This window comes from Neovison vison, chromosome 5 (assembly GCF_020171115.1).
Source record: "Neovison vison isolate M4711 chromosome 5, ASM_NN_V1, whole genome shotgun sequence".
Taxonomy (NCBI): Eukaryota; Metazoa; Chordata; class Mammalia; order Carnivora; family Mustelidae; genus Neogale; species Neogale vison.
Window position 1 is genome coordinate 19,309,960 of NC_058095.1, and position 60,948 is coordinate 19,370,907.

The window sequence follows — 60,948 nt, forward strand, 5'->3', positions numbered from 1 at the left end:
AGGTTCTCTGCTCAGCAGGAGCCTTCTTCCCCCCTCACCCCGAGCTGCTTCTGCCTACTTGTAATCTCTCTGTCAAATAAATAAAATCTTTTAAAAAAAAAAAAAAAAAAAAAAAAAAAGTCCTCATAGGGCTTCAGAGAAAGGAGAGGTGTGAACTGGAAGCTTCCGTAAAGGTTTCTGTAAGTTAATGAGTACTGTGTAGGATTGGTTAGGAGGGGGACAGGACGGAATGGCGTCTCCCCAGCCATTGCACCCTGATACAATTTGGGCAGCCCAGAAGGGGAGGAGATGTCACAAAAGGACAGATGAGCAAAAGGATATCAGTGATTACCTGCAGGGGAGGTAAGTGAAATTGAAGGAGGGGAGGCAGATCAAAGAATAAGATCATAACCCTATTATTTCCATTTTTTTAAAAGATTTTATTTATTTGACAGAAATCACAAGTAGGCAGAGAGGCAGGCAGAGAGAGAGTGGATGGGGGTGGGGAGGAAGCAGGCTCCCTGTGGAGCAGAGAGCCCAATGCGGGGCTGGATGCGGGGCTTGATCCCAGGATCCTGGGATCAGGACCTGAGACGAAGGCAGAGATCAGATCATGATCTCAGGGTCCTGGAATCAAGCCCTGCATCAGGTTCTCTGCTCAGCAGGAGCCTTCCTGAGCCACCCAGGCGCCCCTATTATTTCCATTTTTAAAAGGAGGCTGGATTCTTACATTTACTGTGTAATTCAGTATTAACCCTTTTTAAGGGTTATATTTGAGGGGGATCGGAAAAAGAGTAGGGGAAGTCACTGCTAGACAGGGAGGGCCTAGCCCTTTCCTGTCCACTGGTCTCCCATCCTTTTAGCACCAGCCTGCCTTGCCACCTCCCTCTCTCCCTCCCTCCTATAAAACCAGCCATCTGGTTTCACCAGCAATGCAGGGAGCCTCCTTGAATCCCTGGAGACATCAAGACCTTAGGAAATTAGTGTTATACTCCATGTTGGGGGGAGCAGATTACCATAAGAGCTAAGACACAGAGATGGCCTGTGTTAGGAGAGGGGAAGACGGCAGGCCACGAAGTCGGAAACCACTACCATGCTGAGTGGCCACTGCATGCCAGTTCTGAGAACTCTGTATACTTTTCCTTTTTATTTATTTTTTTAATTTTAACTTTTTTTTTTTTAAAGATTTTATTTATTTATTTGACAGAGAGAAATCACAAGTAGATGGAGAGGCAGGGAGAGAGAGAGAGGGAAGCAGGCTCCCCGCTGAGCAGAGAGCCCGACGCGGGACTCGATCCCAGGACCCTGAGATCATGACCTGAGCTGAAGGCAGCGGCTTAACCCACTGAGCCACCCAGGCGCCCCCCCCCCTTTTTTTTTTAATAAGCTCTAGGGGTCCCTGGGTGGCTCAGTCGTTAGGCATCTGCCTTCAGCTCGGGTCATGATCTCAGGGTTCTGGGATAAAGCCCCATGTTGGGCTTCTTGCTCAGCAGAAAGCCTGCTTCTCCCTCTTTCACTCCCCCTGCTCATGTTCCCTCTCTTGCTGTCTCTCTCTGTCAAATAAATAAAATCAATCTTATTTATTTGACTGACCGAGATCACAAGTAGGCAGAGAGGCAGGCAGAGAGAGGAGGGGGGAGCAGGCACCCTGCTGAGCGGAGAGCCTGATGTGGGACTCGATCCCAGGTTCCTGGGATCACGACCTGAGCCCAGGTCCCTAAGATCATGACCGGACCTGAAGGCAGAGGCTTTAACCCACTTAGCCACCTAGGCGCCCCTAAATAAAATCTTTTATTAAAATAAAGTAAGCTCTACACCCAACGTGGGGCCTGAACTCACGACTCTGAGACCATGAGCCATGGGTCTCATCCACCGAGCCAGCCAGGTACCCCATACTTTTCCTTTTTAATATACAGCTCAATCCAAGAAGTCAGTATCGTTATTCCAAAAAGAAGAAAGAAGCACTGAAAAGTTAGGTAATTTGTCCAAGGTCAGGCTGCTAGAAATTGGCCAAACTTGGCATTGAGCAAATGTTACAATGGCTGTGAAACTGAAAACACACAGTAATGAGAAACACAGATTGTCTCGTTTTTCTTCTGCAACCTCTGAAACTTCCTGGGCCTCACAACTGAGAGGGAAATTGTCACTTGATTATCTGATAAAAGTGATAAAAATGACAATCCTACTCCACCCTTCATCTTTCTGGTTTGCCAGAGGTGTTGATGAACAAATGGGTAGGAGGGGGAGGGGCAGGGAAAGGTAAAGGAAGGGGCCCAGCTTGTCAGGGCAGCGCTAGACTGTGGGCTTACCGAAATTTGTCCCCTTTATACTGTGGGCTTACCGAAATTTGTCCCTGTCTAGCAGGGAACTCCGGGAACTCCGGTTCCCTGCCTCCCTCCCCCACATACACACCCTGTCCCCAGGGAGCCTTCCTCCATTAATGACCATTTTCCTTCCTGGCAGCCTCCTGTCTGCAGCCCTTTCTCTCCACAAGATCACAGCCCAGGACCCTCTGTATTGGGGGATTCACTGCAGAGAACATTTGAACATCCGTACATTGAACAATCATATATGGGGTGCCTGCTAGGTTCTGAGCACACAGCCCTGAGTGAGATGGTGAAGGACCTGCCCTCTTGAAATGCACATTCTAGAGGGGAGAGGCAGGCAATGAAATAAAGAAGATGGTTTCAGATGGTGATACTTGCAATCAAGGGAAATAAGACAGGGAGATGTGCCAGAGAGAGACTCGGGAAGGGAACTATTTCAAACTGGGGAGAGGAGGCTTCTCAGGAAGTCCTCTTCCATAGGTGACATTAGAGCCAAGGATAAAGCGACAAGGAATCAGGTCAGCATTCAAGACAGAATGACAGACTAGGGCACCTGGGTGGCTCAGTGGGTTAAGCCGCTGCCTTTGGCTCAGGTCATGATCTCAGGTTCCTGGATCGAGACCCAGGTTCCTGTCATCTACAGCTCCAAGCTGCCCAGCACTGTGCCAGTGGACAGTCAGGAAATCTTGCATGAATTCATGTCCCTGACTATGAGAACCAAACATCTACGCTTAACCTGGGAGATTCCTGGTCTGGGGTTCCTCAGCCTTTGAGGGTTCTGCTGATACTGGGTTCGCCAGGGATGCCTATAAAACCCTGTGTTTCTGGGCAAGTTCTAGGTAGTATTGGACTCTGGGGACTTTATTGAGGACAAGGGACTTTCTTAGAGGAGGAAAAACAGAGGCCAGGGGTGGGGATGACGCTGGAGAGAGAAGCCCCCCCTCAAAGCCTGGCAGGCTGAAACCCTGGGCTGAGAGGGTGAGTCCTGTCCCTCACCAATAGACTAGCTTGGAAAAGTCACTCTCCCCCCTGCCCTCCGGGTTTAGGCCATTCCAGGTCCCTTCAGCTACCAATGGTCCATACGCAGGAATAACTGAGGATAAGAGATGAAGGAGCTCACCAAGGAAGGGGCTGAGAACATCCTTGTCTCCAACAGTACCCTGAGGTATGTGTACCTCTCTCCATGCACAAATGAAGGGAGGAGAGGCATCTGCGGGAGTGAGCTATGAAGGAGGGAAGCCAAAGAAGCAGCTGACAGCTTGGGAATCACAAAGACTCTTTTTTCCTTTCTTTTTTTTTTTTTTTTTTTTTTTTAAGGTTTATTTATTTCTTTGAGAGAGAGAGCAGGGGTAGGGGCAGAGGGAGAGGAGAGTGCATCCCAGTCCCAGGGCCAGGGGCTTAGGTCTAGAAAGGAGCAGATACTGCCCCCTGGTGGATATGTTTGTCACTGACTGATCCCCAAAGAAAAGTGGAGGGAAGTTAAGTGTTAAGTTATGTATATAAGTTATATGCAGGTTCCTTTGCCTCCTTCTGGAGTCTTCCATTCAGACAGGGCCTTTTTTACAGTTTGAGGTTGGAAATGAAAAATATACCCTCTTCAAGTTTTTCTGTGGAACTGAGCTCAGATTTAAATAAACATTATTTGTGGGGTACCTGGGTGGTCCAGTCAGTTATGAGTCCAACTCTTTGATCTCAGCTCCGGGCTTGACCTCAGGGTCGTGAGGTCGAGCCCCACTGTGGGCTCCGCGCTCGGCATGAAGGCTACTTCAAAAACAAAACCAAAACAGAAAACGATGATTTGAGCAGAAAATTTCATTTCGGTGACATTTCCCATACTGTTACTGAGGGCCTAATGACAGGGGCAGAGAAGGCTGAGGCAGGAGGAAACTCCAGGGCAGGGACGGTTATGAAGAGCTCGGTGGCAGCCATGTTTGGGTGTCTGTGAGGAGAGGTGTCCAGCGTCCATGCCTGGCCCTCAGGGGAGGACCGGAGGAAGGGATTTGGGTGGTCAGCAAGAAACATGCACAAGAGCCCCCAGGAGAAAGAAAATACCTCAGAAACAAGGAACTGCTGAACTGAGAGGCAGAGAAGGGAGAAAGGCAGGCCCATGCTCTGGAGGGAACAGGGTGACTGCCCAGGTATCTAAGCTGGGTGGGCTCCTTGGAGCATTCACAAGAGGGGCCGGTCCCCAGTGACCTCATCCATTCAATTCAGTCTTTCTCCTCAGATTGGGATGGGGAGGTTTCTCGGTCCAGCCCTCCAGGTTATCTGGCACACACTGAGAGGTAATGTAGGCTTTAAACCATCAATCTCAAATTTGAGAGTATGTCGGAATCATCTAGAGGACTTACTAAAAACACAGATTGCTGAGCCCCACCTCTAGAGTTTCTGATTTGGTCAGTCTCAGGCTCACAGACCCAAAAATGGGCATTTACAGCAATTTCTCAGGTAATACTGATGATGCTGGTCTGGGGGCCACGCTATGAGGACCATTGGCTTAAAAGAGGAGTTCCAGTCCTGACTTTCACATTTCCAGTGAGCCCTTGGGCACATTATTTATCTTCCCAGCCTCAACCTCTTCATCTGTAAAATGGGATAATACTTACCTCACATGGTTGTCATGAGAACTGAGTAAGGTTAAATGTGTGAAGCGGTCCACAAAGGAGTTGGCCTATAGAAAGTCCTCTATGCCTGGTAGCTGTTATGATAATGATATTAAATTAATTTATCTCAGGGCGCCTGGGTGGTTCAGTCGCCCTTCTGCACAGGTCATTAATCCAGGGTTCTGCTTGGCGGGAAGCCTGCTTCTCCCTCTCCCGCTCCCCTTGCCTGTGTTCCCTCTCTTGCTGTGTCTCTCTCTGTCAAATAAATAAATAAAATCTTTTAAAAAATAAATAAAAACAAATGAGTTTATCTCAACCAATAACAACTACAGAAAAAAGGAGCCAGGAAACCAGTTTAATATGGAATATTTTCCTCAGATAACACACAAAGTGACATATACAAATTGATCCTTGGCTGCCATTTCTTTTTCAATGTATATGACTGAAAGCATTGCTTTTCAGAATTTCATGTGCATATTAACCTCCTGTGGACCCTATTAAAATGCAGATCATGGGCTCCTGGATGGCTCAGTCATGAAGCATCTACCTTCACTTCAGGTCATGATTCCAGAGTCCTGGGATCTAGTCCCATGTCGGGCTCCCTGCTCCGTGGGGAGTCTGCTTTTCCCTCTCCAGCTCCCCCGTGATTGTGCTCCCTCTCTCTCCTTATCTCTCTCTGTCAAATAAATAAAATCTTTAAAAAATAAAATAAAATGCAGATTATGTTTCAGTAAGTGTTACAGACTGAATTGTGCCCCACCCCCTCAAGTTATATATTGAATATTCAATATTTTATTCAAGTAAAAACTCAATAGTTATATATTGATGCCCCACCCCCCAGTGTGATGGTATTTAGAGGGGAGGCCTTTTGAAAGGTAATTTGGAAAGAGGAGATTATGAGAGTGGGGCCCTCAGGATGGGATTCGTTCCCTTAAAAGAGATGCCAGAGAGCCATCCTCTACCAGACGGAGAAGGTGGTCATCTGTGAGCGAGGAGGGACCTCACCAGAGCGCTACCTGGTTCAGCTGGTACACTGAACTGGACGTCCTCCACGGTGAGAAAAGAAATTTCTGTTCTTTAAGCTCCTGGTCTACAGTATTTTGTTATGGCAACCAGAGCAAACTAAGACAGTAGGTCTGATGCGATGCCCAACTTTCTGCATTTCTAACCGGCTCCCAGGTGATACAGATGCAGATGTTCACAGACAGCGCTTTGAGCAGCAAGGATCTAGAACAGATTAATATAAAGTTATCCTAACGTCTGTGCATTTTCCCTGACGGTGAGTACTTTTTTTGTGTCTTTTTAAAAATTTTTTATTTTCTTTCTTTTTTTTTAAATTTTATTTATTTACTTGACAGTCAGAGATCAAAAGTAGGCAGAGACAGAGAGGGGGGAAACAGGCTCCCCGCTGAGCAGAGAGCCCAACGCGGGGCTCTATCCCAGGACCCTGAGCAGAAGACAGAGGCTTAACCCACTGAGTCACCCAGGCGCCCCCTGACGATGAGTGCTTTAAATGTTCTCCTGCAGATCTACAACAGAGATCTGCTATAATCCCAAGCCTCTGATGAGTCTAGAGGCTTATTATCCCGAGCCTCAGCAATCATTATTAGATAAAAGATTGAATGAGCTAAGAGTTTTGTCTGACAGCTGGTCACCTTGCCTACTGCGAAGACCTTTGGACTTGGAAGACTTTTGGAAGTACCCAGGGTGAGCCAGGCAGCTTCTGCAAGCTGGATTTGCAAACTGGGGACGTTAACACTTCTCAAAGGTGTTGTAGAGGTTAAATGAGGGGTACCCGGTTGACCCAGATGATAGAGCATGTGACTCTCGATCTCAGGCTTGTGAGTTTGAGCCCTACCTTGGGGGTAGAGTTTACTTTTTTAAAAAAAGGTGGTTTGTTTGTTTGTTTGTTTGTTTGTTTGAAGATTAAATAAGATTGTGACCATGCGGGTGCCTGGGTGGCTCAGTGGGTTAAGCCGCTGCCTTCGGCTCAGGTCATGATCTCAGGGTCCTGGGATAGAGTCCCGCATCAGGCTCTCTGCTCAGCAGGGAGCCTGCTTCCCTCTCTCTCTGCCTGCCTCTCCGTCTACTTGTGATTTCTCTCTGTCAAATAAATTTAAAAAAAAAAAAATCTTTAAAAAAAAAAAAAAGATTGTGACCATGCATGTACCATAAACTGCACCTGGCTCACACACAGGGACACTAAAAAAAAATAATAATAATCAGAGCTGAGCCCCATGAAACAAGTTTCTTGGCCTCTGAATTGGAACTCTTTGATCCAAAGCTCATGTTGGCCTCCTGCACCTGAAGGTTCCGGGTAGCCAGTAGGGTCTGCAGCAAGTCCAGCATGGGGAAGAGAGGACAGAGGGAGAGGGGGGTCGAGAGATGGACTACCTGGGCAGGTGCTGGAAATAGAGAGGGGCCAGACCCTGCTCCTGCTGTTGGGGCTTATCCAACTTGGGATAGGGACTAAGATACCTGCCCAAATGGCCAGAACACCAGACAGGACAAGAAGGCCAATGAGAGATAAATAAATGCTTGGGGTGTTCAAACCACAGCAACCCCCTCTCAGCCAAACCAAATTAGTGAGTAAATTAGATGGTCTGAGACACACAGATCTGAACAGAGATCATGGGATTATAAGGCCCGAAGAGTCACGTTGGGTGCAAGCTAAGCACCTTATGTATTATTTCATGTGACTCTCGTGCATTCGTTCAACAAATATTTATCAAGAGCCAAATACGTGCTGAACACTGTCTGAAGGGCTGGGGATAGAACAGCAACAAAACCCTATCAAGGTGAGAAGCACATAAACCAATAATGTGTGTATATTTATGAATATATCTAAATTAAGTGTCTTAAAATATTTTTTAAAAGATTTTATTTAGGGGCGCCTGGGTGGCTCAGTCGTTCAGCAGCTGCCTTCAGCTCAGGTCCTGATCCCAGGGTCCTAGGATCAAGCCCCGCGTCGGGCTCCCTGCTCAGCGGGAAGCCTGCTTCTCCCTCTCCCACTCCCCCTGCTTGTGTTCCCTCTCTTGCTGTCTCTCTCTGTCAAAGAAATAAATAAAATATTTTAGGAGCCCCATGCAGGGCTCAGACCTAGGACCCTGAGATCATGACCTAAGCAGAAGGCAGATACTCAACCCACTGACCCACCTGGGCATCCCCTGTCTTAAAATAGTATTAATTTTGATCACCGAAGAGTTGGGGGGGCAGTCTCCCAAATTCCCCCCCCAAGGAGGGGTCCTCATTGGCCTCACCATAGTCCTGGTCCTGGATAAATATAATATCCACCTTGCGGGACTGTTGAGTGAATTAAGTGAGGTAATACAATAGAGCACTCAGCCCAGGGGCTGGCCTTGGAAAGGGTTCAGGCAACACCTGAGTACAGGCTCTCCGTCCCACAGGGTGAAGTGACTGCGTTTCAGTCTTATAACCGCAATACCTTCTAGTTTTTCTGAGATCAAATGAAAGAAATATTAACCCCCCAAGTAAACTGAAGTTCTCTAGGAAGGAGAATATGAAAGGTAAATGCTGACTAAGCAGCCAGCCAGCAGCAGTCTTTGCCACAAGGAAAGGTGAGGGGAGGGAGTTTAGGAATTGATGGGCCTTGATACCCAGAACATCCCTGACAGTCATCTCTCCTCTGTCATGTGCCATCACCCCCGACCAGATCTTCCACCCCCATCACCCCTGGACCAGGCCAGTAGCCTCCTAATTGCTTCTCTGATTCAGTCTGATCTGGGGATCGCTTCTTCACTTAACAAACGTTTACTGACCACCTACTACCTGCCAAACACTAAGCTAGGGATGGGATACACAGATAAATACTGATGAGGGTCACCCCTCAAAGATCTCGGATTCCAAGCGGGGGCGGTCAAGGGTTGCCTGAAAAGGTGGAGAGTGGTGTACCTGAAACGAATTAGCAGGTGGGACAAAATGCATATGAGAGCCGCTAATCAGAATTTAAGTAGGGTATAGAAGGGCCTTTAAAGAAGGCTTCCAAGAGGAGGTGACACCCAAGGGGAATCCAGAGTATCTGTATAAACAGCCAAGTTAGGAAGACGTGAAGGGAAACGATGTCCCAGGCGCAGGGAGCTTTACGTATGAAGCCCAAGACATGATTCACTCTCAGAAGCACGGAGAGACCCAGGTACTGGAGTTGGAGAAAATCCATCCAGCGGTCCACCCCCGCTTCCCGATCTGACACGCCTCCTCTCTCCTCCGCACTTTCTTATGATTTGCCTTGCGTCTCGCAGGAAGGCCATCCTCCTCGCTTCGGGAAGCCCCTGCTCCAGACCTTCCGCTCCCCTAACTCAGAATGAGCCCCTCAGCTGGCAAATACGAGAAGATCGTCTTTCCGCCGACGTAATACACAACACGGTCCAAGCGTTTCTAGTGAGGATGTCTTGCGACATTGTCTTCTTCAGGACCAACTCCGCCAACGGCTCCCTTCCAGAGGCCCCGATTGCGGTCACCCCGAGCCCTCTTGGATCCTGTCTTTTCTCTCCGTCTGTGCAAAAGTGAAGACAGACCCTCCCGCCCCGTCCGGGATTCAACGCAAATGCGTTCCCGGATGACTGTCTGCCCGCTGTGACCACGCCTCCTGGGCGGGAAGAGGAGGGGCATCCAAATTAGATGTGGCGCTGCAGAGAGAGGAGAGAGACGAAGCAAGGACAGAAGCACCATTTCTGTGTTCAGGTGTAGAGAATGGACATGTGTGCGGCCGAGCGTCCTGAGCGATGGCCGCCACAGAGCTGTCGGCGAGGGGAGGGAAGCGAGGCGTGGGCTGGGCGCGCCGTGGCTCAATGTGAGTGCAATATGGATGGCGACTTGGCGGTGACAGCGAGGGACGAGTGTGCGGTATCGCTTCTCGGCCTTTTGGCTAAGATCAAGTGTAGTATTTGTTCTTATCAGTTTAATATCTGATACGTCCTCTATCCGGGAACAATATACTAAATGGGTTTTTGGAACAGGGAGGTAGAATAGGAGCTTGCTCCGTCCACTCCACGCATCGACGTGGTATTGCAGTACTTCCAGGAACGGTGCGCCCCCATGGCGGTTAAAAGATGGGGTAATAAATGACAGAATTTGTTTTAAAATACACCGACCTTCAGTATCTTGGGTTTTTGCTTTTCCTATGATTGCTGACATTTGTTGCAGTTTTTGTTGTTCCTATCCTCAGCTTTTTAGGACATTTCTTGAGGGGTCGTGCCTTTATCTCAGTAACTCTCTTCTTTTTGTTCCCAGGTTTTTAAACCTGGAAGAAGTTCTGTCCTTTCCTAGTGACTGGTCGGGGGAAAAGCTGGCAGGATTCCCTCTCTTACTCTCTGCTAAGGGTGAGTTTATCTCTAAGTCTAGTGTGTTAGACTCTCTGAAGCTCCCTTTTCTCATCTGTTGAACAAGGATTTGTTTGACCTACTTTTATCACTGTGGATGGGAGTAAGGAGCCACCAACCACCACGATGTAAAACCACCAGCCAAGACTAAAGGTCCCTTTAATTCTGTGGGAAGGGGAAGAGGAAGGAAGCTGAAGAAGTTGGGAGCTGGGCCTTGGCAGCCTCAGTTTCCAAAGATGTAAAATACCAAAAAAGAACACTTTGACTTTGGGATCATTGAAATGACGAAAAGAATGGGGGCTGGGGGGTTGGGAGGATGGGGAAACTGGGTGATGGACATTAAAGAGGACACATAATGGAATGAATTAAGGAAAAGTGGGACTAGGTAGGGAGACAGGGATAGGGGCCGTGTGATTGGCTCACAGAAATCTCAAAAAATGTGGAGGCCTGGGGAAACCAGAGATAAGGGAACAGACCCCACCCGGCCTGTCCTGTGTGTGCGGGTTGGGTAGTCTTTTCTACACTAATCTCCTACAACCAACGAAGATTAACCAGATCATAAAAAGGAAGTAAGCCATTGAACGTGTTATTACTAATCAGATATTAAAAGGATTTTGGTTCCCTTTTCTATACTAGACTAAACCTAACAGCCCCTGTTGGCAATCCTGTTGGAACACTTACCACGTCTTTTTTTTTTTTTTTAAGATTTTACTTATTTGACAGATCACAAGTAGACAGAGGCAGGCGTGGGGGGGTGGGTAGGCTCCCTACTGATGGTGGGCCCTGATCCCAGGACCCTGAGATCATGACCAGAGCTGAAAGCAGAGGCTTAACCCACTGAGCCATCCAGGCACCCTGACCCTTCTCACTTTTGAGGGCTTCTTCTGTATCTTCACTTAATAAACCTCTATCCCTTTACTCTCGTGTGTCCTCAAGATTCATTCTTTGGCTCCATGAGAGAAGAACCTAGCTCTCCGGCTTCAGAATGAGCACTGAGGGGGGCGCCTGGGTGGCTCAGTCCTTTAGCATCTGCCCTTGGCTCAGGTCATGATTCCAGGGTCCTTGGATGTATCCCCACACTGGGCTCCCTGCTCAGTGGGGAAACCTGCTTTCCCCTCTCCCACTCCCCCTGCTTTTCGCTCACACTCCCCCTACTTGCGTTGCCTCTCTTACTGTGTCTCTCTCTGTCAAATAAATGAAATCTTTTTTTAAAAAAAGGCACTGGGGGGGGTGCCTGGTGGCTCAGTCATGTAGCATCTGCCTTTGCTCTGGTCATGGTCCCAGGTCCTGGGATCAAGCCCCACATCCGGCTCCCTGCTCAGCGGGAAGCCTGCTTCTCTCTCTCCCACTACCCCTGCTTGTATTCTCTGTCAAATAAATAAATTAAATTAAATAAAAGCACTAGGTATTATAAAAGACTGTTGAATCACTGACCTCTACCTCTGAGGGGAGTAATACATTCTGTAGTCGTTAATTGAATTTAAATGTTTAAAAAGCAAGGGGGGGGCCCACCTGGGTGGCTCGGTGGGTTAAAGCCTCTGCCTTCCGCTCAGGTCATGATCCCGGGGTCCTGGGATCGAGCCCCGCATCGGACTCTGCTCGGGGAGCCTGTTTCCTCCTCTCTCTCTCTGCCTTCTTGTGATCTCTGTCTGTCAAATAAATAAACAAAATCTTTAAAAAATAAAAAATAAAATAAAGAGCAAGGGGAAAATGTGGGGATTAGCAAGCACACAGTGGGTGCTAAATAATGGCAGGCAAGCTTTGAAACCCCATTCTTGGTTGAGACAACCTAGTTTTACGGATCTAGTTTTACGGAGCTGGGCGCACAACTTGCTCTCCAACACACGAACACTTGTGTTTTAGCCCCAGGATCCTGAGAACACGTTTGGGGCGGGAGGTTGGGGGAAAGGCACTCTGCTGGCCCTTGCACTGCCTCGATCATCTGTAACTCCTACGTCCAAGGTTTTCAGACATGGAGTAACACCCGGCTGTGTCAGAGAAAGACAGCGTAACAGCTCCCCACTTCTTTGTTCACGTCTCTCAGGGAACGTTCAGGGGCACCTAATTAATCAGATTCTTCTATGTTTTTCCCCTATCTCATACCCAGTTCTCGCAAGCTCCTCAGTCACTAATGACCTGAAAAGAAAAAACACAAACATTGAGCTCCTACATTAGGGGTGAGGATGGAGCAGAAGGCTGGCTGAAGACAAAGCAGAAGGGGACACCGGGCACCCTCCCCCCACCCCCACTCCTGGGTGTGACAGGCATGACCTCCTTCCGGGAAGCTCCCAACACTCTTAATGTTAATGCCTTGCTTGAGCGGAAAAACAAGCTTAACTTGAAAATGGCCAGGCCTCAGCTGATCTTGTAGGTCCTCTTTAGCATATGAAAGTTCTTTTGAAACTTCCATTTTTCCTTACCTCCCCCTCCCAACTTGTAGGTATATAATGGACCACTCCACAGCCCCTCATTGAGGCTCTTTTTATTCAGGGGTCCTGTCCCATGTTCTCTGATAAACCACCATTTTGAACCCAAGACGTCTCAAGAAATCTTTCTCGGTCATCAGGTCGGCCACGGATTCCACCCCATGGGAACATCGCAGGTAATTCCCAAACCCCACCAATGGGCACCCTCCTTTTCTGTCTTACTGCCAGAAGATTCTAGAAACTTGAGACTCTCCTCAGGGCTGTAGAAGGTAAGAGTGTGAGAAGGAGGGTGAGGAATTGGGTTGCCTGTGTTGGTAGTGAAAGTTGAGATCCTCAAAACTGTGTTTGCTGCTTCTCTCTGCCTCTCTCCCTCAGCCATCAAGTCCCGTTGCAGAACACTTTTCTTTTGGGCTGCTGTGTGCACATGAGAGTCTTGGTAAAAAGCCTATGGTTCTGCATTTCCAATATGCTCACGGGACTCCCAACGCTGCTGGTCTGGGGACCACACTTTGAGCGGCAAGAATGTGGTAGACTATCCCCCCTTGAGTCGTTTGTAAAACGGGGTATGTGTGACCCCAGCTTAGCTGGCTGTTGCTAGAAAAAAGCAACGTCTTTTCCCCACTGACAAGTCAGACCCACGAACCCAGTTCTGATGCTCATCCTAGAAGTAAAAGCTTTTGTTCGTAAGTGGGAAAAGGAAAAGGGGAGAAGGATTGAGAGGGAGAGGGAAGGGTCAGAAGGGAGAGGAAGTCCGAGGAAACAAAACCGGTCAGTCTCTCCAACCGGGTCTCTTCAGCTCGTTACGAACGCTGAGGTGATAGAAAGGACCTCACAGAGCCGTGGGAGAGTACAGTGTAGACCTTGAGATGAAGGCAGGGTCACTGCAGGACCAGGCAGAAGGGATACGGTGAGGCCCAGACTTGAGGATGCGGGCAGGGACCCAACCGTCCTCTGGAGCCCCGGGGACAGAACACTTGGGAGGCCCTGCAGTTGGCAGCCTCGGCCCGGGGAAGACGTTCTCTGGTTGCGCTTGGCGTCCCCAATGGCTCTGTGAGGAGTGGCTGGGGTTGAATGGCAGCCAAAGAGGAAGGGAAGAGCATGGCAGATGCCCCTGACCACAGGGACAAGGTCGTGTTCACCTGTGTGATCCCAGAGCAGGTGTGACAGCGAAGAATCAGTTGATTCAAAAATGCTATTTCAGGGCGCCTGGGTGGCTCAGTGGGTTAAGCCTCTGCCTTCGGCTCAGGTCATGATCTCAGGGTCCTGGGACTGAGTCCCATATCGGGCTCTTTGCTCAGCGGGGAGCCTGCTTCCCCCTCTCTTTCTCTGTCTGTCCTCTCTGCCTACTTGTGATCTCTGTCAAATAAATAAATAAAATCTTTAAAAGAAAAAAACTTTAAAAACGTTTTTTCATTTTACGATTTTATTTAAAGATTTATTTATTTGAGAAGAGAGCGCACAACTGAGAGGGACAGAGGGAGAGAACTCCCGACTCCAAGGCGAGCACGGATAGGATCCCAGGACCCTGAGATCCTGACCTGAGCTGAAACCAAGAGAAAGATACTTCACGAATGCACCCACCAGGAGCCCCTGAATCAGAATTATTTTTTAAAAGATTTTATTGATTTATTTGACAGAGAAACAGCGGGAAAGGCAACACAACCAGAGGGAGTGGGAGAGGGAGAAGCAGGCTTCCTGCCGAGCAGGGAGCCCGATTGGGGCACGATCCCAGGACTCTGGGATCAGGACCTGAGCCGAAGGCAGATGCTTAACGACTGAGCCACCCAGGCACCCCTGAATCACAATTTTTTTTAAAAGATTTTATTTATTTATTTGACAGGCAGAAATCACAAATAGGCAGAGAGACAGGCAGAAAGAGAGGAGGGAGCAGGCTCCCTGCTGAGCAGAAAGATCATGACCCGAGCCAAGGGCAGAAGCATTAACCCACTGAGCCACCCAAGCGCCCCCTGAATCACAATTTTTTAAAAAACAGGTTATCAGAAGATTTTTCAAAACAAAAATCCAGGGGCGCCTGGCTGGCTCAGTCAGTAGAGCATGCAACTTTGGATCTGAGTTGGAGGATATATAGAGGTTACTTAAGCACAAGATCTTTCAAAACAAAACAAAACAAAAAGATCCTTTAAAAAAAAGAGGGGGATGCCTGGGTGGCTCAGTCGTTAAGCGGCTGCCTTTTCCTTGGATGGAGCCCAGCTTCCAGCTCTCTGCTCAGTGGGAAACTGCTTCTTCCTCCCGTACCCCCCCTTCTTGTGTTCCCTCTCTTGATGTGTCAAATAAATAAATAAAATAGTTATGTCCGAGTTTTCGCATCCGAGAGACCACCAGTGAGCCAACACCGATGTAATCACACGAGGGTTTATTTGACAAGCTTAAGCTTGGGCCCAAGTATACCCGACACAGCGGAGTAGGGACTTGGACCCCGAACCAGATTACAGTCAAGAGTTTTTAAAGGCAGGGTACCTGGGTGGCTCAGTGGGTTAAGCTGCTGCCTTCGGCTCAGGTCATGATCTCAGGGTCCTGGGATCGAGTCCTGCATTGGGCTCTCTGCTCAGCAGGGAGCCTGCTTCCCTCTCTCTCTCTGCCTGCCTCTCCATCTACTTGTGATTTCTCTCTGTCAAATAAATAAGTAAAATCTTTAAAAAAAAAAAGAGTTTTTGGGACGCCTGGGTGGCTCAGTTGGTTAAGCAGCTGCCTTCGACTCAGGTCATGATCCCAGCGTTCTGGGATCGAGTCCCATATCAGGCTCCTTGCTCAGCAGGGAGCCTGCTTCTCCCTCTGCCTCTGCCTGCCGTTCTGTCCGCCTGTGCTCGCTTGCTCTCCCTCTCTCGCTCTCTCTGATAAATAAGTAAGATCTTTAAAAAAAAAAAAAAAGTTTTTAAAGGCAGAGTAGAGGTGGACTGGGCGGTGGGTGAGGACAAAGGGGATGATGTTAGTCTCTAAGGCATTTTGAAAGCAAGGTCTCCAGGACCTTGAGGGGCTAGCTCTTGTTGGGAGAAAGGTTATTTATTACTAGTAGTAAGAATCTTCTCGTGAGACCCTTTAGATGTATATCAGCGGACCATACGCTTGGGAATTATCTCAACACTATCTTGGAGGTTTAGAGATAAAGTTTCCTAAAAGAATTGTTGAAGTAGACTTAACAGGATCCTGGTCGAACCTGACGGGGTAGGGCATTGGTCAGGTTAGGATTGTCCTTAGCAAAACTTCAAGGTGAGGGCAGTTGAGTCCCCTGGGGAGAGCCACTCTGTCTGTTTAAAGGGCTTGTCAGTAGGTAAGGAATTTTAATGATTTTCTTCTCCCCCTGTGTCCCACTTCAAAAACCTTTAAAAAAAAAAAAACTTAAAGAAAACAAAAGATCCAGAAACAGATCCAAATATATACGAGGACTTTTTTATATGATACAAGTGGCATCTGAAACCGATATTAGATGGGCCGTTATATGATGCTGGGACAAGTGGGTAGCCATCCAGAAGAAATAGTCAGATTTATACCAGTACTCACACACTAGGGGGCATCTGGGTGGCTCAGTGGATTAAGCTTCTGCCTTTGGCTCAGGTCATGATCTCAGGGTCCTGGTATCGAGCCCCACATGGGGCTCTCTGCTCAGCAGGGAGCCCGCTTCCCCCCCCCTCTCTCCCTACTTGTGATCTCTGTCAAATAAAAGCTTAGAAAAAAAAAAAAAACTACTAACACACTAGGATACATACAAAGCATGCTAGAGATGCAAATGCAAAAAGATAACTGAAAGGACAGTGGGCAAAGACTATGAAGAGAAAATGATAGGGGCGCCTGGGTGGCTCAGTGGGTTAAGCCGCTGCCTTCGGCTCAGGTCATGATCCCAGGGTCCTGGAATCGAGTCCCGCATCGGATTCTCTGCTCAGCAGGGAGCCTGCTTCCCTCTCTCTCTCTCTCTCTCTGCCTGCCTCTCTGTCTACTTGTGATCTCTGTCTGTTAAACAAACAAAATCTTAAAAAAAAAAAAAAAGAAAATGATAGTGGATCTTAAGCACGAGGACACACGAACATCCTTGCTCCTAAAGACACCACTGGCTACTCTGTTATGCAAGAGTCTGATAGCAAGACAGTTGGGCAAGGCTGTGGGAAACAGGCAGTGGCTGAGAAAGCTAGCTGTGTCCCTGGAGTCTCTGTCCCCAGCTTATTCCCACCTCCTCTGAAGCGACAATCAGGGGAACCGGGGTGAGATTGGAGGATGCTTTGACAGGGCGTGACCATCCCTTCTCGGCTTGGCCCGCACTGTGGAGGCACTTCGGTCTGTGCCCCATCGATGCCATCTGGCTAAAGGAGACCCATATTCCCCAAACTCATAAGAAGCTAGTGCATGAACTAGAACAGGAAATCATTTTTTTTTAACTCTGTATTTCTTTTTTAAAGATTTTATTCGACAGATCACAAGTGGGCAGAGAGGCGGCAGTGGTGGGGGAGGCAGGCTCCCCGCTGAACAGAGAGCCTGATGAGGGGCTCCTTCCCAGGACCCTGAGATCATGATCTGAGCCAAGGGAGAGGCTTAACCCACTGAGCCCCCAAGGCGCCCCGAAAATCATTTTTATTCACTTATTTTTTAAAAATTTTAAAAAAGATGGGGCGCCTGTGTGGCTCAGTGGGTTAAAGCCTCTGCCTTCGGCTCAGGTCATGATCCCAGGGTCCTGGGATCGAGCCCCACATCAGGCTGTCGGCTCCACGGGGGGCCTGCTTCCTCCTCTCTGTCTGCTTCTCTGCCCACTTGTGAACTCTGTCTGTAAAATAAATAAAATCTTTAAAAAAAATTTTTTTAAAGATTTTATTTATTTGTCAGAGAGAGAGAGTGAGCACACACAAGCAGGCAGAGTGGCAGGCAAAGGCCTAGAGAGAAGCAGGGTCCCTGCAGAGCAAGGAGCCCGATACCGGACTGGATCCCAGGACCCTGGGATCATGGCCTGACCGAAGGCAATGGCTTAACCAACTGAGTCACTCAGGTGTCCCAGGAAATCATTTTTTTAAAGTTTTTTTTTATTTTTCATTTGACAGAGATCACAAGTAGGCAGAGAGGCGGGGTTGGGAGGGGAAGCAGGCTCCCCACCAAGCAGAAAGTCCAATGCGGGGCTTGATCCAAAACCCTGAGATCATGACCTGAGCCGAAGGCAGAGGCTTTAACTACTGAGCCATCCAGGCGCCCCACCAGGAAATCATTTTTAAAGGTATTTTGTTTCTTCATCTTTAAGTAGGTACTACACCCAATATGGGGCCTGAACTCAGACCCCAAGTGCAAGAATCCCGTGGTCCACCCACTCAGCCAACCAGGCGCCACCTAGAAAGGGAAATCACTAATTTCCAATGGGAAATGCACCTTCCCCATCAGGGAACATGCCGTTGTGCAACGTAAAACTTCTTCTAAATATCAGAAAGCCCACAAAGTGAATGTAGTGAGCACACGAAGGGTTCCTAAGCGTGGAAGAGAGCAGAACTGTAGTAGAACACACGGAGGGTCCTAAGGACCACAAGGCCCAAGAGCTTTGCTAATCCCTTTCTGTAGGCAGGTATCCCATGATATAATATTGATTCATTCATTTATTCAACTAAGTATACCGGGCGTCCGGTATATGCCAGGCGCTGTTCAAAGCACTGGAGATATAAATGGAAACAAATCACACCCAGATCCCCGCTCTAGGGCTTATGCACTGTTGAGCTAAAAGACAATATAAACTCGCGTTTAGGTGTCCAGGGATACGCTGCTATGGAATAAAAGAAAGGGAGGTAAGGGAGAACCCGGGGCCCTGGGTGGAGGAGGGAAGGTGAAGGTCAGGATTACAGGCGCGCTGTTCATAGTCTCCCTTTGGATATAAGGAGGCTACAGAGAAGTGACTTGGCTGAGCTAGTTTCCCTGCCTTTGGTTCTCCCAGATACAGACTAGAGCAAACCTGTCTCTTTATCCCCAGTAATGATGTGCAGTAATTTCTCTTCTCGCCAGCTCCCCCTTTAGAGATAAGGGACGGAAGGGGGAGGGTGAATCGAGGAGGCCAAGGTACACAGTGGGTCCCACCGGGTACTTGGAGCCAACGCTCTCAGCCCGTCTGCGGGAAGGACTACTGTGTCACTCTGGGCAACACTTCATCTCCTCGTGGGCTGGACACACAAGCATCACATCCTCTTGGTGCCCTTTCTAGGCCCTGCACTCTCAGCTTCCCAGGCCCAGCCAGCCTCTTCCACGAAGCCCATGGTCTCGGGCACGTTGCTTCACCTGTCTGCCTCAGCTGCCCCATGCGTAGGCAAACTTGGCAAGTTTGAGATGAAGAAAGCAGTGAGCCCAGGTGTGAGCCCAGTCAAGGAATGTTTGTCTTTTATCGTGTCCCTTGCTCCATCTAACCCTAACTCTAACCCTAACCCAGAACCCATATTCTCCACAACTGACACCAAGGTCACCTCATTAGCTACGTCTGCGTTCCCTAAATCCCATCAAGGAGGTCTGAAGGCGACCACTTCTCCACTGGGGAAACTGAGGCTCAGGAGGTTAGGGAGTGTGCCCAAGGACCCTGCGGGGCAGGGTGGCCACCCTATCAGGGCCCAGTCCCGGGGCCCCGCCTTGTCTCTGGAGCCCTTCCCAGGTGGCCACAGCCCGTTGGCTTCTCCGCTGGTTCCCAGCCGCGGGGACCCAGCCAGCCCGCAGCAGGGTCCTAAGGTGATGCCCCGACGAGTTTCCCGAAAACTCGGACCACTCTGCCCCAGCCCCGGTCCTCCCCGAACACATCCCCACTTCTTTGGGTCTTCCCCTCACGCCAGCAAACGGTTCCCAACAAAGAGGAGCTCTGCTTGCACCGGGGTTCCTCTCCGGCGCGGCACCGCCTCCGTGCGCGGCAGGGGCGGGGCATTCAAATTGGAAATGGCGATCGGCGCGAGCGACAAAGCGACGACAGAAGCACCATTGCTGTGTTCAGGTGTAGAGAATGGACATGTGTGCGGCCCGGCGTCCTGAGCGTTGACCGCCACAGCGCTGTCGGCGAGGGGATGGAAGCGGGGCGTGGGCTGGGCGCGGTGCGGCTCGCCGTGAGTGCAATATGGATGGCGACTTGGCGGTGACAGCGAGGGACGAGTGTATGGTATCGCTTCTCGGCCTTTTGGCTAAGATCAAGTGTAGTATCTGTTCTTATCAGTTTAATATCTGATACGTCCTCTATCCGAGGACAATATATTAAATGGATTTTTGGAGCAGGGAGATGGAATAGGAGCTTGCTCCGTCCACTCCACGCATCGACCTGGTATTGCAGTACTTCCAGGAACGGTGCACCCCCTTGGGGGTAAATAATCTAGTGGCCAATGACAGACTTAGTATTTCGTTCTAGGTTATATGGGTGGTTACTTTTCCTAGTGTTACTTTGTTGTTGCTTTGCACGATTGGCTAAAAGTCAAAATTTTATTCCCTGGGAGGAGAGTGTTTTCTTGCAGGAAACTGTCCTATTAGTTGTTCATATAGGGAACTTAACTTTGTTTTGAAGATGAGCCTAGAAAAGATTGTACTACTTTTTGGGTATTAGAAGACAAGCAAACAGGCAGGCCGTGTTTGCTTATCATCTACCTTTCCTCTTGTGTATGTGTGGCTTTTAAGTAGTTTATTTTGGTAAGTCGACCTTCTTTTCTTTTCTTTTTTTTTTTTTTTTAAAGATTTTACTTATTTATTTGTCAGAGAGAGAGAGCAAGCCAGCACATGCAGACAGAGTGGCAGAGTGGCAGGATGAGAGAGAGAGAGAAACAGGCTCCCTGCTGAGCAAGGAGCCTGATGTGGGACTCGATCCCAGGACCCTGGGATCATGACCCGAGCTGAAGGCAGCCGCTCAACTAACCGAGCCACCCAGGCGTCCCTTGACCTTCTTTTCTAAGTGTGATGTATAGACAGGAGTGCAGGCAAGCAACCTGTCCTTGTCTTAAGTGTCCTTTTTTATCTTCTGCACGGAGGCAAAAAGTTTCTTCAGGAGACCCTGAACATCACATCACCTTCCCTACTCATTTCTTTTCCTTCTACCCCGGTCCTGGCTGGTTTGAGCTGGTTTCAGATTGGAACCCTAAATTAGGTTCCGCCGGTGGGGGTGTGACAACGGGGTGATGACAATGACGGAGGGTGGGGGGAGGAGACTACCAGTGTTACAGCTTAAGGTTTATCCACAGTTCAAGAAATACTTGATGAGGGGCACTTGGGTGACACAGTCCTTAAGGTCTGCATTCCACTCAGGTCATGATCCTGGGGCCCTGGGATCAAACCCTGCATCAGGCTCCCTGCTTGGTGTGAATCTTATCTCCCTCTCCCACTCTACTCACTTGTATTCCCTTTCTAGCTATGTGTATGTCTCTCAGATAAATAAATGAAATCTTAAAAAAAGAAAAAGAAAGAAAGAATGACAGAAAAGAAAGAAAGAAGGAAAGGACATGTTTATTGAATGCCTTCTATGTGCCAAGACCCGATGACAGGGGTGACTCCTACCCCAGACCGACAGGGCTCCAGCCCGAGAAAACTTACAGTCTCCAGTAGAGACAATGAAGCAAGAAATCGGCGTGGGTCCAGGATGGTTTCCTGACCTGAGATTTCTACAAACCTTGCAAAGGATTTCTTCTCCTGAGTTGTGCACACTCCTTTGCCACCAGAGGGTTCCCTCCACTGACTGATGCAAGGCATCTGTTTCTGACTCTTCTATCCACTGATTTAATGAGATATCCTAGGAGCTGATACCAAACAGTTGAACAGGTAACAGAAAATGGACAAAGGATAGTCCCCGGGGCGGGGGAGTGGGGAGAGAGAAACACAGATACAGGCAGACATCTGGCCCCCGGGACACATCCAACCCCACCACCAGCCGTGGCCTGGGCTACCTGGTCCTGGCACGGGCCCTAGGGTCGATCCATTCCCCTGTTGCATCCCTCTGATCAAGCAGGATAAGCTGGGGGTGGTGGAGGAGGCAGGTGCCTCAGAGGCCATCAAGAGACTCGCACACTCCCGTGGCCACCCCACCCCCTGACCACAGAGGGAGGTAAACCCTACAGTGAAACAGCACCATGTTCAGGAGGTCCTGTTGTCGTCCAGCGCAGGGACATCCCCTCCAAAGCCCAGAAAACTGCTGCTTTTTTATACCTGAGTCTGCTGAGAGAGAAGGAAGCCCGGGGCCCAGCGGGCCTCTTCGCGTTCTGGAAGGGACACGTTCCACACACCTAGACACCCCATCTGGGCTCACACACTGGGTGACTGGGAAGACACTCAGCTCAGGCTGGCCTGGAGCGGAAGAGGGCTCTCAAGCCCTTCGAGGGGAGCAGGGCAGTGGGGGCAGCTCTGCGGTTTGGGCCACGGGATCTGGCGGACCCCATTGTGCTGATGACAGTGGGCGGGTCCCTGAAGGAAAGACATGTTGTTGGAGTTGATGGGAGCCCCGGCGGGGAAGGATCACAGCGCGGGCTCTACCTGCGGGTTCTGGAGCAGGCCGCCGGGCCACCGATGCCAGAGACTCTGCCTTGTGAAAAGTGGCTCCTGGAACACTGCTGGGCATTTGGGGAAATGGCTGTTTCCCCAGGGACCACGGATACTGGGGCAGTGCAGGCTCCCAGCAGCGGCAGTCCATCCTGAGATAAACGTGGGGTATCAGGATGGAGGAGACACTGGGCAGCCGACAGACCCAATGACCCCACCCCAGACCCGGCACGGTGGGCATGGGAATGGGGGGAAGCCCACAAGGGTGTCCATGGAGGTCCCATACCGGCCAGCATCCTTCGGAGGTTTGTCCTGAGCTCAGTGGGGGTACTGGGGCCGGGCCATTTCTACCGTGGGGATGTGGGGCTCTTCTAGTTGGCCGGCTTTGTTTCCAGAAACCTCTCGTTAAGGGCCCTGCCTTTTCAGTAGCCATGGGGCTTGAGGCTCTCCCAGCCCACCCCTGCTGCCTCCCTCCTCCTTTCAAAGCATTAGCCACCCCCACATCCCTCCCCCGCAAAGAACCTCCTGTGCTCCTCACTCTGTCCAGCAGCGTCTTCCCAGAGGACCCAACTGCCACCTAGGACTCACACCCCAGTGGGCTGAAACATTGGACTATGTAATGCTCATGTCTGTCCAGTGGAAGGAAGGAAGGAAGAGGAAAGGAGAGAAACAGAAGGGAAGGGAGGGAGGAAAGAAGGGAGGAAGAAAAGGACGAACAAAACTGGGAACAGAGATTTGCCAGTCCACCAGAGGCGGGGTTCATCTCCAAATTACACAGGAGATCCCAGAATGGGATCAGAAAGAAAAAGGAAAAGAGGAAAGACCGACTGGATAAAACACGAGTAAAGATCATGCAGTTCAGGGGAAGGATCATCAGTGTGGCTTTTCACATACACATACACATACACATGAGCGAAGACGGACAAAGAGAAAAATGCGTAGGACAACGGTCCCGAGATAGAATTGATCACCTGTGAGTTCGGCAAAAATCCAAGAGTCTGCTGAGCTACTAGGTACGCCAGGCTCCAAAAACAGATGTTGCTGGAGACCGCTCAGTCCCCGCCCCCAGATCTTTGGCTCCGGTGAGGGTAGCAGGCACCACCACGAGGAGGCTGCGACACCTTGGTGGAGGCACATGGCTCTTGGTGAGGGTGACACCCCGTTCTGTGGGTGTGGACCTGTGTGGGCTCTGGGGCACGGCCCACGGCTCTGGGTTCTCACTCCGGATGCCCTGGAGTCCGTGAACGCGCAAGAGGCCAACGCGTGCACTAGAAGGCGAAGAAAGCGTCTTTCCCGGGAGTGGCAGTGCAAGCGCCTGAAGGTCAAAATACCTGGGAACACATCCCGTGACTCCTGAAGACCCCGGAACCAAGCAGAGGGGTCTTGTGTGGGCGAGGCGGGAAGAGCCCTCACCAGAAGCCTGCTCCAGGGGCTGGGTAAGCGGGGTCGATGGCTGACCTGGTTTGAGCCTCATCCCTTCACTTGTCCCCTCTAGGGATGCTTAGGAGCTGGGCATGGCTCTAGCTGCCAGAAAGGCATAAAAAGCAATCCAGGTTGGATTTCCAGGTCCTGGTGTGGGGGGCTTGGGTGGAGGGCCAGGGGCAGGTGTGGGATAGGAGGCCATCCAAGGACCAAGCGCCTGGGGGACCTATCTTCTCCGTGCTGGTGCCAGCCACAGGAGAAAGTTAAAACCAGGCTAGGGGCGGAGAGGGGCGCCTCTCTGGTGGGGGCGGGAAAACAGGAGGCCCGAAACGGGCCCCACATTAGGTGTTAATTAGGACCAGGCCTTCAGGGAGGAGATGGGGGTTGGGAGAAGTGACTGGCCCAATTACTGTCTCTCCTGGAGGGTTGGCTACTCCTGCTGGGCATTTCCACAGAGGGCCTCGGAGGCTCACCCGAGCTCTTCCTGAGGCCGAGTGCAAGAGAGATCGTCCTCTCCGCCAGGGGAGAGGGGGGCAACCCCAGGCCGGGTGAGAGTCACAGAACCCAGAGCTAGGGCCGCGCTGGGCCGTGAGCACAAGTATCGCCATCGTGTTAGCCGCGTCCCCTCTGCCCACGCAGATGCGTCGGAACCTGCGGCCCTCGTTACCCTCCCAGGTCCAGGTCGGGTTCTCAGGGTTCCCTCCCACAGACTCCTGCAGCGGGCGGGGCCTGCGCTCCAGACGCGGCCCGTTTCTGGGGACAGGCCGAGGGCGGCAGGTCACCGGACCCGTTTCTTAACCTCTCGGGTCTCGGGGATCCCAGCTGGGAAGTGAGGGTGAGAAGAACTTCAGCTCGCTCCGGGGTACGCAGGGCCCAACGCGGAGAGCGAAGCCGGCAGAGCAGGTGGGTCCCCATCAGGGTTCCTTCCCCCCAGCAGGGCCACGGCCCCTGAGGAGTCCATGAGGTTGCGGTGCTGGTCTCACGGTGCTTCCGGCTACGTGCAGGCTTTGCGGGGCACCCACCGAGCACAAAAACAGACGGGGCCGGGGAGCGGTTGGCGGGGTAGGTGTCTCGGTCACGGAAGGCTGGAGAGGAGGTGGGTAGGGCGGAGGCCGGCTCCCGGTCACAGGCACCGCACAGGTTCCCGGCCCTTGCGCTTGGGTCGGGGGGCGGGGCGGGGCGGGGCATGGCATGCAAACAGCACCCGCAGGTCATCGTCTAGGGAAGAGGGCGAGGGAGCGGCAGCGGATGTGAAAACTCACCAGGAAAAAAAAAAAAAAAAGAAGGATCAGCATTAATTTGAAAAAAAAAAAAAAAGAAAAAGAAAACTCACCAGGAATGCGGGGTATCCCTGCAACCCGGTGAAACCGCGTGTGGAGCGTCCCGCCCCGGGAGAGTGAGCCAGGAGTGCCGACAGAGGGTGACCCGGCTCCCGGGAAGTGCAATACAGCCGGCGTCGCGGTGGTGGCAGCGAGGACGGGGCGGCCAGCATCGCTTCTGGACCTTTTGGCTAAGATCAAGTGTGGTATCTGTTCTTACCAGTTTATTTTTTTTAATTATTTATTTTTTAGGTTTTATTTATTTATTTGACAGCACAAGTAGGCAGAGAGGCAGGCAGAGAAGGGGTGGGGGAAGCAGGCTCCCTCCCGCAGCAGAGAGCCTGATGCGGGATTCCATCCCAGGATCCTGGGATCAGGACCTGAGCCGAAGGCAGCTGCTTAACCCACTGAGGCACCAGATGCCCTGTTCTTATCAGTTTAATACCTGATACGTTCTCGATCCGAGGACAACATATGAGGCAGATTTTTGGTGCGAGGAGCTGGAATACGAGTTTGGTCCACACACGGACCGGTAATTGCAGCACTTCCAGGAACCAATCTTCAGGGGTAATGCCTATGATGTAAAAAGCCAACTAGGACAGCTGTGTCTTCTCAGCGTGTTTTTTTTTCTTCTTTCCTTCTTTCTTTCTTTTTTTTTTTTTTAGATTTTTATTTATTGGGCGCCTGGGTGGCTCAGTGGGTTAAGCCGCTGCCTTCACCTCGGGTCATGATCTCAGGGTCCTGGGATCGAGTCCCGCGTCGGGCTCTCTGCTCAGCAGGGAGCCTGCTTCCTCCTCTCTCTCTCTGCCTGCCTCTCTGCCTACTTGTGATCTCTCTCTCTCTCTCTGTCAAATAAATAAATAAATAAAATCTTTAAAAAAAAAAAAGATTTTTATTTATTTATTTGACTTAGAGATAACAAGTAGGCAGAGGGGCAAGCAGAGAGAGAGAGAGGAGGAAGCAGGCTCCCCGCCGAGCAGAGAGCCCGATGCAGGACTCCATCCCAGGAACCTGAGATCATGACCCTAGCCGAAGGCAGAGGCTTAACCCACTGAGTCACCTCTCTTTTTGAGTTTTTTGAGTTTGTTCATCTCAGTGACGTTTCATTTCCCACCTAGGGTCCTGGCACACGGGTGTTTTCTGTAGCACAGATTTGGGGCGGCGACATGTAGCAACTGTGGCATGAGTGCAGGGCCTGACCTTCCTGTGGTACCGCCCTTGGTTGATCTGTGTGCCGGTGGCCATCAGGATCGGTTTCTCCACGTGTTTGCTGCCTCTTCTCCAAGTGCTTTCCCTGCTTTCTCCTGGTCCCCTTCTGCCCTTGAGGTGGGCTTGGGCCAAGGGTGCGGAGGAGCAGTTTCTGGTAGACCTAGGTAACGTCCTTGCACGTGTGACCCGACCTCCAATCTAGAGGACTCCAGTCTGGCTCCTTCAGGAAGCTCTCCACTGGCTCTGTGCACCCCCTTAACCGTCCGGAACAAAGAACAGGCAGCTGAGGTTGTGGGTACAAAGGGCTTCCCCGGGAGGGAAGGAAAATTTGTTCTTCCAGATCTGTGACTGCCGTTGATCCATCCTGGCGGTACCCCAGAATCTCTGGAGTTTCTTGTTTCAATCAGACGCATGCCCCAGGACTGCCATAGGGCAATGGAATTCGAGTCTCTGGGGCCTGGGCGGAGGCTGGTGGACCTCCAAGGCCATGGGCAGGAAGCACTCCTGGGAGCATCTGGGAAGATGCCCCTGAATCAGCTTCTGAACCAGGAATTCCGTGTGACAATGACAGTGTTGGGTGGGCTCCAGGCACAGGTCCCTTCCTGACAGTCCCAGGACTGGCTTGGTGTTCGGCACACCCTAGGCACTCAGGAAACCGTGTACCGATGAGGAAATGAGGGATTCCCCGGTCTTGACACAGACAGGAGACCGCCCAGTCCGGTAGGGAGGCCTTTGGACCCATATCACAGAATCTTTTGAGAGCCCGTGAGACGGAGCCGCCTTGCCCTGCTTCCTTCCCCAAACTCAGTTGTCCAGATTTGTTTGAGAGGAGGAGACTGACGCTCCCCCACCAACCACGAAGCGATGAAAAGATCTATAGCTTACATAATGAGGCTTTCCAGGGAGAGCAGGGTGGCTCTTAGGCCAATTCTAAAAGGGCTTGAGGGCAAGGGGCGGAGACTGGGTTGGTGTGTTTATGGTGGTGAGGGGAGGGCCTGGGGTAAGGGCACCTGACAGATCCCAGGGGACCTTCTGTGATCCTGCCTTCCCCTGGATCAGAGTCTGATGTAGTAAGGAGGGTTCCAGCCAGAGTGGGGTGGGGGTGGGGGCTTCCTGTTGGAAGGTGAACCTGCTGGCCGAGTTGGGGATATGAATGAGTCTGTGAAGGAAGGGACACGGGGGTGAGGGGGCGATTATGGTAGCAAAGAGCCCATCAGAAGCAAGCATCCCTTGGGACAGTCTGAGGCCCAGATCCTAACGTCCAGGTGGCTGGGCAGGTCAGCCGGATCAAACCATCCCCTCCTTCCCTAATTACCCCCCGCCCCAGCCACTGTTGCCTCAGACTGCAATGTCCCGTTTCCCTCCTCCTGTCGACGTGCCCTGAAATTCTGCCTTTAAGCCCCCCTGAGGTGTCAGGCAGCCCTTCCTGCTTCAGCAGGCTTTGTGTTCCACCCAGCCTTCTCCTTTATTGACTAGGCATCGCGTGCTCCCGTTAGGGACAGCAAGCTCCATGGGAGAGGCCTTGGGCCTCAAGGGGGTCATGGCCAGGTGGGAGCCACAGCCGTGTGTTCCTCTCTCACAGTCCCCTGTGCATAGAAACCTGGGGTTCTGGCCATTTGGGCAAATGTCTTACCTGGTTCCTGAGCCGGATGATCCCTGCTTGGGGTCGGGGAGGAGAAAGGAAGGGCCTCTGGCTTCTCTCTACTCCCAGGACCAAGCAATGCCCTGGTGGGTGGTGTCGCAAGTGGTAAAGGTCTGTGGGTTGAGCTGGAGCCCGTGGTGATGGCAGGAGGCCTAGAGTCCCATGCACTGGGACCCGGACCCCAGCTCAGTGGCTGGCAGTTATGTCCTGCTGGGCACACCTGTTTCCCCAGGTAAGAAAAGACAAGAGGTTTATCCCTGGGAGCCCTGCTCTGTCCGAGGGTCCGTCCACACTATAGTGCCTGCCGCTCCATGAAGGGGCATCCATTCTCTTGAGAAGGAGTCTCCATAGGAGTGACCTGGCAGCCCCCGCCCCCCCCCCATGAGTGCCTAGAGGGCAGGAATGAGATCACAGTCCCTTCTCAGTGCTGGGCTCCCTGATAGGTGCCCAACCATCATCTGCATGGATGCCAGGGGTCAATCCCATGGGCTCAGAGAATTGAAGGTGGTCAGGTCCTGTGCTGCTGCTGTTGTTGTTGCTCTTTTTTTAATTAAGCTCTTGGCCCAATGTAGGGCGTGAACTCATGACCCTGAGATCAAGAGTCACCTGCTCTACTGATGGCCAGCCAAGAACCTCTGCTCTGGTTGGTTGGTTCTCTTTTGTTTTTTCAGATTTTGTTTTTTAAGAGAGAGAGAGGGAGCCCATATGCACACGTGAGTAAGGAGAGAGGCAGAGGGAGAGGATGTGAAGCAGACCCGCGCTGGTCCTCTCCATCTCAGGACCCTGAGAACAAGGCCTGAGTCAAAATCAAGAGTCCCACGCTGAACCGACTGAGCCACCCAGGTGCCCCCTGCTCTGCACTTTTTAAAGAAAAATCCAAGGGGTGGTGGTGGTGGCTGGCTGGCATGGTCAGTAGAGCACCTGAGAGATTACTTGAACTGGGTTCGTTGCTGAGCGTGTGTGAACGATTAGGCCAAGTTTGTTAAAACCGGACTTGTTTTCAAGTGCTTGAAATACGTCCAGTGGCCCTCCCTGATGAAAAGGGCGGGTTGTTTCAGAGAGAAAAATTACGCTTCAGGAGCACACCTTTGTGGATGGTAAATTCTCGATCCGGTTGTGTTTGAATATTTGTTGCTCCCCTAAGCCAGACCCCTTGAGGTGAACGTCGGAGACAGGAAGGCGATAGCTCGTGCGGACAGACCGAAAGCTCGTGCTTTCCGTGCTGTCGGGGATAGTCACGGGATCCCGTGGGCCCGTGATGACGTAACCAGCTGGAGAATGGGATCGAGTCCCCAACAACGGCATAACTCAGCGAGCAGCTCGACCCATTCTGTGTGGCTGGGATGACAGAATCGTTCCCTAAAAGGCGGCGCGTACCCGACTCTGTAGGGGTGACGGTGGGCTTGTGGAGATCATGGCCGGTTTGGATGGTGCCCTTGGGGATGCCCTCGTCCCTTGGCAAGTCTCCTCCCGCTTGCCCGTGGTTCCTTATAATTAGGGCACCGTTAGGGCCGGACCTCAGACATAAAGGGCTCCTCGACAGTTTCACCCCTCCTAGCCCTGTTGTTCCTAGAAGCCCCGCCTGCCGAGGTCCAGTTGCTTGCAAGCCAAGGCGTCAGCCAGGCGCGCAACAGCCCTCCCGGTAGAACGGAGCCTCGAAGCTCCCCACGGGACAGTCCCTGACTGTGATGACTTCACATTAGGTCCCGAGTGTCTCAGAGACCAAAGGCCACCAATGGACGCTGGGAGGCATACTTACGACGTACCGGCTTACGCGTATAGCTGTGCCTGAGCTGATTCTTGAGACCCATCAGACTTTCGGCCCAGCTTCCCTTAGGCCCGGACCCGATCACCGAGCTTCTGGAGAGCACAGCTGTTCAGAGGTCTTCCGGCCGACCAGGTTTAAAAGATGCCCCTGTCGAAGGCAGCGATGACGGTTGGTTTACCCGTTTCCTGTCTACACGGGAAGCAGTTCCATGAGAAGCTGGGTGCGTGTGCCACAGTGCTCACTGGTGCTTGGCAATTGCCCAGCCTTGCAAGTTCGTACGTATACTGACTCCGAATATGCTTCCCTGGTCCTACGTGCCCTGGGAGCAGTTTGGAAGGAAAGGGGATTGTTATCAAGCCCTAAGTCCCCAATCAAAAAGCCGTGGCCCAAGATGATCACGCTCCTTGACCGACTGGGCCGCCCAGGTGCCTCCTTGAAATTATAACTCTTCTCAAGGCTGTACACCTGCCTAAGGAAGGAGCTGAAATTCGCCCCAAAGGGCATCAAGGGATAGGACCTTAGAATCTGAGGGAGACAGCCCACGGGACCGTGGGGCGAAGCGGGCAGCACAGAACAGACAGAGGCGGAGTCTTTTATCCATCTTCACTCCAGCGGAGTCCCTGCGTGCAGCCCGTTCAGACCAAGGAATGCGCAGGCCTGGCTTGTTAATAATGAAGGAGGACGCCTTTCTTCCCCAGAATAACCGATGGGAGGTAATACAGGATTCAGACCAGGCTACTGATTTGGGTAGAAGAGGCCACGGAGGTGACAAAAACTCTTTAAGAAAAACTGTCTGTAGATCTGGACTCCCTCGGTGTCTGCAGAGGGACCACGGACTTCCTTTTAGGATGCAGATTCAAAAGCTGGTCCTCCAGAATGGAGCAGGCCTTGATACTTGGGCTGCAGTTTAAAGGAGCCCGGCATCAGACGACTGCCTCCTCACAGGACCCGATGGCTAGACTAGAGTCTAGCTCGTGTCCGAGGCTTCCCCCAGGCTGGACAGGCCACGGTGCCGTGGGTTTTGGCCAGCATGCAAACCATCATCAACCCAGGCAACCTTCCCAGCTAGAAACAGTGCTGGACACGTTCTGCGTCTCATCGGTATGACCGCCGAACACCCGTTCTCGTTCCCTCTTTGGCACCGGACGATGTCGTTGGGCACACGGAAGCTCTTAAGAAGTACACGGTGAAGGCCCTAACTGATTACCCCACCCGGCATTTCTCTGTTAAAAAACCAACACAGCAGAAATGCTTAAAACAGGTTTACAAGCTCTGCGCAGTGGCAGTATCGTAGCCAATGAGGTTTGTCCGAGGCGCGATTATTGCTAATAGAAAACAGGTGTACCAAGTAGCATGACGTTAGGTGTTTGAGCTGACGTGTGCTGCGCAGAACGACAAAACGCCGTGTAGACGTTCCGGGCTATCGCAGGATGTGTGTGGGTGCCTGACGTGAGTACTCCCGTAGGCGCTTTCAACAATCCCTCTCTTTCCTCTAGTGATTGGTTAAATTCCTGGACTGGCAAAGGATTTTTGTCAACTACGAGAGGACTCTTGTTCGAGCTGCTTTTTCTTCCGGTTACACTAATCTCGTTTGGCTGTTTTCTCCCATCTCTCTCCAGCTGGCGTCGAGGCCCCTTCACTGCCGGAACTTCGAGCCGGCGGAGGAGCCTTCCCCCTTCGGGAGATCCCCACACGCAGTCTCCCTTGGATTCAGCTGCCTCTGCCTTTTGTAACTCCCGTTCCCTGTATGAGCCCGGACTGAGCAACGCTGAGCCAGAGGTAGGGACGTCTCTATGCCCCCGTCCAGCAGGAAGAAGTCCCGGAAGATGAGACCTTCCGCCCTCAGAACCGTAAAGATTTATGCGTCTAAACTGTTCACGGGGGGAGTGATGTGGGAAACAAAGGCAGAAGAAGAATTATTAAAGTCCCCTACTACCTATATAGCCCGTTGGCAAGTCCCTGAAACAGGCAGAGTGACATTCCCCTAGGGACTCACTGGCCTCGATGTTAATCGATGTTAATCTGCCCTTTTGGTAAGGGCAGAAGGCAACCCCCGCCTGAAGCCCTCCCCACACCCACCAGGATCCTGTAAGTCTACTTTAGCCCATAAAGAGCCCTTTATTTCTAAACCCCGCAAGGTTCGCGTTGGCAGTCATCCCCCAAGCATATGGCCCACCGATGTACATCGGAAGGGTCTCACACCGAGGGTTTTGCTAGACGGTAATAGGTAATGACAACAACAGCTCGGCCCCCTCGAGGCCCTGGAAACCTGGCTTCCAAAATTCCTTGGAGACTTAACGCTCTCCCTGACCCCCTCCCAACTTGGAAATATGTTAACGGGGACCGCTCCCCGGGACCCGCTGGGGCTCTTTCTGCCCAGGGGCCCTGTCCCCGTGCTTTAATAAAACCACCCTTTGGCACGGAATACGTCTCAAGACCTCTTTCTGGCCGCAGGCTTGGAACCCTAACGTTCTCTCCCCCATCAAGCCTATACCCAGGACTCGGCAGTCAGATGAGGTCAGGGGGTGGGTGCTCAGGGCAGAAACCTTTCAACGTAGCTGTACGTTGGAGAGGATGTTGAAAAAGAAGAGAGGAGAGATGCTGCCAAGAAAAACCTCACAGAGATGTTCGCGTCTTTCCCGCTAGGGGATTTCTCCTAGGAAACGGGGCTGAAGGAGCTCGGGGACTACGGGTACCGGCGTGCATTTCCGTTCGGAGGCGGGAGGGCAGGAAACCAGGAAACGGCGCGCGTATGGGCGGGACATGCAAATTAGAAATGACTGTTTCTCCCCGGGACCGATGGGAGCAAAACAGTAAAGAGGGTGAAAGCCCGAAACAGGTTAATGATCTGACAAAGCATGTATGCCTAACGAGCTGTGAGGATGGCGTACTGTCAAGTTCAAGGGAAGAAGGTGCGAGTTCGTTTGAGGGTGACTTTTCTCACCGTGATCAGAAAGATGTGCGAGAGGCAGGGTGCCGGCGCGCTCAGGGGTGCCTGTTATCGCTTCTCGGCCTTTTGGCTAAGATCAAGTGTAGTATCTGTTCTTATCAGTTTAATATCTGATACGTCCTCTATCCGAGGACAATATATTAAATGGATTTTTGGAGCAGGGAGATGGAATAGGAGCTTGCTCCGTCCACTCCACGCATCGACCTGGTATTGCAGTACTTCCAGGAACGGTGCACCCCCTCGGGGGAATATCTTGGTGTTCAAAATCAGAGTTTCGTGGTGATTTCGTTCTCTCTTCTTTGAGAGGGATCTCCGTCCTGCGCTGCTTTTGGCGCGCTTGCGTGGGCGGGGCTGCGTCTCGCGGCAGCGGTTTGCAACAAAGCTGCTGCTCCTTCACCCGCTTCCTGGACTTTAAGAACGTGAGCCGACTGGAAGGCGGCAAAGGCTCAACTCCCTGACGAACCCAGGCGCCCAAGTCTTCTTGAGGTTTCGAGGTGTACTTTGTGCTATGTGGGCTTTTCCGAAAAAGTGGACGCTAGGGTTTTTGCCAAAAATGCACAGAAACAGCCAACCACATTTGCTCTCAGCAAGGGAGGTGTGATTCAGGAAGCGCCAGTGACACGCTTTTACCCTGGGAAAAAAAAATCACTGGACCTCCGTGTTCCTCCTTTTCCAGCCCAAATACGGTTGGCTGGGGAGGGGGAGGTAAGGAAAAAGAGAGGTTTGAAAAAGAACTTTCATATGCTAAAGAGGACCTATACTAGATAGCTAAGGCCTTGCCATTTTCAAGGTAAGGTTGTTTTTCCCCTCAAGCAAGGCGTTAACATTAAGAGCGTTGGGAGCTTCCTGGAAGGAGGTCGCGCCCGTCACACCCAGGCGGTGGGGGTGGGGGGTGGGGGGGGGTGGGGGGGTGGGGGGGATAGTGCCCGGTGCCCGGTGATAGTGCCCGGTGCCCGGTGTCCTCTGCTTTCGGCTCAGGTTATGATCTCAGGGTCCTGGGTTCAAGCAGCACATCGGCGGGGAGCCTGCTTCCCCCACCCCCCCACCGCCTCTTGGTCTACTGATCTTTCTGTCAAATAATTGAGGGGGGAAAAAAAAAAGGTGGTAAGTGTCCCAACAGGATTGCCAAGGTGGTTCGTCTTTTATAGAAAGGGAACCATAATCCTTTTAACATCTCTAATGATATTAGTGATAACACTTTCAATGGCTTACCTCCTTTATGATCTGGTAGTTCTTTGTTGGTCGGAGGTGATTAACATAAAAAGACACTCATCCCACACACCTAGGGCAGGGAGGTTCATTCAGTTTGTTCCCTTATCTCTCGTTTCCCCAGGCCTCCACATTTTTAGAGATTTCTGTGACCCGATCACATGGCCCCTATCTGTGTCTCCCTACCTAGTCCTACCTGTCCTTAATTAATTCCATCATGTCCTTTAATGTCTTTCACCCAGTTTCCCCATCCTCCCAAACCCTTCCCTTTAACCCATTTCATTCTTTCAAGGATCCCAAAGAGAAAAAGTGTTACTTATGGTATTTTCCATTTGAAGAAACTGGGGCTGCCATGCGCCCAATTTCAGCTTCCTTCCTCTTCTTTCTCCCTTACTCTTGGCTGGTGGTTTTACAACTTGGTGAGTCCTTTAATCCCATCCACACAGTAATAAAGTACGTCAAACTATCCTTGTTCAACACACGAGAAAACAGCTTCAAAAAAAGAGTCAAGGGACGCCTGGGTGGCGCAGTTGGTTGGACGACTGCCTTCGGCTCAGGGCGTGATCCTGGAGTCCCGGGATCGAGTCCCACATCGGGCTCCCAGCTCCATGGGGAGTCTGCTTCGCTCTCTGACCTTCTCCTCGCTCATGCTCTCTCTCATTGTCTCTCTCAAATAAATAAATAAAATCTTTAAAAAAAAAAAAAAAAGAGTCAAACCTCAGTAGACTTCAAGTCAGGTTTAGCAAAGACAGGAACAGAAAGGCAGGCCCAGGACCCTGCCAGTTGGTTTTTCCACCAATCACTAGAAAAAGATAAAAACAAAAAAAAACAAAAACCAAAAAAACCTGCCTCCATGTTTAATTATTCTGGTTGTTAAGAAACAGGAGACTCTATTTCGACTAGCTAAACCAAGAATGAACGTTGCGCCTACAATATGCCAAAAAAAGAGAGCTACAGAACCTACAGAAGTTGGGGGGCATGAGCTACAGAAACCATAGTGCAAAAGCTGAAGAATACTGCACCCAAAAGCAAGCTCTGTCATTGGAAACCACGCATTTTAACCCCCGAAGGGGTGCACCGTTCCTGGAAGTACTGCAATACCAGGTCGATGCGTGGAGTGGACGGAGCAAGCTCCTATTCCATCTCCCTGCTCCAAAAATCCATTTAATATATTGTCCTCGGATAGAGGACGTATCAGATATTAAACTGATAAGAACAGATACTACACTTGATCTTAGCCAAAAGGCCGAGAAGCGATACCGCACACTCGTCCCTCGCTGTCACCGCCAAGTCGCCATCCATATTGCACTCACGGCGAGCCGCACCGCGCCCAGCCCACGCCCCGTTTCCCTCCCCTCCTCGACAGCGCTATGGCGGTCATCGCTCAGGACGCCGGGCCGCACACATGTCCATTCTCTACACCTGAACACAGCAATGGTGCTTCTGTCGTCGCTTTGTCGCTCGCGCCGATCGCCATTTCTAATTTGAATGCCCCGCCCCTGCCGCGCACGGAGGCGTGGCCGCGCCGGAGAGGAACCCCGGTGCAAGCAGAGCTCCTCTTCGCTGGAAAGCGCTTGCTGGCGTGAGGGGAAGACCCAGAGAAGTGGGGATGTGTCCGGGGAGGACCGGGGCTGGGGCAGAGTGGTCCGAGTTTCCGGGAAACTCGTCGGGGCATCACCTTAGGACCCTGCTGCGGGATTGCTGGGAGTCCCGCAATGGGCTCTCTGCTCAGCAGGGAGCCTGCTTCCTCCTCTCTCTCTCTCTGCCTGCCTCTCTGCCTACTTGTGATTTCTCTGTAAAATAAATAAAATCTTTAAAAAAATATATTATATCATGGGATACCTGCCTACAGAAAGGGATTAGCAAGCAAACAGGGAGGACTCTAGTGGTGGCTTGTCAAAGATCAGTTGCTATTCTGCAAGTTTTTCTATCTATGAGAACATACTGAAGATGAGTACTTTGAATACCATCCTTGGGGTTTTGCTATTTTGCTTCCTAACTTCCATTCTTGGCCTTCATTGGGGTCTACGAACAAGTACATAAGTGATAAGTACCTGGCAGCCGAGGCCCATTGGCCACAATAATGACAAAATTCTACAAAAAACTTGTAGGCGGGGAGAGGGGAGGGTGGGGTCTTCTAGGCTTAGGAAATTCTTTTTTTTTTTTTTTTTTAAAGATTTTATTTATTTATTTGACAGAGATCACAAGTAGGCAGAGAGGCAGGCAGAGAGAGAGGAGGAAGCAGGCTCCCTGCTGAGCAGAGAGCCCGATGCGGGACTCGATCCCAGGACCCTGAGATCATGACCTGAGCCGAAGGCAGCGGCTTAACCCACTGAGCCACCCAGGCGCCCTAGGAAATTCTTTTTTTGTTTTGTTTTTGTTTTTTTAAAGATTTTATTTATTTATTTGAGAGAGAGTGAGAGAGAACATGAGCGAGGAGAAGGTCAGAGAGAGAAGCAGACTCCCCGTGGAGCTGGGAGTCCGATGCGGGACTCGATCCCAGGACTCCAGGATCATGACCCGAGCCGAAGGCAGTCGTCCAACCAACTGAGCCACCCAGGCGTCCCTAGGCTTAGGAAATTCTTTAACTATGACCCTAAGTTTAGCCTTTGACTAAGGAGTAACAGATGCTAAGGAGAACCTTCATTTCATTTCATTTTTATTTATTTATTTTTATTTATTTGAGAGAGAGATGCAGGCACACAACTGGAGTGTGGGGCCGGGTCAGAGAGAGAGGATCTCAGGCAGAAATCCCACTGAGGGCAGAGCCAAGGTGAACCCTGAGATCATGACCTGAGACTAACCAACTGAGCCACCCAGAAACTCTAAGAAGTATCACTTTATTTATTTACTTATTTGACAGAAAGAGACCACCAGTAGACCAAGGGGGGGGGGGAGCAGGCTCCCCGCTGATGTGTAGCTTGATCATAAACTGAGCGGAAAGCAGAGGCTTAACCCACTGGGCCACCCAGGCACCCTGACCCTTCTCACTTTTGAGGGCTTCTTCTGTATCTTCACTTAATAAACCTCTATCCCTTTACCCTCTTTTGCTAAGGTCCCCTCCCCCCGCCTACAAGGGTGAATCGAGGAGGCCAAGGTACACAGTGGGTCCCACCGGGTACTTGGAGCCAACGATCTCAGCCCGTCTGCGGGAAGGACTCCTGTGTCACTCTGGGCAACACTTCATCTCCTCGTGTGCTGGACACACAAGCATCACATCCTCTTGGTGCCCTTTCTAGGCCCTGCGCTCTCGGCTTCCCAGGCCCAGCCAGCCTCTTCCACGAAGCCCATGGTCTCGGGCACGTTGCTTCACCTGTCTGCCTCAACTGCCCCATGCGTAGGCAAACTTGGCAAGTTTGAGATGAAGAAAGCAGTGAGCCCAGGTGTGAGCCCAGTCAAGGAACGTTTGTCTTTTATCGTGTCCCTTGCTCCATCTAACCCTAACCCAGAACCCATATTCTCGACAACTGACACCAAGGTCACCTCATTAGCTACGTCTGCGTTCCCTAAATCCCATCAAGGAGGTCTGAAGGCGACCACTTCTCCACTGGGGAAACTGAGGCTCAGGAGGTTAGGGAGTGTGCCCAAGGACCCTGCGGATGGGGCAGGGTGGTCACCCTAGCAGGGCCCAGTCCCGGGGCCCCGCCTTGTCTCTGGAGCCCTTCCCAGGCGGCTTCTCCGCTGGTTCCCAGCCGCGGGGACCCAGCCAGCCCGCAGCAGGGTCCTAAGGTGATGCCCCGACGAGTTTCCCGGAAACTCGGACCACTCTGCCCCAGCCCCGGTCCTCCCCGGACACATCCCCACTTCTCTGGGTCTTCCCCTCACGCCAGCAAGCGCTTTCCAGCGAAGAGGAGCTCTGCTTGCACCGGGGTTCCTCTCCGGCGCGGCCACGCCTCCGTGCGCGGCAGGGGCGGGGCATTCAAATTAGAAATGGCGATCGGCGCGAGCGACAAAGCGACGACAGAAGCACCATTGCTGTGTTCAGGTGTAGAGAATGGACATGTGTGCGGCCCGGCGTCCTGAGCGATGACCGCCATAGCGCTGTCGAGGAGGGGAGGGAAACGGGGCGTGGGCTGGGCGCGGTGCGGCTCGCCGTGAGTGCAATATGGATGGCGACTTGGCGGTGACAGCGAGGGACGAGTGTGCGGTATCGCTTCTCGGCCTTTTGGCTAAGATCAAGTGTAGTATCTGTTCTTATCAGTTTAATATCTGATACGTCCTCTATCCGAGGACAATATATTAAATGGATTTTTGGAGCAGGGAGATGGAATAGGAGCTTGCTCCGTCCACTCCACGCATCGACCTGGTATTGCAGTACTTCCAGGAACGGTGCACCCCTTCGGGGGTTAAAATGCGTGGTTTCCAATGACAGAGCTTGCTTTTGGGTGCAGTATTCTTCAGCTTTTGCACTATGGTTTCTGTAGCTCATGCCCCCCAACTTCTGTAGGTTCTGTAGCTCTCTTTTTTTGGCATATTGTAGGCGCAACGTTCATTCTTGGTTTAGCTAGTCGAAATAGAGTCTCCTGTTTCTTAACAACCAGAATAATTAAACATGGAGGCAGGTTTTTTTGGTTTTTGTTTTTTTTTTGTTTTTATCTTTTTCTAGTGATTGGTGGAAAAAACCAACTGGCAGGGTCCTGGGCCTGCCTTTCTGTTCCTGTCTTTGCTAAACCTGACTTGAAGTCTACTGAGGTTTGACTCTTTTTTTTTTTTTTTAAAGATTTTATTTATTTATTTGAGAGAGACAATGAGAGAGAGCATGAGCGAGGAGAAGGTCAGAGAGCGAAGCAGACTCCCCATGGAGCTGGGAGCCCGATGTGGGACTCGATCCCGGGACTCCAGGATCACGCCCTGAGCCGAAGGCAGTCGTCCAACCAACTGCGCCACCCAGGCGTCCCTTGACTCTTTTTTTGAAGCTGTTTTCTCGTGTGTTGAACAAGGATAGTTTGACGTACTTTATTACTGTGTGGATGGGATTAAAGGACTCACCAAGTTGTAAAACCACCAGCCAAGAGTAAGGGAGAAAGAAGAGGAAGGAAGCTGAAATTGGGCGCATGGCAGCCCCAGTTTCTTCAAATGGAAAATACCATAAGTAACACTTTTTCTCTTTGGGATCCTTGAAAGAATGAAATGGGTTAAAGGGAAGGGTTTGGGAGGATGGGGAAACTGGGTGAAAGACATTAAAGGACATGATGGAATTAATTAAGGACAGGTAGGACTAGGTAGGGAGACACAGATAGGGGCCATGTGATCGGGTCACAGAAATCTCTAAAAATGTGGAGGCCTGGGGAAACGAGAGATAAGGGAACAAACTGAATGAACCTCCCTGCCCTAGGTGTGTGGGATGAGTGTCTTTTTATGTTAATCACCTCCGACCAACAAAGAACTACCAGATCATAAAGGAGGTAAGCCATTGAAAGTGTTATCACTAATATCATTAGAGATGTTAAAAGGATTATGGTTCCCTTTCTATAAAAGACGAACCACCTTGGCAATCCTGTTGGGACACTTACCACCTTTTTTTTTTCCCCCCTCAATTATTTGACAGAAAGATCAGTAGACCAAGAGGCGGTGGGGGGGTGGGGGAAGCAGGCTCCCCGCCGATGTGCTGCTTGAACCCAGGACCCTGAGATCATAACCTGAGCCGAAAGCAGAGGACACCGGGCACCGGGCACTATCACCGGGCACCGGGCACTATCCCCCCCACCCCCCCACCCCCCCCACCCCCACCCCCACCGCCTGGGTGTGACGGGCGCGACCTCCTTCCAGGAAGCTCCCAACGCTCTTAATGTTAACGCCTTGCTTGAGGGGAAAAACAACCTTACCTTGAAAATGGCAAGGCCTTAGCTATCTAGTATAGGTCCTCTTTAGCATATGAAAGTTCTTTTTCAAACCTCTCTTTTTCCTTACCTCCCCCTCCCCAGCCAACCGTATTTGGGCTGGAAAAGGAGGAACACGGAGGTCCAGTGATTTTTTTTTCCCAGGGTAAAAGCGTGTCACTGGCGCTTCCTGAATCACACCTCCCTTGCTGAGAGCAAATGTGGTTGGCTGTTTCTGTGCATTTTTGGCAAAAACCCTAGCGTCCACTTTTTCGGAAAAGCCCACATAGCACAAAGTACACCTCGAAACCTCAAGAAGACTTGGGCGCCTGGGTTCGTCAGGGAGTTGAGCCTTTGCCGCCTTCCAGTCGGCTCACGTTCTTAAAGTCCAGGAAGCGGGTGAAGGGAGCAGCAGCTTTGTTGCAAACCGCTGCCGCGAGACGCAGCCCCGCCCACGCAAGCGCGCCAAAAGCAGCGCAGGACGGAGATCCCTCTCAAAGAAGAGAGAACGAAATCACCACGAAACTCTGATTTTGAACACCAAGATATTCCCCCGAGGGGGTGCACCGTTCCTGGAAGTACTGCAATACCAGGTCGATGCGTGGAGTGGACGGAGCAAGCTCCTATTCCATCTCCCTGCTCCAAAAATCCATTTAATATATTGTCCTCGGATAGAGGACGTATCAGATATTAAACTGATAAGAACAGATACTACACTTGATCTTAGCCAAAAGGCCGAGAAGCGATAACAGGCACCCCTGAGCGCGCCGGCACCCTGCCTCTCGCACATCTTTCTGATCACGGTGAGAAAAGTCACCCTCAAACGAACTCGCACCTTCTTCCCTTGAACTTGACAGTACGCCATCCTCACAGCTCGTTAGGCATACATGCTTTGTCAGATCATTAACCTGTTTCGGGCTTTCACCCTCTTTACTGTTTTGCTCCCATCGGTCCCGGGGAGAAACAGTCATTTCTAATTTGCATGTCCCGCCCATACGCGCGCCGTTTCCTGGTTTCCTGCCCTCCCGCCTCCGAACGGAAATGCACGCCGGTACCCGTAGTCCCCGAGCTCCTTCAGCCCCGTTTCCTAGGAGAAATCCCCTAGCGGGAAAGACGCGAACATCTCTGTGAGGTTTTTCTTGGCAGCATCTCTCCTCTCTTCTTTTTCAACATCCTCTCCAACGTACAGCTACGTTGAAAGGTTTCTGCCCTGAGCACCCACCCCCTGACCTCATCTGACTGCCGAGTCCTGGGTATAGGCGTGATGGGGGAGAGAACGTTAGGGTTCCAAGCCTGCGGCCAGAAAGAGGTCTTGAGACGTATTCCGTGCCAAAGGGTGGTTTTATTAAAGCACGGGGACAGGGCCCCTGGGCAGAAAGAGCCCCAGCGGGTCCCGGGGAGCGGTCCCCGTTAACATATTTCCAAGTTGGGAGGGGGTCAGGGAGAGCGTTAAGTCTCCAAGGAATTTTGGAAGCCAGGTTTCCAGGGCCTCGAGGGGGCCGAGCTGTTGTTGTCATTACCTATTACCGTCTAGCAAAACCCTCGGTGTGAGACCCTTCCGATGTACATCGGTGGGCCATATGCTTGGGGGATGACTGCCAACGCGAACCTTGCGGGGTTTAGAAATAAAGGGCTCTTTATGGGCTAAAGTAGACTTACAGGATCCTGGTGGGTGTGGGGAGGGCTTCAGGCGGGGGTTGCCTTCTGCCCTTACCAAAAGGGCAGATTAACATCGATTAACATCGAGGCCAGTGAGTCCCTAGGGGAATGTCACTCTGCCTGTTTCAGGGACTTGCCAACGGGCTATATAGGTAGTAGGGGACTTTAATAATTCTTCTTCTGCCTTTGTTTCCCACATCACTCCCCCCGTGAACAGTTTAGACGCATAAATCTTTACGGTTCTGAGGGCGGAAGGTCTCATCTTCCGGGACTTCTTCCTGCTGGACGGGGGCATAGAGACGTCCCTACCTCTGGCTCAGCGTTGCTCAGTCCGGGCTCATACAGGGAACGGGAGTTACAAAAGGCAGAGGCAGCTGAATCCAAGGGAGACTGCGTGTGGGGATCTCCCGAAGGGGGAAGGCTCCTCCGCCGGCTCGAAGTTCCGGCAGTGAAGGGGCCTCGACGCCAGCTGGAGAGAGATGGGAGAAAACAGCCAAACGAGATTAGTGTAACCGGAAGAAAAAGCAGCTCGAACAAGAGTCCTCTCGTAGTTGACAAAAATCCTTTGCCAGTCCAGGAATTTAACCAATCACTAGAGGAAAGAGAGGGATTGTTGAAAGCGCCTACGGGAGTACTCACGTCAGGCACCCACACACATCCTGCGATAGCCCGGAACGTCTACACGGCGTTTTGTCGTTCTGCGCAGCACACGTCAGCTCAAACACCTAACGTCATGCTACTTGGTACACCTGTTTTCTATTAGCAATAATCGCGCCTCGGACAAACCTCATTGGCTACGATACTGCCACTGCGCAGAGCTTGTAAACCTGTTTTAAGCATTTCTGCTGTGTTGGTTTTTTAACAGAGAAATGCCGGGTGGGGTAATCAGTTAGGGCCTTCACCGTGTACTTCTTAAGAGCTTCCGTGTGCCCAACGACATCGTCCGGTGCCAAAGAGGGAACGAGAACGGGTGTTCGGCGGTCATACCGATGAGACGCAGAACGTGTCCAGCACTGTTTCTAGTTGGGAAGGTTGCCTGGGTTGATGATGGTTTGCATGCTGGCCAAAACCCACGGCACCGTGGCCTGTCCAGCCTGGGGGAAGCCTCGGACACGAGCTAGACTCTAGTCTAGCCATCGGGTCCTGTGAGGAGGCAGTCGTCTGATGCCGGGCTCCTTTAAACTGCAGCCCAAGTATCAAGGCCTGCTCCATTCTGGAGGACCAGCTTTTGAATCTGCATCCTAAAAGGAAGTCCGTGGTCCCTCTGCAGACACCGAGGGAGTCCAGATCTACAGACAGTTTTTCTTAAAGAGTTTTTGTCACCTCCGTGGCCTCTTCTACCCAAATCAGTAGCCTGGTCTGAATCCTGTATTACCTCCCATCGGTTATTCTGGGGAAGAAAGGCGTCTTCCTTCATTATTAACAAGCCAGGCCTGCGCATTCCTTGGTCTGAACGGGCTGCACGCAGGGACTCCGCTGGAGTGAAGATGGATAAAAGACTCCGCCTCTGTCTGTTCTGTGCTGCCCGCTTCGCCCCACGGTCCCGTGGGCTGTCTCCCTCAGATTCTAAGGTCCTATCCCTTGATGCCCTTTGGGGCGAATTTCAGCTCCTTCCTTAGGCAGGTGTACAGCCTTGAGAAGAGTTATAATTTCAAGGAGGCACCTGGGCGGCCCAGTCGGTCAAGGAGCGTGATCATCTTGGGCCACGGCTTTTTGATTGGGGACTTAGGGCTTGATAACAATCCCCTTTTCTTCCAAATTGCTCCCAGGGCACGTAGGACCAGGGAAGCATATTCGGAGTCAGTATACGTACGAACTTGCAAGGCTGGGCAATTGCCAAGCACCAGTGAGCACTGTGGCACACGCACCCAGCTTCTCATGGAACTGCTTCCCGTGTAGACAGGAAACGGGTAAACCAACCGTCATCGCTGCCTTCGACAGGGGCATCTTTTAAACCTGGTCGGCCGGAAGACCTCTGAACAGCTGTGCTCTCCAGAAGCTCGGTGATCGGGTCCGGGCCTAAGGGAAGCTGGGCCGAAAGTCTGATGGGTCTCAAGAATCAGCTCAGGCACAGCTATACGCGTAAGCCGGTACGTCGTAAGTATGCCTCCCAGCGTCCATTGGTGGCCTTTGGTCTCTGAGACACTCGGGACCTAATGTGAAGTCATCACAGTCAGGGACTGTCCCGTGGGGAGCTTCGAGGCTCCGTTCTACCGGGAGGGCTGTTGCGCGCCTGGCTGACGCCTTGGCTTGCAAGCAACTGGACCTCGGCAGGCGGGGCTTCTAGGAACAACAGGGCTAGGAGGGGTGAAACTGTCGAGGAGCCCTTTATGTCTGAGGTCCGGCCCTAACGGTGCCCTAATTATAAGGAACCACGGGCAAGCGGGAGGAGACTTGCCAAGGGACGAGGGCATCCCCAAGGGCACCATCCAAACCGGCCATGATCTCCACAAGCCCACCGTCACCCCTACAGAGTCGGGTACGCGCCGCCTTTTAGGGAACGATTCTGTCATCCCAGCCACACAGAATGGGTCGAGCTGCTCGCTGAGTTATGCCGTTGTTGGGGACTCGATCCCATTCTCCAGCTGGTTACGTCATCACGGGCCCACGGGATCCCGTGACTATCCCCGACAGCACGGAAAGCACGAGCTTTCGGTCTGTCCGCACGAGCTATCGCCTTCCTGTCTCCGACGTTCACCTCAAGGGGTCTGGCTTAGGGGAGCAACAAATATTCAAACACAACCGGATCGAGAATTTACCATCCACAAAGGTGTGCTCCTGAAGCGTAATTTTTCTCTCTGAAACAACCCGCCCTTTTCATCAGGGAGGGCCACTGGACGTATTTCAAGCACTTGAAAACAAGTCCGGTTTTAACAAACTTGGCCTAATCGTTCACACACGCTCAGCAAGAATAACGATCCATGATCCAGATCTCTTCGAATCGGCTTGGCTGAAACGTTGATGAGGAGTCCCTAGGTTGAACTTTTAGTAGGCTCTCCAGGCCAGGAGCCAGGCCGAGGACTTGCCCTCCGAGGTGCCCGACGTGCCCGCCGTGCCTGTCGATTTGGCCAGATTCCTCTTCACGGGGTCCCCGGGGCATCCCGAGGTTCCCGCACCTGCCGGGACGTGACGTTCTTCCCTCACCACGCGAGGCGGCTGGCAACTCCGTAAGCGAGGTTCGAGGCCAAGGTTTCCGAGGGGTTCTACGGCTCCGGGTTCCGTCAAGGCACCCTTAGTCCCGTAGTGCCGTCTGCCCCGAGCTGAGGCGGTACGGGTCTCTCGGACACAACCTCCCAGTCAAAGCCTTGGTGAAACAACCGATGTCTCCCACGGTCTCCTGTTACAAGAACAGGTCCCGAGGAACTCACGCGAATGGCTACGATTGCCACCGAAGGAAGAACACTTACCGAGGCCTTTTTGAAACTTAGAGGGCTCAGATGGAGAGAAAAGGGAAACGCTTCCGTCTGTTCACACGCGAATCCTTTATCGCGCGTCTCCGTAAGTCCAGACACCGCCGCTTCCCGTCGGCGACGGGAGAAGAATGAGGCACAAACAAGTCAGCTGCAAGAGATTGGGAGCGGCGGACAACAGCCCAAAAGGCCTGCTGCCACGAGCAACTCCACGGTCTCACTTTTATTAGATAGAAACAACAGCCAACAGAAGGACCGATGAAGGTCAAACGGTAGTCACGTCCTGCCGGCAAGCAAGGAGGAGGATGACGTTTATAGTTAAACAAGCACATTCCCAGGACTCATCTAACTAACAACGGGCGCTTCTGGGAAGGGAAAGGAGCGATATCGGGAAAAGGGAAGCAGGCGGGTTTTCGTTCCACCCTGAGCTGACCGGGCGTTCCCGGGTGCTCGGCTTCCCTGAAGCCGGCGGCGTTCGGCCCTGGGCGGGCCGGGCGTTCCCGGCTGCCCGGCTTCTGTGAAGGGGCGGAAGGCCCTCCGCCTTCCGCCCTGAGCGAGCCGGGCATCCCCAGCTGCCCAGCTTCACGGTCGTATATCGTCCTTCTCCCCAAAGACCCGTTGCCAGTATACGTTTTTCTTAAGGCCATATCTAAATGTGCTTGGCAACCAGTAAAATCCTCCAGGGGTTACTGTTTAAGTAACAAATTGTTCCGAGGGGCAGCAGCAACGGACCTCTTGAGAGACAGTTTCCTTACCCTGGAAGAGTCCTCATCAGAAAACCAGACATGTGTCAAACAAGAACCACAGAACTACAAGCATCCTTTTGCTCACGCCTCCATCCAGTCGTCGACGACTTCGCCCGCTGTCCCACTCGGAAAAGACCTGGATGTCCCGTGAATTTAATCCCAGTCATCATCCAAGCAGAACTTCCAGGTGTCGAGTTCCCAAAGACCGCGGAAAAAGCTCTCTCGACAGCCGCCTGCGAACGCCCGGGGACGGACGGACGTGAGATGGACCATCACGTCACGTCATCTCTTTGCTCACAAACTGCAACGGAGACCACAGGAGCTGGTCTGACCTTCAGCGGACCTCGAAACAGTAAGAGTTTCACGTTTCCAGCTGGTCACTTAAAAGACACGTCGATCTTCATGGAACCCACAAACTCAACGGTGTTTAGTTTGTGTTAGAATTTAGTTAGAATTCTGGGGCGCCTGGGTGGCTCAGTGGGTTAAGCCGATGCCTTCAGCTCAGGTCATGATCTCAGGGTCCTGGGATCGAGCCCCGCATCAGGCTCTCTGCTCAGCCGGGAGCCTGCTTCCTTCTCTCTCTCTCTCTGCCTGCCTCTCTGCCTGCTTGTGATCTCTCTCTGTCAAATAAATAAATAAGATCTTTTCTAAAAAATTAAAAAAAAAAAAGAATTTAGTTAGAATTCAACTGTGTTGAATTCCAGGGGCTCCTGGGTGGCACGGTGGGTTAAAGCCTCTGCCTTCAGCTCAGGTCATGATTCCATCAGGATCCTCCCCAGGGGCAGCTTCTACCCCAGACGCTGGCCAGCTGTCTGGCCGGCTGGCCGGCTGGCGGGAGGAGCAGGAGCATCTAGAGCAGGCAGGTCGGGGGTCGAGGTGGAGGTGGGGGTGGGCGCTCTCCTTCGCTCCCTGACAGGGAGGGGAGAAGGAGCCAGCCCTGGTTCCTGAGGCACCGAGGACGAGGGCGATGCAGAAGCCAGTCAGACCCACCGCACCCAAGGAGTCTCCAGCAGGAGCGAGGAGACGGGAGAGGCAGAGGGCCACCAGAGGGCAGAAGAAAAGGTTCCCGGTTCCAGAGCTCATGGGCCCCAACAGAGGAGCAGATGCTGTGTCGCCCGCCAACGAGAGCGACTAGGCAGTCCCCGCCGGGCCAGCGAAGACGGGGAGTCTCCCCGAAGCAAGTTTCGGCGGCTGCTCCGGAACATTCCTTCCGGCCCCCGTCCCGAGGGAGACCGACTGCCGTTGGCTCCGGTTACAGCCGTTAACCCGGGAAATGAGCGAGGGAGAAGTCTAGTCCCCACATCTACGAGGAGGAGGAACAGTGAGAGACAGGAGTCCCCTTGGCGGGGGACCGGGGGGCTCCGCTATGTTTCCTAACCAGCAGGAAGAAGGAAGATAAACATTATTCTGACAAGGGAGAAGCTTCTGGAGCAGGGTGGTCATCACTTGCCGGTAAGGAAAAGGAGGCTAGAGCCCCTCTTGCCCCAGCAGCAAGCACTAACCACCGCCCACCTTTGAACGGGAAACCGCCACAACCTCAAAGTCTCGCTGTCCCGGGAACTTGTGTTCAAAGCAAGCCTCCCCAATATCCTCCGTGAATCGAAATCGACGCTGACTTTCCAGTGACGACGGACGGAAGGAAGGAAGGAAGGAAGGAAGGAAGGACAAAAACCAAACAAACCAAAAAACGTGACCTCCCCCTTTGCCTCTTCAGACTTGCTGGTGGCTCCCCGTAGCTTGCGGGTCCCTGACTGCGAGGCCTCCGCCGTCCCCGAACAGACTCACCTGGCCAGTAAAATCACTGGCTGTTCTCTTTCTAAGGCGGCCACCTTCGCGGGAACTGTCCACGGCCAACCAGAGACCACCCCGGCCTAGCTGTGAGCGGCGGGGCCAGCTTCCGCGGCCGCTTTTTCTTCTCTCAAAACGGAAGACACGCCGCGGGGTCTCAGCGACCTTACTTTCCCTGCGTCTGGACACCGTCTGCTGGGTCGTCAGCCCAGGTGTTATTTCTGCCTGCCTGCCCTTATTCCTCCCTCCGCGGCTACGATCAAAACAACGTCTACAAGGACCTGCAAATGGAGGAAGGAAGAACTTCCCAGAGGGGAGAGCGACGCAGCGGTCTCGGAACAGGTCTTGCCGCGGCACCCACCGTCCTCCCGTTTTCTCCTTGCCCTAAGAAAGAAGTACCCAGTCCTCCTTCCTGAAGGCAGACCCCCCAGAATAGGAGACCCCATCCCCGCGGGCTCCACGTTGCCTTTGTGGAATGCAGTCGAGAACAGGGCCAGAGGAACCCGCGTCGGTGAGACCCATTCGCGGAGGGACAGCTCCCACCGCAGGTCTGCAAATGACGCTATCCGCGATGAATGTTCTCTGACTGCCGAATCTGCGTTCAGCAAGGGTCACCAAAAAATGTCTTCCACTGTTAACATTTTGACAAAGCAAGCGCAAGGAGAACCGGGAGGAGTGGTGAGCCAGACCTGCTGGGGACGGGTCGGAGGTCCGGATGCAGTATCCTACAGGCCGGCCGGGTGGGACAGCCGATGAGCAGTCACCCGGGCAGATCGCTGGGAGCGTGTCCCAGGATGCAGGTATTAGGACGTGGAGAACCTGGAAAGGACGAAACAACGGAACATGGAGGGGTGCTACGTTTCCATTCCAACCGTTTCCCACGATGCTTTATCTTTACCTTTCCTGTAAGGGCCTCTTGATGGCCGGTAGCGAACGTTGATGGTGCCTAGAAATTTCCCCTGGCCTCTGGAGAGCTGGGGCGAGCCACGTGAGCCCGATGGGTTCGCTTTCTGCCAGCTACGTTCAGAGGCACAGCTGGCACCAAGGATGTGGTAAGGGGCCAGAGGGTAACTGCAGGGAATTTAATCTCCTTCAGGAGGGATGGGAGGACATTGGGGAATTGGGGGTGGGTTGGGGGTGAAGGGACACGGAAGGTGGTACCGAAGGTCGGAGCAAGGTCGGGGAAGGGAAGAAGGTGAGGGGCCAGTGTGATACGGGAATGTAGACGCGGCTGTAGCCATTCATTGGTCATTGACCAGGTCAAGGGTCTGAAAACTCTGACAGAGGCCAGGCAGCCAGGCAAAGGACACTGTGACTATTGAGATCACCGGGAAGGACACGAGTGTGTCAGGCAATGACAGGAGCAAGAGAAGGCAGCGGGCTGTAAGGAACAATCATGTGGAAACCCCAAAGCCAAGGGTCTGAGAGGTGGAGAAAAAGAACTGCGACCAAGAGAGAAAGAGTAGGAAGACATCTTCCAGAGAAAGCAAAACAAAACAAAACAAAACTCTGCCGTGCATAAAAGACAGAAGCAATAAAAGACCTAAAATGAGGCTGGAGATATCCAGACCAGAGAGAAAGTACGAAACAAAACCGAAACAAGTAAAAGGGGAAGAAGGTCACTTTTACACCACAGTACCGAAGGAGAAAAAGAAAACAGAAAAAAGCAAAAAACAAAGCCATAGAATTACAAAAAATAACAGACAAATGAGATACAAGAAGGCTACCACTTGAAACACCTCTTTATTTTCACCATATTCATGGGGAAGGTGCACCGTTCCTGGATGTACTGCAATACCAGGTCGATGCGTGGAGTGGACGGAGCAAGCTCCTATCCCATCTCCCTGCTCCAAAAATCCATTTAATATATTGTCCTCGGATAGAGGACGTATCAGATATTAAACTGATAAGAACAGATACTACACTTGATCTTAGCCAAAAGGCCGAGAAGCGATGCTTTCCCGCCGTCCCCGCCCGGCCACCGTCCTCCCATCTGCCATATTCAACTCAGGGTGACAGCCCAGACCCTCACTCCTCGCCCGACTGCCTCTGCGCCGTCCACGCTCCCACCCACCTCCCCAGACGCTTTTGGGCAGAGGCTTCCTTCTCCTCCCTCCCAACCAGAAATCCCGTATCCCTGGCGGCCGCGGCCCTCCCTCGCCCAGCAGCCTCTCCGAATCTGCATGGCCCGCCTTCAACTCCCCGGGGAGGCGCGGCCGCCGGGGCCCGGCTCCGCCCTCCCGCCCGCCGCCGCCAGCCGCCAGCCGCCAGCCGCTACCCGCCGAGCGCGAGTCCCGCACCGAGACGCGGGGCGAGGGGCAGCGGCCGCGGAGGGACGGCTGACGCGGCCGCCGCTCTGGGGGCTCCCGGGAGCCCGTGAAGGCCAGATCTTACTTTGGGTCCCTTTTCGCCGCCCCGCCCCCAGCACGGACCGCGCACTCCACCCGCGGTTCGGTGCCTGAGGTCTTGCCTCCCGCACGCTCAGCCGCTACCCGGCGCGTCGCGACGGCGACGGCTCTTCAGCCAGCACCCCCGCGCCCTCCCCGCTCGCCACCGCTCCGCTCACGTCCGTGTCCTGCGGCCAGGGTCCGGCCGGTTCCGACCCCACAACGGCATGTCCCGGATGACACCCGTGGAACGGAACAATTCCCGCTGCCTCGGCGTCACTGCGGCCCGCCGACTTTGCTCGGAGCGACACGCACGGATCCCAGTACCTGCCAACTGCGCCCTGCGGGGGCCGGCCCCGTGCCCCGGTGCCCTCGCCGTGCGTGCGCCGGCGGCGGCGGCGGCGTGGTCCCCGCCACTCTCGCCGCCAGAGTGCCTAGAATTCCGGCGGACCTTCTCGGGCGCCACCTTTCTCCCCAGGCTCGCCAGCAACTCCGCGTGGCCACGGAGTTCGGATGGCGGGCGGGGGCGGGCGGCGCGAGGGGACGACCTTTCCTTGTGGGTGGTGAAAAAGGTATCTCGGCGCCCTTCGGATGTGCGCCCCTCCAGTCGGGCCGAGAGTCTTCTGCCTGTGAGCCCCACGTTGCTGTGCTCTCGGAACGCTCTGTTCAGGCACTTTGGCCCCTTTCGGACTAGGTGAACTGGTGGCGCTTGGATCTGTCATTTACATATTAAGAAGGCTGGCCCTCCGTCTGTCCTCTAAGCCTTGGATGTTTCCTTCTGTGGGAGAGCGGTCTTTGGGCCTCGCTGATGATTAAGGTGCTTAAGGTGCCACAGAAAGTTATGGGGTGCGCGGCTTTGATCTCCGCGTCCTGGATTTGAGCCCCACGTTGTGAGTAGAGATTGCTAAATAAATACACTTACAGAAAGTCGTTATTCAGTTCATGTTCTTCAACCGTTTTTTAATTTTTAATTTTTAAAGAATGAATTTATTTATTTGACACAGAGATCACAAGTAGGCAGAGAGGCAGGCAGAGAGAGGAGGAAGCAGCCTCCCTGATGAGCAGAGAGCCTGATGCTGGGCTCCATCCGAGAACCCTGAGATCATGACCTGAGCCGAAGGCATAGGCTTTACCCCACCGAGCCACCCAGGCGCCCCCTCATCCGTTTTTTTGTTTTTTTGTTTTTAAAGTTTTTGGATGTTGAGGGAAAGTTAGAAAGGACTTCACCATGACCTTAAAAATAATTTCCTCGGGCGCCTGGGTGGCTCAGTGGGTTAAGCCGCTGCCTTCGGCTCAGGTCATGATCTCAGGGTCCTGGGATCGAGTCCCGCGTCGGGCTCTCTGCTCAGCGGGGAGCCTGGTTCCCTCTCTCTCTCTCTGCCTGCCTCTCCATCTACTTGTGATTTCTCTCTGTCAAATAAATAAATAAAATCTTTAAAAAAATAATAATAATTTCCTCAATCCTCCCTCAGGTCTTTTTCTTCTTTCTCAACAGCTAAATCTTTAGCCCTTTGGTGTCTGCTCTGCAGAACAGTGTAATCCAGTGAATTTTTCCTTCACAACTTTGAGGTGACCCCTTGGATCCTAAACCGGCACCACGCGTATATTTTTGTAACATTCCTGGTTTTGTTCTTCTCTTTCCTTTTTTTTTTTTTTAAGATTTTATTTATTTATTTGAGAGAGAGATCACAAGTAGGCAGAGAAGCAGACTTAGAGGCAGGCAGGGGAAAGGGGGAAGCAGGCCCCCCCCAGAGCAGAGAGCCCAACGTGGGGCTCGACTCCAGGACCCCGAGATCATGACCAGAGCCAAAGGCCCAGAGTCAATCCACTGAGCCACCCAGGTGCCCCGTTGTTTCTTTCTCTTTTCTTTCATTCCTTCTTAATATCTTTTTTTTTAATTTTTAAAGATTTTTATTTATTTATTTGACAGAGAGATCACAAGTAGGCAGAGAGGCAGGCACAGAGAGAGGGAAGCAGGCTCCCCACCAAGCAGAGAGCCCGACGTGGGGCTGGATCCCAGGACTCTGGGATCATGACCCGAGCTGAAGGCAGATGCATTAACCCACTGAGCCATGATTTTATTCATTTGTTTCACACAGAGAGCGAGCGAGCACAAGCAGGGGTAGCTGCAGGCAGAGCAGAAGGAGGAGGAGAAGCAGGGTCTCCGCTGAGCAGAGAAGCCGATTCGGGGCTCCTTCCCTGGACCCTGGGATCACGAACCCAGTTCAAGTAATCTCTCAGGTGCTCTACTGACCATGCCAGCCAGCCACCACCACCACCCCTTGGATTTTTCTTTAAAAAGTGCAGAGCAGGGGGCACCTGGGTGGCTCAGTCGGTTCAGCGTGGGACTCTTGATTTTGACTCAGGCCTTGTTCTCAGGGTCCTGAGATGGAGAGGACCAGCGCGGGTCTGCTTCACATCCTCTCCCTCTGCCTCTCTCCTTACTCACGTGTGCATATGGGCTCGCTCTCTCTCTCTTAAAAAACAAAATCTGAAAAAACAAAAGAGAACCAACCAACCAGAGCAGAGGTTCTTGGCTGGCCATCAGTAGAGCAGGCGACTCTTGATCTCAGGGTCATGAGTTCAAGCCCTACATTGGGCCAAGAGCTTAATTAAAAAAAGAGCAACAACAACAGCAAGCAGCAGCACAGGACCTGACCACCTTCAATTCTCTGAGCCCATGGGATTGACCCCTGGCATCCATGCAGATGATGGTTGGGCACCTATCAGGGAGCCCAGCACTGAGAAGTGACTGTGATCTCATTCCTGCCCTCTAGGCACTCATGGGGGGGGGGGCGGGGGCTGCCAGGTCACTCCTATGGAGACTCCTTCTCAAGAGAATGGATGCCCCTTCATGGAGCGGCAGGCACTATAGTGTGGACGGACCCTCGGACAGAGCAGGGCTCCCAGGGATAAACCTCTTGTCTTTTCTTACCTGGGGAAACAGGTGTGCCCAGCAGGACATAACTGCCAGCCACTGAGCTGGGGTCCGGGTCCCAGTGCATGGGACTCTAGGCCTCCTGCCATCACCACGGGCTCCAGCTCAACCCACAGACCTTTACCACTTGCGACACCACCCACCAGGGCATTGCTTGGTCCTGGGAGTAGAGAGAAGCCAGAGGCCCTTCCTTTCTCCTCCCCGACCCCAAGCAGGGATCATCCGGCTCAGGAACCGGGTAAGACATTTGCCCAAATGGCCAGAACCCCAGGTTTCTATGCACAGGGGACTGTGAGAGAGGAACACACGGCTGTGGCTCCCACCTGGCCATGACCCCCTTGAGGCCCAAGGCCTCTCCCATGGAGCTTGCTGTCCCTAACGGGAGCACGCGATGCCTAGTCAATAAAGGAGAAGGCTGGGTGGAACACAAAGCCTGCTGAAGCAGGAAGGGCTGCCTGACACCTCAGGGGGGCTTAAAGGCAGAATTTCAGGGCACGTCGACAGGAGGAGGGAAACGGGACATTGCAGTCTGAGGCAACAGTGGCTGGGGCGGGGGGTAATTAGGGAAGGAGGGGATGGTTTGATCCGGCTGACCTGCCCAGCCACCTGGACGTTAGGATCTGGGCCTCAGACTGTCCCAAGGGATGCTTGCTTCTGATGGGCTCTTTGCTACCATAATCGCCCCCTCACCCCCGTGTCCCTTCCTTCACAGACTCATTCATATCCCCAACTCGGCCAGCAGGTTCACCTTCCAACAGGAAGCCCCCACCCCCACCCCACTCTGGCTGGAACCCTCCTTACTACATCAGACTCTGATCCAGGGGAAGGCAGGATCACAGAAGGTCCCCTGGGATCTGTCAGGTGCCCTTACCCCAGGCCCTCCACTCACCACCATAAACACACCAACCCAGTCTCCGCCCCTTGCCCTCAAGCCCTTTTAGAATTGGCCTAAGAGCCACCCTGCTCTCCCTGGAAAGCCTCATTATGTAAGCTATAGATCTTTTCATCGCTTCGTGGTTGGTGGGGGAGCGTCAGTCTCCTCCTCTCAAACAAATCTGGACAACTGAGTTTGGGGAAGGAAGCAGGGCAAGGCGGCTCCGTCTCACGGGCTCTCAAAAGATTCTGTGATATGGGTCCAAAGGCCTCCCTACCGGACTGGGCGGTCTCCTGTCTGTGTCAAGACCGGGGAATCCCTCATTTCCTCATCGGTACACGGTTTCCTGAGTGCCTAGGGTGTGCCGAACACCAAGCCAGTCCTGGGACTGTCAGGAAGGGACCTGTGCCTGGAGCCCACCCAACACTGTCATTGTCACACGGAATTCCTGGTTCAGAAGCTGATTCAGGGGCATCTTCCCAGATGCTCCCAGGAGTGCTTCCTGCCCATGGCCTTGGAGGTCCACCAGCCTCCGCCCAGGCCCCAGAGACTCGAATTCCATTGCCCTATGGCAGTCCTGGGGCATGCGTCTGATTGAAACGAGAAACTCCAGAGATTCTGGGGTACCGCCAGGATGGATCAACGGCAGTCACAGATCTGGAAGAACAAATTTTCCTTCCCTCCCGGGGAAGCCCTTTGTACCCACAACCTCAGCTGCCTGTTCTTTGTTCCGGACGGTTAAGGGGGTGCACAGAGCCAGTGGAGAGCTTCCTGAAGGAGCCAGACTGGAGTCCTCTAGATTGGAGGTCGGGTCACACGTGCAAGGACGTTACCTAGGTCTACCAGAAACTGCTCCTCCGCACCCTTGGCCCAAGCCCACCTCAAGGGCAGAAGGGGACCAGGAGAAAGCAGGGAAAGCACTTGGAGAAGAGGCAGCAAACACGTGGAGAAACCGATCCTGATGGCCACCGGCACACAGATCAACCAAGGGCGGTACCACAGGAAGGTCAGGCCCTGCACTCATGCCACAGTTGCTACATGTCGCCGCCCCAAATCTGTGCTACAGAAAACACCCGTGTGCCAGGACCCTAGGTGGGAAATGAAACGTCACTGAGATGAACAAACTCAAAAAACTCAAAAAGAGAGGTGACTCAGTGGGTTAAGCCTCTGCCTTCGGCTAGGGTCATGATCTCAGGTTCCTGGGATGGAGTCCTGCATCGGGCTCTCTGCTCGGCGGGGAGCCTGCTTCCTCCTCTCTCTCTCTCTGCTTGCCCCTCTGCCTACTTGTTATCTCTAAGTCAAATAAATAAATAAAAATCTTTTTTTTTTTTAAAGATTTTATTTATTTATTTATTTGACAGAGAGAGAGAGAGAGATCACAAGTAGGCAGAGAGGCAGGCAGAGAGAGAGAGGAGGAAGCAGGCTCCCTGCTGAGCAGAGAGCCCGACGCGGGACTCGATCCCAGGACCCTGAGATCATGACCCGAGGTGAAGGCAGCGGCTTAACCCACTGAGCCACCCAGGCGCCCAATAAATAAAAATCTAAAAAAAAAAAAAAGAAAGAAAGAAGGAAAGAAGAAAAAAAAACACGCTGAGAAGACACAGCTGTCCTAGTTGGCTTTTTACATCATAGGCATTACCCCTGAAGATTGGTTCCTGGAAGTGCTGCAATTACCGGTCCGTGTGTGGACCAAACTCGTATTCCAGCTCCTCGCACCAAAAATCTGCCTCATATGTTGTCCTCGGATCGAGAACGTATCAGGTATTAAACTGATAAGAACAGGGCATCTGGTGCCTCAGTGGGTTAAGCAGCTGCCTTCGGCTCAGGTCCTGATCCCAGGATCCTGGGATGGAATCCCGCATCAGGCTCTCTGCTGCGGGAGGGAGCCTGCTTCCCCCCCCCCCCTTCTCTGCCTGCCTCTCTGCCTACTTGTGCTGTCAAATAAATAAATAAAACCTAAAAAATAAATAATTAAAAAAAATAAACTGGTAAGAACAGATACCACACTTGATCTTAGCCAAAAGGTCCAGAAGCGATGCTGGCCGCCCCGTCCTCGCTGCCACCACCGCGACGCCGGCTGTATTGCACTTCCCGGGAGCCGGGTCACCCTCTGTCGGCACTCCTGGCTCACTCTCCCGGGGCGGGACGCTCCACACGCGGTTTCACCGGGTTGCAGGGATACCCCGCATTCCTGGTGAGTTTTCTTTTTTTTTTTTTTTTTTTTTTCAAATTAATGCTGATCCTTCTTTTTTTTTTTTTTTCCTGGTGAGTTTTCACATCCGCTGCCGCTCCCTCGCCCTCTTCCCTAGACGATGACCTGCGGGTGCTGTTTGCATGCCATGCCCCGCCCCGCCCCGCCCCCCGACCCAAGCGCAAGGGCCGGGAACCTGTGCGGTGCCTGTGACCGGGAGCCGGCCTCCGCCCTACCCACCTCCTCTCCAGCCTTCCGTGACCGAGACACCTACCCCGCCAACCGCTCCCCGGCCCCGTCTGTTTTTGTGCTCGGTGGGTGCCCCGCAAAGCCTGCACGTAGCCGGAAGCACCGTGAGACCAGCACCGCAACCTCATGGACTCCTCAGGGGCCGTGGCCCTGCTGGGGGGAAGGAACCCTGATGGGGACCCACCTGCCCTGCCGGCTTCGCTCTCCGCGTTGGGCCCTGCGTACCCCGGAGCGAGCTGAAGTTCTTCTCACCCTCACTTCCCAGCTGGGATCCCCGAGACCCGAGAGGTTAAGAAACGGGTCCGGTGACCTGCCGCCCTCGGCCTGTCCCCAGAAACGGGCCGCGTCTGGAGCGCAGGCCCCGCCCGCTGCAGGAGTCTGTGGGAGGGAACCCTGAGAACCCGACCTGGACCTGGGAGGGTAACGAGGGCCGCAGGTTCCGACGCATCTGCGTGGGCAGAGGGGACGCGGCTAACACGATGGCGATACTTGTGCTCACGGCCCAGCGCGGCCCTAGCTCTGGGTTCTGTGACTCTCACCCGGCCTGGGGTTGCCCCCCTCTCCCCTGGCGGAGAGGACGATCTCTCTTGCACTCGGCCTCAGGAAGAGCTCGGGTGAGCCTCCGAGGCCCTCTGTGGAAATGCCCAGCAGGAGTAGCCAACCCTCCAGGAGAGACAGTAATTGGGCCAGTCACTTCTCCCAACCCCCATCTCCTCCCTGAAGGCCTGGTCCTAATTAACACCTAATGTGGGGCCCGTTTCGGGCCTCCTGTTTTCCCGCCCCCACCAGAGAGGCGCCCCTCTCCGCCCCTAGCCTGGTTTTAACTTTCTCCTGTGGCTGGCACCAGCACGGAGAAGATAGGTCCCCCAGGCGCTTGGTCCTTGGATGGCCTCCTATCCCACACCTGCCCCTGGCCCTCCACCCAAGCCCCCCACACCAGGACCTGGAAATCCAACCTGGATTGCTTTTTATGCCTTTCTGGCAGCTAGAGCCATGCCCAGCTCCTAAGCATCCCTAGAGGGGACAAGTGAAGGGATGAGGCTCAAACCAGGTCAGCCATCGACCCCGCTTACCCAGCCCCTGGAGCAGGCTTCTGGTGAGGGCTCTTCCCGCCTCGCCCACACAAGACCCCTCTGCTTGGTTCCGGGGTCTTCAGGAGTCACGGGATGTGTTCCCAGGTATTTTGACCTTCAGGCTCTTGCACTGCCACTCCCGGGAAAGACGCTTTCTTCGCCTTCTAGTGCACGCGTTGGCCTCTTGCGCGTTCACGGACTCCAGGGCATCCGGAGTGAGAACCCAGAGCCGTGGGCCGTGCCCCAGAGCCCACACAGGTCCACACCCACAGAACGGGGTGTCACCCTCACCAAGAGCCATGTGCCTCCACCAAGGTGTCGCAGCCTCGTGGTGGTGCCTGCTACCCTCACCGGAGCCAAAGATCTGGGGGCGGGGACTGAGCGGTCTCCAGCAACATCTGTTTTTGGAGCCTGGCGTACCTAGTAGCTCAGCAGACTCTTGGATTTTTGCCGAACTCACAGGTGATCAATTCTATCTCGGGACCGTTGTCCTACGCATTTTTCTCTTTGTCCGTCTTCGCTCATGTGTATGTGTATGTGTATGTGAAAAGCCACACTGATGATCCTTCCCCTGAACTGCATGATCTTTACTCGTGTTTTATCCAGTCGGTCTTTCCTCTTTTCCTTTTTCTTTCTGATCCCATTCTGGGATCTCCTGTGTAATTTGGAGATGAACCCCGCCTCTGGTGGACTGGCAAATCTCTGTTCCCAGTTTTGTTCGTCCTTTTCTTCCTCCCTTCTTTCCTCCCTCCCTTCCCTTCTGTTTCTCTCCTTTCCTCTTCCTTCCTTCCTTCCACTGGACAGACATGAGCATTACATAGTCCAATGTTTCAGCCCACTGGGGTGTGAGTCCTAGGTGGCAGTTGGGTCCTCTGGGAAGACGCTGCTGGACAGAGTGAGGAGCACAGGAGGTTCTTTGCGGGGGAGGGATGTGGGGGTGGCTAATGCTTTGAAAGGAGGAGGGAGGCAGCAGGGGTGGGCTGGGAGAGCCTCAAGCCCCATGGCTACTGAAAAGGCAGGGCCCTTAACGAGAGGTTTCTGGAAACAAAGCCGGCCAACTAGAAAAGCCCCACATCCCCACGGTAGAAATGGCCCGGCCCCAGTACCCCCACTGAGCTCAGGACAAAGCCCCGAAGGATGCTGGCCGGTATGGGACCTCCATGGACACCCTTGTGGGCTTCCCCCCATTCCCATGCCCACCGTGCCGGGTCTGGGGTGGGGTCATTGGGTCTGTCGGCTGCCCAGTGTCTCCTCCATCCTGATACCCCACGTTTATCTCAGGATGGACTGCCGCTGCTGGGAGCCTGCACTGCCCCAGTATCCGTGGTCCCTGGGGAAACAGCCATTTCCCCAAATGCCCAGCAGTGTTCCAGGAGCCACTTTTCACAAGGCAGAGTCTCTGGCATCGGTGGCCCGGCGGCCTGCTCCAGAACCCGCAGGTAGAGCCCGCGCTGTGATCCTTCCCCGCCGGGGCTCCCATCAACTCCAACAACATGTCTTTCCTTCAGGGACCCGCCCACTGTCATCAGCACAATGGGGTCCGCCAGATCCCGTGGCCCAAACCGCAGAGCTGTCCCCACTGCCCTGCTCCCCTCGAAGGGCTTGAGAGCCCTCTTCCGCTCCAGGCCAGCCTGAGCTGAGTGTCTTCCCAGTCACCCAGTGTGTGAGCCCAGATGGGGTGTCTAGGTGTGTGGAACGTGTCCCTTCCAGAACGCGAAGAGGCCCGCTGGGCCCCGGGCTTCCTTCTCTCTCAGCAGACTCAGGTATAAAAAAGCAGCAGTTTTCTGGGCTTTGGAGGGGATGTCCCTGCGCTGGACGACAACAGGACCTCCTGAACATGGTGCTGTTTCACTGTAGGGTTTACCTCCCTCTGTGGTCAGGGGGTGGGGTGGCCACGGGAGTGTGCGAGTCTCTTGATGGCCTCTGAGGCACCTGCCTCCTCCACCACCCCCAGCTTATCCTGCTTGATCAGAGGGATGCAACAGGGGAATGGATCGACCCTAGGGCCCGTGCCAGGACCAGGTAGCCCAGGCCACGGCTGGTGGTGGGGTTGGATGTGTCCCGGGGGCCAGATGTCTGCCTATATCTGTGTTTCTCTCTCCCCACTCCCCCGCCCCGGGGACTATCCTTTGTCCATTTTCTGTTACCTGTTCAACTGTTTGGTATCAGCTCCTAGGATATCTCACTAAATCAGTGGATAGAAGAGTCAGAAACAGATGCCTTGCATCAGTCAGTGGAGGGAACCCTCTGGTGGCAAAGGAGTGTGCACAACTCAGGAGAAGAAATCCTTTGCAAGGTTTGTAGAAATCTCAGGTCAGGAAACCATCCTGGACCCACGCCGATTTCTTGCTTCATTGTCTCTACTGGAGACTGTAAGTTTTCTCGGGCTGGAGCCCTGTCGGTCTGGGGTAGGAGTCACCCCTGTCATCGGGTCTTGGCACATAGAAGGCATTCAATAAACATGTCCTTTCCTTCTTTCTTTCTTTTCTGTCATTCTTTCTTTCTTTTTCTTTTTTTAAGATTTCATTTATTTATCTGAGAGACATACACATAGCTAGAAAGGGAATACAAGTGAGTAGAGTGGGAGAGGGAGATAAGATTCACACCAAGCAGGGAGCCTGATGCAGGGTTTGATCCCAGGGCCCCAGGATCATGACCTGAGTGGAATGCAGACCTTAAGGACTGTGTCACCCAAGTGCCCCTCATCAAGTATTTCTTGAACTGTGGATAAACCTTAAGCTGTAACACTGGTAGTCTCCTCCCCCCACCCTCCGTCATTGTCATCACCCCGTTGTCACACCCCCACCGGCGGAACCTAATTTAGGGTTCCAATCTACCCCAGCCAGGACCGGGGTAGAAGGAAAAGAAATGAGTAGGGAAGGTGATGTGATGTTCAGGGTCTCCTGAAGAAACTTCTTTCCTCCGTGCAGAAGATAAAAAAGGACACTTAAGACAAGGACAGGTTGCTTGCCTGCACTCCTGTCTATACATCACACTTAGAAAAGAAGGTCAAGGGACGCCTGGGTGGCTCGGTTAGTTGAGCGGCTGCCTTCAGCTCGGGTCATGATCCCAGGGTCCTGGGATCGAGTCCCACATCGTCCTGGGATCGAGTCCCACACATCGGGCTCCTTGCTCAGCAGGGAGCCTGTTTCTCTCTCTCTCTCATCCTGCCACTCTGCCACTCTGCATGTGCTGGCTTGCTCTCTCTCTGACAAATAAATAAGTAAAATCTTTAAAAAAAAAAAAAAGAAAAGAAAAGGTCGACTTACCAAAATAAACTACTTAAAAGCCACACATACACAAGAGGAAAGGTAGATGATAAGCAAACAGGGCCTGCCTGTTTGTTTGCTTGTCTTCTAATACCCAAAAAGTAGTACAATCTTTTCTAGGCTCATCTTCAAAACAGAGTTAAGTTCCCTATATGCACAACCTATACGACAGTTTCATGTAAGAAAACACTCTCCTTCAAAAAAATAAAGTTTTGGACTCTTAACCAATCGTGCAAAGCAACAGCAAAACAACACTAGGAAAAGTAACCACGCATATAACCTAGAAAGAAAAGCACTAGTTCTGATATTGGTCACTAGGTTATTTACCCCCGAGAGGGTGCACCGTTCCTGGAAGTACTGCAATACCAGGTCGATGCGTGGAGTGGACGGAGCAAGCTCCTATTCCATCTCCCTGCTCCAAAAATCCATTTAATATATTGTCCTCGGATAGAGGACGTATCAGATATTAAACTGATAAGAACAGATACTACACTTGATCTTAGCCAAAAGGCCGAGAAGCGATACCGCACACTCGTCCCTCGCTGTCACCGCCAAGTCGCCATCCATATTGCACTCACGGCGAGCCGCACCGCGCCCAGCCCACGCCCCGCTTCCCTCCCCTCGCCGACAGCGCTGTGGCGGTCATCGCTCAGGACGCCGGGCCGCACACATGTCCATTCTCTACACCTGAACACAGCAATGGTGCTTCTGTCGTCGCTTTGTCGCTCGCGCCGATCGCCATTTCTAATTTGAATGCCCCGCCCCTGCCGCGCACGGAGGCGTGGCCGCGCCGGAGAGGAACCCGGGTGCAAGCAGAGCTCCTCTTTGCTGGAAAGCGCTTGCTGGCGTGAGGGGAAGACCCAGAGAAGTGGGGATGTGTCCGGGGAGGACCG

General features: G+C 52.8%; 1 long non-coding RNA gene, 8 other non-coding genes and 6 pseudogenes across 9 annotated transcripts; 8 read left to right on the plus strand and 7 right to left on the minus strand.

Moving 5' to 3' along the window:
- The first annotated feature begins 9,774 nt into the window (after positions 1-9,774).
- Positions 9,775-9,965, plus strand: LOC122907929. The gene has a single exon (XR_006384797.1). It is a non-coding gene; the product is annotated as a U2 spliceosomal RNA (small nuclear RNA).
- Positions 9,966-10,229: 264 nt separating this feature from the next.
- Positions 10,230-13,169, plus strand: LOC122907589. Its single transcript, XR_006384730.1, has 3 exons — positions 10,230-10,248; positions 12,739-12,850; positions 13,050-13,169. It is a non-coding gene; the product is annotated as an uncharacterized LOC122907589 (long non-coding RNA).
- A 6,615-nt stretch (positions 13,170-19,784) lies between these two features.
- LOC122907923 lies at positions 19,785-19,975 on the plus strand. Its single transcript, XR_006384792.1, has one exon. It is a non-coding gene; the product is annotated as a U2 spliceosomal RNA (small nuclear RNA).
- Positions 19,976-25,045: 5,070 nt separating this feature from the next.
- Positions 25,046-25,202, plus strand: LOC122907934 (annotated as a pseudogene).
- Positions 25,203-25,265: 63 nt separating this feature from the next.
- On the plus strand, positions 25,266-25,437 carry LOC122907939 (annotated as a pseudogene).
- Positions 25,438-30,761: 5,324 nt separating this feature from the next.
- LOC122908004 lies at positions 30,762-30,846 on the plus strand (annotated as a pseudogene).
- A 1,647-nt stretch (positions 30,847-32,493) lies between these two features.
- On the plus strand, positions 32,494-32,684 carry LOC122907925. The gene has a single exon (XR_006384793.1). It is a non-coding gene; the product is annotated as a U2 spliceosomal RNA (small nuclear RNA).
- Positions 32,685-34,719: 2,035 nt separating this feature from the next.
- On the minus strand, positions 34,720-34,910 carry LOC122907920. The gene has a single exon (XR_006384789.1). It is a non-coding gene; the product is annotated as a U2 spliceosomal RNA (small nuclear RNA).
- Positions 34,911-37,801: 2,891 nt separating this feature from the next.
- On the plus strand, positions 37,802-37,992 carry LOC122907921. The gene has a single exon (XR_006384790.1). It is a non-coding gene; the product is annotated as a U2 spliceosomal RNA (small nuclear RNA).
- Positions 37,993-40,027: 2,035 nt separating this feature from the next.
- LOC122907926 lies at positions 40,028-40,218 on the minus strand. The gene has a single exon (XR_006384794.1). It is a non-coding gene; the product is annotated as a U2 spliceosomal RNA (small nuclear RNA).
- Positions 40,219-41,865: 1,647 nt separating this feature from the next.
- On the minus strand, positions 41,866-41,950 carry LOC122908005 (annotated as a pseudogene).
- Positions 41,951-48,838: 6,888 nt separating this feature from the next.
- Positions 48,839-49,029, minus strand: LOC122907928. The gene has a single exon (XR_006384796.1). It is a non-coding gene; the product is annotated as a U2 spliceosomal RNA (small nuclear RNA).
- Positions 49,030-54,916: 5,887 nt separating this feature from the next.
- On the minus strand, positions 54,917-55,088 carry LOC122907940 (annotated as a pseudogene).
- A 63-nt stretch (positions 55,089-55,151) lies between these two features.
- Positions 55,152-55,310, minus strand: LOC122907935 (annotated as a pseudogene).
- A 5,077-nt stretch (positions 55,311-60,387) lies between these two features.
- Positions 60,388-60,578, minus strand: LOC122907922. The gene has a single exon (XR_006384791.1). It is a non-coding gene; the product is annotated as a U2 spliceosomal RNA (small nuclear RNA).
- Positions 60,579-60,948: the final 370 nt, after the last annotated feature.